Below are 72,089 nucleotides of genomic sequence, written 5' to 3'. Positions count from 1 at the left end.
GAAATGATTTTTTTCAGTCACAAAAATTATATATATATATTTTTTTAAATTGAAGCGTTCAGCATTTTTCAAAACTCTCTACCAATCAGAAACTCTTTATAAGCTACAGGCAAAAAGTCCACACCTCACCAGATTTTAAAAGTTAGTATCTTTAAAATAAATAAATAAATAAATAAATAAATAAATAAACATTTCTGAAGCGTTTTGCCAGATGATGATTCTGCCTATAGTGAACACTAAACAACTCAGTGGTAGAATGTGGCAGGAGCTCTGATGATCACTATTGTGTGAATGAGGTTATCCGGTGAACTGCTTATGATCAAAGTCTCATCCAGCGAGAGAGCGGGTCTACCTGGTACCTCTTCAACGATACAGTCAATGGGCAAATGGAATAATATACAATAAATGTGAAAATCAACACAGAATTAAATATATTCATTAAATGGGTTCATAAATACCATCATTGTTATTATTGTTATTATCATCATGTTTTAAAACACGGGCAATGTAAACTATGTGTGCGTTTCCTCTTTTTTCTTCCTCCATTTTGAACAAACTGAGCTTCTCAAGTCCCTGGGGTGCCACTAGCACCCATACAAGCAGCCCCGGCGTGAAAGTGTGCTCTCCTCCAAAACAGTCACCCGTGAAGCAGAGACTGTTTTACGCACTGCAGGCGGAACAGCGCTACAGGCTAGCACTTTAGAAAAGCACACGTCACTGTAGCAGTTGCTGCAAAGAACTTGTGGCCTGTGGGTGCCAGGGGCAACACTGGGAGAAGCTAACCCAATCAAACCGAGCCAAGTGGTTTAGAGAGCCAGCCAGTGTTTCTGATTTATTCAAACCGCAATTGCCCATCCCATCCCAGTTGCATGAGACAAAAATGACAAAATATAGACTGAATATAAACCATGTATTGATTAAAATCATATGGTTTCCAAACACTGTTTTAGCAATTATGCTGAAGTTTTTGATATTATATATATGGTAAATGGTAAATGGACTGCATTTATATAGCGCTTTTATCCAAAGCGCTTTACAATTGATGCCTCTCATTCGCCAGAGCAGTTAGGGGTTAGGTGTCTTGCTCAAGGACACTTCGACATGCCCAGGGCGGGGTTTGAACCGGCAACCCTCCGACTGCCAGACAATCGGTCTTACCTCCTGAGCTATGTCGCCCGAGCTATATATGTATGTATATATATATATATATATATATATATATATATATATATATACTATAATATATATTCACACATGACCCCACCCACTTGGGCCCTTAATATTTATCTGACTCTGCCCAACACACAAGGCCCCACCCAGTCAGGCCTCTAGTATTTATCTGACCCCGCCCGACACACGTGGCCCCTCCCACTCAGGCCTCACCGTGTGCACGGAACAGCCGGTCCTCCGCTTCGTGGGAGGAGGGAATGCCGCTGGCCTTCAGGTCCTGCACAAAGCCCTCGTTCAGGGAGGGCTGCTGGACAGCGCTGGTGTTGACAGACGGCTGGAACACAGGACAGACAAGTGACGCCGCGCCCAATCGAGTCAGGAGGGCTGCACCGCTGGGCGGGGCTTGACGTCACTGGACTTACCACAGCCGGCGACCTGTGCTGAAGGTTGGCCCCGAAGGTGCCCTCAAACCAGTCCTTCAAACTGGGCAGGATCAGCCCACTCAAGCGATACCTGGAACAGAGGAATAAAAGTGAACGTGACGACATCATCAATCCTCCTTCATCGCTGTGGCAACATGGACACAAAAGCCCCTTAACAGGGGCTTCAGGAAACATGTATTTAACTCACATTTCTGAATTTGTATTGAGGGGAATCATAGAAATCTAGAGCTGACTGAATCAATCATGGCCCACATGAAGCTGATGCACAATAACGGCTGTGACTTTTAGCTTTTCTTGTGAATCTGGTTCAGCCACTATAAATAAGTGGCTGCCAGTCTCCTGCCACCTGTACACTTAAAATTTTCCAGGGCGAGAGTTCCTTTAAAACCCATTTTCACAGCCAGGAGCCAGGCAGCACACCATTCATCTCCCCGCTCTGCTCTTCCCTCCCTTTATTTTCCACTGAAAGGCAGCACTGAGCCGCACCAGCCGGCTGCACTTGATCCCGCTGACCTCACACAGGGTCTCTCCGCCTGGCCAGGCACAGACTATCGTGTGATGTCACACAGGGGGCATTCCCGAACAGCGTGAAGACACGACAGCACACGAGGAAAAAAAACAGCTAAAAAAAAAAAACCGACCTCTCAAAAAAACCAGAGTGGAATAGCAGGCTTTCCTTCCCATTCGCACCGTTAAAATAACACACAACCACGCTGAAAATCACTTCACAGCCCCTTTAAGCGCTCGCCATGCCCAGCCAAACATCCCAGGGTGTTATTTTAACAGAGCCACCCTGGGCGGCTGGGTTTTTTTTAATAGCTGCATAATACCTCGGAAAAACAGGCACGGGCTTGTGGCGATTTATCATGGACTCTTTTCCATGACTGCACAGGAGCGTCCGCTCGCGCTCGGCGCTGTGCGGGAGGTCAGCTCGGGTGAGCGCGGAGAGGCACGAGCAGATTAAGAGCGGGGCTTCTGGAGCAGCGGGGCGGGGGTCCGTCTCCGCCACCCCCCCCCCCCGTCCGCCCCAGCCATCGGCCAGCAGGCCACGTAACGCCCGTCATGAAACGCCCTCTTTCACAGACTCCCGCAGGGCACGGAAGGTGGGGAAGAATTCACATTGGCTTTTACTCGTCCTTTTACTTTGATACGGTGGCTCGTTTCCTCACTGTAGGGAATGTGAACGTGTTAAAAAAAAAAAACATTTTAAACTGACGCAGCGTTGGGCAAAAAGAAAGTGACTGTCCCGGGAGGTTTGGGCCAGTCCTCACATTACAGCCCCACAGCCCTCAGAGGCACGTGGCCCCTTTGTTTTGGTACTTGGCAGGCAAGCGCTCTCTTCCTCTGCAGCACATAATTCTTAAAAATAAAAATAAAAAAAAGAATCCTGGGTATTTCTCATGGCAGACGTCCGCTGCACCTGGCTTCTCTCATTTGAGACAAAGATAAGGTGTAGAGCGGAACAGAGCGGGTTGCCAAACAAAGCGGGATTCATTCCTGTGCCAGCACAGACTCTCGCCATGTTCCAGGACTAAAGAGTGCAGAAAAACTGGCAGCACAGCTCCACACGAGGAAAAAATGAAACAAAAGCACTTCTAAAGACCTGAAAGCTGCTGAGTTTGAAGCACCAGCCAACATCCTCGCTTTATCCTCATTTACTTAAAGCTGCAATTAATTTTTCTAACATTGACATAAAAACTGCTTGATAGTATCAACAGTGTTCTTATTCAATGGCTGAAATCTACATGAGAGGTCTCAGATAATGGATTGAGCAAATCCTTGAATTATTATTTTTTTAATCCACTGACCACCTCTTTTTGCAGGCACTGAGCCTCCCTGCCAGCGTCAATACAGATATTTGCCACTAGATGGCACTAGTGCCACACTGAGCATGACTGAAACTAAGATGGGCGCCGAAACCAGATACCTGGAGCATAGTGAGACATTACTGAGATTTCAACTTGTGATAATGTTATTCAACAGCCTGGGAGCTTTTCTATAGGTACCTCTGAATAAAGCCCGCACAGAGCTTTGTTCTCTACTAAACGCAACATTTAAATGCACCGCCTTCAAGCATGGACATTCGAGAAGCATACAGACTGGTCTGCTGGCCTTTTAAATTACATACCTTTAGCAGACTCTTGCCCATAATGATTTACAAAGTAGGAGAACAGGTCTGCATGCACCTGCTTTATATGAGCAGTAGCTCCAGAGCAGGCTAACAACATTCCCAGACCTGCAAGTATGTGTGTGTCTTTCTAAAGCGCTAACAGAAATGAACTATAACACGTACAAATGAAAATACAAATCCTGAATGCATCCAAATTATATCCATAACAAGCCCTAAGGAGTAAAAATGTAAACTTTAAAAAACCACAACCTGAACTAGTACAAAGGGTACGAGTGGCAGGGGGTGGGAGCCAAGATGCAGACTGAAGAGGTTGGATTTCAGTCTGCATCTGAAGGACACAAGTTCCGTTGTTCGGACTACTGCGGAGAGCTTGTTTCCCCATTGAGGAGCCAATACAGACAGGCATTGTGACTCGAAGGACGGACTATGGGGGCATGGAATTCACACTTCCAGTGCAAGGCCCTAGGAGCCATTCCAAATGGGACTAGAAGCAATTTAGTGCACTGAGTGAATGCTGGATCCAGTTCACTTCCCCTGTGGAACGGTTTGGACTGCTCCATATTAGGCAGATAGCGGCTGGTGCCTCCTGCCAGAGCATTTGCCCCCAGCGCACTTACGCGCTTCATGGCCCTGAATAGAACCATGACTGTGCCAGTTGTGACTGAAGGCTGCAGCAGCCACAGAGGGCACATGATTGACAGTCATAGCTCTGCCCAGGGATGAAGAGTTCAGCTCGGTAGGGCATCCCCCGTCTCACTGTGTAAAAGTGACACTTTTGTTCTGGTTGGCCGGGCGTCTGCGACCTGTGCAACAGCTGCCCAGGTCAGCCAGCGGACTGCAGGTCACATGTCCTACTGAACTGTCCGATGAGACTACAAAGCTGACACTGCAAATTTGGAGGACAAACAAGTCATGAAAGAAAGAAAAAAAAGTCAGTCCATAGAAGTCGCGATGACTGCAGTGGATAGTGTAAACATGACTGCCGCCCTTTTATAACCATAGGGTGATATTAACAAGATAATAAAGGCACATGAAAATGTTTTCCGTTCCAGAAATAGAAATTAACCTAGTTTAAAGTGAAGTAGCGGCAATGCTTCACGTACATGTTCATATTAGAGAGTATAGTTAATCTGAGACGAGATGGGTGCGGTATGTTAGGAAACTCAGCAGTCCATGCATGCAAGGAGGATGGGTGTGGCGCAGCTAAGCGCCAGTTAGCATGCCGAGACAAACATTACCTTTTTCCAGTAAATTCCGCCTGGCCTTTCTTATTGAAGAGAAACCTGGAATCGCTGTAGCCCCAGCCATTCCATTTCATAATCTCCTGCCTGCAAATGCAAAAAAACATTATCCTTAAATAAACTGAACATGCTGAAAATGTACAGAAATTATCAGTTTTAAATTGCTCAAATGATACCCTAATTAAAACAGTTTCCACTTAAAACTAATAAGGTAAAGAAAATACTAATAAGGTAAAGAAAACACTATTTATTTTTTTTTTCAAATGAACAGCATTGTTTAACAGCATCTTAAATCAAGCATCTAATATCAAGAACAATGCCACGGTCAGGTCACTGTGTTGTAAGGTCTCCATTTGAGTTTTAATAGGTGAGGCATCAAAGACAGGTGGAATACCTGGATAAACACAGTTTACAACAAAAAAAAGTGATTGACTGAGATTATTTGTCATTTCTGTTGGGTGACCTTCAGTATGTTCTCCTTTAATTAGATAAGTAGGAGGGAGTTTCCGAATTGGATTTGCTCGTGATAACAAACAGTTCAGCAGGCTGCCTTTCCGTGTATGTTAACGTAATTGAAGTTAATAAATTCTCGCAAAGAAATTTGTGAACCAGCTGACTTCTCATTTACTCTGAGAGACACTCCAATCACACACTGTGAACAGCGCAGTGAACAGGTCAGAGCAAAAAGGAAGTAAAGATTATTAAAATTATTTTTTGTTTGTAATAGTATTCAGAAAATAATGAGTATGGTTGTGAAGCAGAAAGGGAGACCTAAGTTTGGGATGACATTTTCTTCCAATTAATTTTTTTATCTCATCACAACAAAGTTTTTAAAACGACACTATAATTTTCAGAAAATAAGAGAGAGTAGGCTGTAAAATATAAAGCAAATTTGAACAAACATTAAAAAACATTTTTTGAACAAATGGTCCCGATATACACATATATATTACACTATATCAAGTAATGCTTTTCTGAAAGGCTAGCTGTGTTTACTGTAGCAGTGTTTCCATAGCAGTATTAGTGACCTCAGCCGAGAGGCTGTACTGTAAAACTTCCGGAAATGTCCATTCTATGTAAACAGACGCAAAACACCAGCAATATTTCTCCAACTGCTGAGGGACTCTCATTGGATGTAGCCAGAAAACAACCTGTGGCATTGGTCAACGGTCAAACTTCTCACTGCAGCAGCGGCCCCTGTGACGCGAGTATGACTGTCCTGATGAAGCGCTCACACAGGCCACCTTAAATCGAATGCAGCAGTAGCTCTGAAGCAGCAAGCCGGCCTTCTGGAGCCGCTGAAGGCAAACTCGGCCATTAAAAGGAGCAATTTGTGAGACAGTCGCACAGGGAGACCTGCCAAAGAAGCGTTTCACAGCCATGCACCGAATCCACACTGCCCTCAGGCCATAAACACAAAACATTTGCTTTAGAGCACAAAATGTGGATATTTTATGGAACAATAGAATAAATTAGAGCAAATACAAAAGAATATGGTTTCCAATAGCCTCTAAAACAGAACAATATCTTCGCCTGGAGAATTAATGGAAATCCACGGGGTACTATGCGATATCATCTATGACAGAACGCTTTGCTCAAATAGAGCTGGGTGCTTTAAATACTGAGTGTTTCAGCATTTGCATGTACATGTTAATGTGGCTTGATGTTCTCTTTATGAATTATTAAATGGAGATTAATGCAGCGGTTCGAACTCCGTTCACTATTACCATGTTAAATCACACCAGCTGCCCTTGAACACTCCTTCTCGGCAATGGGAATAAGTTATAGGGCTACATAACTCTCCATCTTTTTCATCCTGAGCGGGCGAGATTTCGAACCCTGATGCCTCACCATAACTCAAGCCGTGCGGGGGAGAGGACGCTGAAACTGCAGCCTGAGACAGTGATGAACACCTTCCAAAAATAAAGCGTTAATTACCCCGGAATTTAGAAGAAAAAAGAAAGCCAGGAAGAAGACAGAGATACAGTAGTCTTAGTTGCACCCTGAAACAGAACCAAACGTAAACAGTCCTGCCGCATGGCTATCAAGATGTTTATGTGAAAAGTGAAAAAAGTAAGACAAAAAAAAACAAAATAACTGTTTTTCTTTCATTTAAACAGTTTACTAAGGCACAAAATGTACATTTACAATTTTCAAATGTACAAACAATTACATTTCCTTTTGATGGAAAATATGCAGTTTACGAACACAAAAGCTTGAGGTCTGACATGGTCTGTAGATTCTGTGTGGATTTTCACTTCAAGTTCACTTCTGACTGGCAAACCATTAAGCCAGTGGTTCTCAAACTCAGTCCTGGGGACCCCTGTGTATGCTGATTTTTGCTACAGTCAATCTCTTGCTCACACATTTTAAGCTCTTTCATAATTTTATATTTTAACTTTCCGTTGCTTTCATGCTGCAAGTTTGGCTCATTATCATTTGCGGTGTTTTTGAATTCTTCATTATCTATCAAATGGTTGGTGGTTAATGGATAGGAGCCTACTGATTCATGTCAGTATTTATTTTGATCAGTTAAACTTTTTTTAACCTTTTTTATGTAAAAAGTTTGCAATATTGCACAATAATTATAATGTGAATATGGGACTTTTATTCTTCATGGCATGCATAGTTATTGTTGACATAATTTAGCTTAAAAGGGTAAATAATCACTCAAAGGAATGAAAAGCACCAAATTAAGAAAAATGAACAGCTTGTTAAAATCCATTGATTGCAATTGTGGTTGGAACAGAAATCAGCATCCACAGGGCTACTCCAGGATTGAGTTTGAGAACCACAGCACTAAGCAGCTGTTATCACAGATTGGTCAAAACATAAAATGTTATGATAAGTTCTTCAATAAACACAAAAAAATGACAAATATAAAATCTTACTTGCAGGGGGCAGTATAAGAACTTTCAGAATATAATTAAATATTTACTGAATAAAACAGGCTTGATATTACAACATTTGTTTCTTTGGTTATTTATGTACAATATGAATGTAAAATGATGACTTGACGGCAGTCTTTAATACATTTGCTTAAGTAAACATAAGCCATTGGACTCTCTCCATCTTAACATTAGTTTTATAGGAGCTGGCAGTCATCCCTCAAATTGCCAGTTGACTTTATTGCTATTCAAATCATTCAAATGGAATGGATCACTTTATAATATCAGCTCTTCATTTGAGCATGAAATGCTGACTGAATACAGAGTTTGTATGTATTAATTCAAGATGGCAGATGATTTTGAGAGACAAATACTACAAGGACTGCCACTTACATACAACGAACCGGAGCTAGAGTCTGAGCATGAGGGGCAAGCTGAATGGCCAGGGACACAACATGCGACAGAACTGCTCTGTGCACACGTGTAGTCAGTTCATTCCTACAGGGAATAATAATAATAAATTATCATTTTCGGAGGCCTTCAGATGGCGAGCCAGTCGCGGGTGGGATAGTGAGGTCAATAGCAGAGGGTGTGGCAATCAGCCTTAGCATTGGGATATAGCCAATTGTGCGCAGTGGCACACAGCTCTCCAGCACACAATGGCCCTGTCTCCTCTTCCTAGTGTCTGTCAGGGAACAAGGCCTGGATGTGAGAGAAAAACCTCCCTATTGTTTTCCATCAGGGCAGTCAGTGAAGGAGTATCAGCCTCTCCCTCAGACACACATACACACACATGCGCACACACGCACGCACGCACGTGTGCACACACACCCTCCTGCTTTGAGTAACCCATCAATCTAGTCTCGAATCTTTTCGCAAAGCGAACCTACACATCATACCTGAAGCAGCACAATTTACAGTGGCTCCAACCCGAGCCAATCTCGCCCACCCACTGCCAGACCCACTCAGCTCTTTAAAAAGTCAGATCCCTCCCACAGAGCGCGGCGGGCGATTAACGACACTAAATCAAACTGGGTTGTCGTCAAGGGATTTTTTTTTTCTTTTTGAAGTTTGACCTTCAAATTTTTCCCAAGAAAGCTCCAGACCATACATACAACACTTGCATTCCAAATGTTCAGAAATGTTTCTTCAAACAATAAAATTAAACACAGGAGCTCTAGGATGGATAAGGGACACCATTAACCAAAAATGGAATAAAATGGAACAATGCCCCAGACAGGATATACATGCTGCAAGGCAATGTTTAATGTGTTGTGCAGTACTGTTCCAAACCGTACCATTTGTTCACTTTTAAACACAATACAAACAGGCTTTCAGAGCGCTTTAAAACTTGAGAAGACAACATCCAACACCCAGATATGACATCTACCAATTACCCAAAGTACCTCCCCGATACCATTACTAGGGTCATGATCTTGCCAATCCAGAATGGCAAAATGTAGTACATAATTGTGTCTAAGGTGGGATTGTTCCGGTCACCAGGGAATTCCCCGCCTCATTACTGTGTGACGCCTGCTCTGGCCAATCAGGCAGCGGCATGCAATAGGCCAGAACCATGAACCTCCGAAACAAGTAACTGCACAGCGCAGCTGCTGGACTGTAGAGTGAAAAAGAAGCAACAGCTACGTTTGCCATTTTGGCAAACGACTGCGCTAGCTTGCCTCCTCACGAATTGGAGAGGGATGGGGCCATCATTCCAAATAGGGAGAGAAAAGAAAGAAAAAGAAAAACATTTTTGTTTTCCACAACAGCAACGAAATTGCTTACCTTTAGAAGACATTGATAAAAGCAAGCAAACAATGAATTTTAAGAGATGAATTACAAGAGGCTACATCAAAAGAGGAATGTCTGTTGGCAACTTGACCACCTGGAACGTAGGCCGACTGTATTAAAGCTATGGAGCGAACTGCAGTGAAACCCCCACCAGTCACCACACAGGAAAGGTCATAAAGCTGAATTGATCTATTTGCATGAGAAATACAGGCCCTAATTCATGCACCAGATTATCTTCATCTGCTCCAGAGCTCTCTTAAGAGAGCTTTCATGAAAAACTAATGCTCTTATTAACAATCTCATACAAAAAAAATGGAAATACATAAATGCATAAAATCATTGTAAAATTAATACTTAAATTAACACAATTTACATTTAGGTATGCACAACAGCTGCATGCCTAAACACAGGCAAATCATTTTATAAGCCCATTCTTGGTTATATCTGTGTTTCGCACTATGCAAGCAAACATGCGTGTTCATTTATTTCAGCAAACTTCATGACTTGGCTCTGTACACCTGGGTGGTCAATGCAGTTTGTAGTGTTGGGTTTCTCCACCCAGAAAGCACACAGACATAGGAGTGACTATCATAGGCAGTCAGCCACATCCAACAAGGTTCCCACACAACAGGATCAGAAGGAATGCACTGCAGTTTAGGAATGGAACAGTTTAATCCAGTTCCACACATTGTTCACAACATTTGCATTTATTTTTGCTTAAATATATTTGCATTTTAGCCATTCAATCAGAACGGCAGATCTTGATATTCCTAAAACACTTTGGGTTTTAAAGACTCAAAAGTGTAATATTAAACTGAGTGAAGATGAAACAGAAAATCCCAACATTGTGGCTACACCTGAAATAGTCTAATAATTTATTGAGTGCAAGCAAACTAAGACAAAGGGAGATAGCTGTCACTCTATTACAGACGGTGCGTTTTGTTTACGAGAGCTTTATAGGGGCCACCCTGCTAATCTCTGAATGTCAGTACACCCACACTGTACCTATAATCCTCTGGAAAACTTATTTTAATGATAAATTGTAATATATTGAAGAAGCAGTTGAGCAGTGTGAGGTGTTGTTTTACACATATCTGACGCTAGGTGTCAGTACAACACAACGCACAGTCCTAGGTTTCCACATAAGGAATCAACAATCAGGCCACCAACCGTCCTAACCAATCAGATTTCAGTTTTTTATGAAAACTTTTCCCGCATAACTCGAATTATTGACAATAATTACTCATAAACAAAGGCGATTACAGTCAAAAATATCGACGGCATGTCACATGTCAGTATGTGCCAAGGGTTGGTATGCATTTTTTACCACAGGTATGCATTTCTGGAATTCTTGCAGCGATTGCAAAACACAACTACTGGCACTACTTAAATAAACTACTGGTATTTCTTTGAGCCATTGAGCCATTTATAGTACAAACTATTCATTCTAAATTCATATAATACATATTTCTCTTCCCTCAACACAGCTTCAGCTCGATGACATGGGTTGCATTATAATAATACTAATAATATTAATATTATTAATAATAATAATAATAATAATAATAATAATAATACCTTTAGAATACTCATTTATTTCCCAATATTGAATCAACCCTGGCAGTAGTGCTATAAATCAACTGATTATTTATTTGACGAACTATCGACTAGTAATACTACTAGAGATTAAAACATCTTTAGTGTACATTCCAACATCTGAAGCAGGCCAGTGGGAATCTTCAAAGAGACCAAACTGCAGGAAGTAGGTCAAATTGTAGCTACAAATGGTTGCGCAAAAGCATACCAAAATGCTATACTAGCGCATGTGAAAGTAGATTAATAATGAGATATATCCATTGTTCAATACCTAACGTCCTCGTTCATGAGATCTGTCTATGTGAAATCAAAACTTCAACAACTCGTATTTAGCCAACAACCAATATATAGCAGCTAGAGGCTACCAAATCTTAAGAAAAGTATTTGTTTCGTGCGTTATTTGAGTGTAAAGTATATTTATGATCTCAAAAGCCGCGGCAATGGGATCTGGCATGTTGTGTCACATTTGCAATATCCCGGCAGCTCCATCTGCAATAAGCAATCTGGCTAGTAACTGTACAGAAGTCCCCCACCGCACCCAATTCGGAAATGAATGAACACATTCATTGTTCGAAGACCACTGTGTGAATTCTCGAGCGGATCGTTGCCCAAACGAAATATGTCATAGATTTGTTAAAGCCTGCGTTTACCGTATATATATACACATATAAATCATTTAAATCGTATTGTTTACAAATATGAAAGCGCAGTTTCCGACTGTCACCTAGCCAGTAGACTCACAGCGTAGCTAGCAATACCATTATAACAGTTAGCGAACTAACATACGCTTCCCCGTCTCTCTCAGCCACCCACCTCCTTTTGGGCATAGTTCTTGCAATGGAAGCATGTCTGTCAGTTGCTTCGGCTTTGCAGTCATTTGCAAAGATCCGTGGCAGTTCTCCGTCCTCGTCTTTCTGTAAATGGCCAGCGATGATTTTCAATCTTTGCTGTGCAATTCGCTGCCTCTCGGAGCTGTTATAGTTCGACGCCATGCTGCTTCCGTGTTTCGCAGGGGAAGGCTGAGCTGTCAGAGGTCAGCGCGCTGATGGTAGGATATGAGGTAGGCTACACCTCCCAGCATGCATTGTACCAAACATATTTGGAATATTCCCCCTGCAGGGATGTTAAAGGCGTCTCACCTGGAAAGACTTGGTTGTGGGTGCATAAAACTGATTTTAGATGGCTAGCGAGGAAAGTGAATCATTATTGTGATATTGTGAATCAAACTGAGCAGAAGCAACTGGTATTTTAGTTTTGAACACATGAAATGTGCCAGGTTGAGACACTTACGGCATAATTTATTTTAATACATTTTTTGCGTAGCATACTGTAGTAGTAAGTACATGCTGTTATTGGTAGCATTGCTGACTTGTATCAGTCCACAGAGGAGGGCCTGGGTTTAAAACTTTGCGGCTGTTAGCTCGTCTTCTTTATTGTGTCCTCCATATTTCATTAGGGTATCCACGTTACAATCTTTTTTTAATAAAAAGCTTAATATATTTGTAGACAAACCATGACATATTGCAGAAATCGTTCTCTACAAATTTGACTGTGGGACCACAGATGTGTGGGAGAGTTCTAGGTGGTCTTTAAGAAAATGTAAAACATTTCTGACTTAACAATGAACATAAAATAAACTGTGAATGGTTTACAGGTCTGTGGCAATATTATGACAAGTTTAAGTGTATTTGGCAGTATTCATACTGTATTGAATAGCTATGTATTATATCTGTAATATGTGTGAACCTCCCTCCAAAAAAACAATGATACAAATAAAACTGCATGAAAGGCCGTAGATACACGAGGGGTAAGGCCTTACCAAGATGTGTATGTGTGTGCACATGTGCATGGATTGCGAAAAAGTAGTTCAAAGAAAGCATCTTCACGCTTAATGAGACTGGTAGTGATGTTACTCACCATGTCTATCTATCATCAGTAATGGCAATTTAGATGTTTCTATGTGCTAGTGTACCAAGCAGCTATTCAATTATGGGTACTGAATGAAGGCATTAAAAGTGCTGGATAAAGGTTCACCATTTTATTGAGGTGGGGGCCCTTTGTCACAGGTTGGTCTTTGCGGGCTTTGAGATGGAAAATTGTTGGAACCATTATGTTGTTATTATGTTTATACATGAGCAAAAAAAGCAAGTTTTAAATTTATAATGCTTGCTTATAGCAGTAAGTTTGACTGCGCTATCAAGCCCCAGCTGACTACAGACCTTCTGATGATAATGATGACTGGCTTGTGTCTCCTTAGTGTATATTCATGGAAACAGCTTTTACTTAGCTTTAATTACTTTACTTAGCAAGGCTAATGGCAAAGCAAAATTTCAGTCTGTATAACCTGTATAAAGCAATTTATTGGCAAGATAATAAAAAATGTCCTCTGGTGAGGTACAAAGCAATTATTTTATATTGTTCAAAAAAGGATTTATATTTTCAAACAAACCTCTCTGACTTTTTTTGTTTGTTTGTTTTTAAATTTAATGCTGAAATGGGTACATAACCATGCTACAATAGTGCTCTCCTTTCTTTGCACTCATCATGAGTTATCATGCATGATTACGACTTACATCATTACCACGCAACATTTATGGTCAGGCCATAAACTAACTGAAGACAGAAAGATTTATATTTTTGAAGTTCCAAATATTAGCATTTGGTTCTATTCACATCACACTGTCATCGATCCATTATACACTAAGTACACAGGTGTAGAACACGTGCATTTGTTCCCCCCAATAAAAACTGAATTTTGTGTTTTCCTTTACATAAATAAAGACATTTCCACCATAAATTGATGCAGAAAAGTCACAAATTGGTGCATAAAAAATCACCAGAATGCAGGAAATGAAGTGTTTGACGCTCAAAATTTCACGGGGGAGCCTGAATTTTAACAATTTTAAAATGAGGCCTGACCAAAAATATATATAGGGCTTCATTTTATTTAATGTTGCCAGAATTCACTGTTTTCTGACAATACATACATTTTTACTGCTTTCAAAACACAGTGTTTCTGTGAATGGTTCAGGCTTTTTTAAAATAAAGACATTTTTATTTTTATTCAAATGTATATCCCTCTATTTTTCCCCTATTATGAAACCCAGTATGCAATCATAAAGAATAAAGCAAAAAACAATTCTTCTAAAAACCAGCTGTGGCTGTTTCAGTCCCTAATGAGGAACACCTGTAATCATGAAATCATTCACATATTTATCAAGCATGCTATTTTGGATGGTTAGGTACTCTAGTGCTTGATAACCTGGCTTCATAATTAATGCAGAGGAAGAGGTGAACTTTCTAAATTCTTCAGTAAACATAAATTGACAGGCTGAATATCCCATGTCAAGACCAGCTGTTCAGGTTTGCCTCCGCCCCACCTCTCCTGCATCATGTGACAAAGATATAGGCGAGGCACTGGGAACAATTCACAGGTTTCCATGTGTTACCGTACCTGTAGCTGGGAAATGCTGTTACTCTGTTACTCTCCACCACTGTACATTCTGTGTTGCCATACAAAGCTGAACCAAATGTTTCATTCAAGTACAATGGACTTTGCACACAGAATGTATGCTGAAATAAAAGCCCTAAACAACTCTATCCTAAATGCACATCTTATCACTGTAACTTCTGTTGACCAGGTTATAGTGAACACAAATTCAGTTCTTTGTTATGGGGAACAATGAAACAAATTATCATGATACCAAATACAATGTTTTTAACAGGTTTATTTCAATGTAGTCTTTTTAGTAGAAGGACAAGTGGATGAAAACCCATGACAGGAATGAAACCTGGTGGTGTCCCTCCAGAGGTGTTATTTTCCATCAGCCAAGAGCATTAACTCCCAAAACAAAGTTCTGTAATGCACTGACTGCAAACAATTAGAGTCTAAGTGTATTACAGAACTTTACTTGGAAAGCCACAGCACGACCACGTGTCCTTCCACGGTGAACCTTCTCGCCATCCTATCAGTGACCAACCTTGGAGAGAAAACACAAAATGTGCAAGTGCACTGTGAACATCAAAGACCTTTTTTAAAATGTGGTTTCTAAATGGGGGTTAGGGTGATGTGTGTGCATTTAAACTACTATCTCACAGCCCAAATTGCAGGCAGAATGTTAAAGCACCTATAGAATAACTTGCTAAATTAATACAGGGAAGTCAATAAATATGTCAAGAATTCATAAGAACCAGCAAAGAAGTACTTTTTTGACATAAAATATTAACCCAGTTTATCATTGGCATGTACCAGCACTGGGGCCTGTAACAAAATGGCAGTTTCTGACAAAAGGCCGTTCAGAACTGGACTGCTGGAAAGTTCAATTAAAAACAAAAACAAAAAAAACCCCATAGATTTCAGTAGACCAAAGGAAATTAAAAATGAAAACATAGACATAATTCTTTGTACTTTAAGTGTCAACACTACAGTTCAACCTTGCCTGTCTTCAAGGTTGTTAACAGTTGGAGGGAGTCGATATGTAGAACAGCTGACGTGTCTAAATTTTCCAAATTTAGAGTCATGCATTCAAGACAGCTTCAAAAATATAATTTGCGATAAACATTTCAACCAAGTAAGAGTGAACGAAATAAGTTTCATTAGTTACGCAACTTTTGTGACTCCGTGTGTCAAACTAAGCACTGACATTACTTCTGCATGAAGCCTAGCTACATTTCCAAGGTAGCGTCCAAAGTAGCATATAAAGACGATACACATTGCAACAGTTTTCATGCATTATTTCAAAACACATGTCGTGGTATATAACTTAATCTCTGAAGCTGATATAATGCCAGTTTCCACATGATAGAAAATGAACCAATATTGGACGTATATGTAGGCGACAGAATGTATTCAGTCTGTATGTCTGAAATCTCATACCTTCAATTGTTAACCAATAGAAACACTTAACATTAATAAATAAGCTTGCTATACATACCTGGTCGAAGTGAGACAGCAGTTAAGTGGCCAGCTGCAGTCCAACACGAGAGGAAAGAGACCATAAAATACAACAACAAAAATGCGTTCTGAACATATTACAATTTAACTGCTACGGACACGACGCGCATTTTATCTGTTAATTGTGCAGTCATCAACCTTCTTCGGACATTCCGCGATATGTTAGTCAGGTCCTTTTACACCGAGGTCCCTTCGCTTCTCTGCGCTCCGTGCACAACACTCTGCAGCTGGAAGAATGTCGACGTGGAGCTGCCAATCGTGAACGCGTACGCGTGGACGCGCTTAGCAAAAAAGGCCCGTTTAGTGTAATTTCAGACAGTGGGCTGCACTGTAGGTACATGTAGAGGTGGAGTGCAGTTCTTAACAGGTACGTGTCAGGACGCGTGGTAAAAGGCTCACCTCATTAAGGAGGCCCATTGCAGACGCCGCCTAATTGCAGCACTGTTCCAGCTTTTCACAAGTACTCAGGTGTCAGAATGTTTTGGATACTAGGTCTGGTATGGGCAAAACGTCTCCGTAGTTCATGCAGATTTGTAAGTTGGATAAAATGTTGCTTTTTACAGTGAAATAAATTGTAAAGCTTTTTTCATGCTTCTGCGCACAATTTTTTATTCAAATAATATTCAATTTCATAATAATGAGACTGACATAACTGCACGCCACATCCAGTATTAGCCTACTTACAAAAAAATAATGTGTTCAATCACGTGGAATGTAAATTAAGATGTCAACTAGTAAATTGCAATTTGACTGATGTTCTCGCAACTGAATTTTAACAAAAGTTGATCAAACAAAATTAATACAGTACATTCACTTTGATTTCTTGACTACTTAACATAATCTGGATAATTCTTGTTCTTCCCTAAACAAGCTCTCATAGGGTCTTGCAATTATTAACAGTATAGTGAAACATCTGTAACCTTTAGCTATTTAAAGATCACCACTACTGATTTTAAATATATAAACAATTCGAAAATCTGTGTGAAAAACTGGCAATTAATAGTGTAAATGAGTTGAATGATTTAAAAAGATACTGCATTGTGATTATTTAACATTCTAATGTCAGCCACTAAGGGTCGCTAGGTAACTTGCAGAAATGCACCTTTGAGGTTGACTGCCGTATTAACCTGTTGTTTGCACCTGTATTTTGTTTCTGGTATATGGAAGCAAACACTGCATGCTATCTAAATTAACTGGTAATACAGGAAACAAATATTCTTCTGTGTAAATGTTTTATGACAACACAAATTTCCTACATTTAATTCCTGTTTTAATTCATACCATGCACTGTGTGTTTTAATACATGCGCACTCCCTTGCTTAATTCTTGATTCTGTGTAGTGGAGTGTTGCTATAGTCATCAGTGATAAATGTTTTAGCGTCAGAAAAGCTGCATTATGTGCCTTAAGGATCTCACCAGTCATTCAGTGGCTCATCTGTGTACAGGCAGGTGGACTGGCAAGATACAGAATCTTACAGGAACAGCCAATGGGAATGATCCCATTGAGAGAGCTGCTCACTTCCTACGGGACCCCGGTTCTTCATTCTGTCTTGGTGGAATCAGAGCAGATCTCTGGAGACTGTTGCTAGGAGAAAGTGCACATCCCTAGTTAGCACCCTATGGCAGAAGCCTGAAGGAAAGATGCAAACAAATGACTTCATGGTCCTGGTCACTCTTCCTCTGCTAGCATTGGCATCGGGGGGTAAGCGAGGGAGCTTTGCTGTTGGACTGTTTGCGGGTATCAGGCGCTGATGCAGTGACATCTTACTAAAGCTTCCCTCATGGGTCACATTCAGATCACTTTTCCCCAAAGTGACCATAAAGCTGTGATATCATCATCTGTCAGCCACTATTGTCATCTGTGGACAGGCTGCCACCATCTCTGAGTGTCCCATACTTTGAGTCATCTGAACTCAAATCTCTGCAGGACTAACAAAATACAAATGGGCTAAAGTGGCCTGCAGCATAGAACATTATGTCAGAACTGCAAAAATACACTTTGTATTTCAAGGTATTTTCTTTTAGTTTGTGCAAAAAAAAAACTTCTTCATAAATAATTATTATTAATACTATATTCAGTGATAAAGATTTCATGCTAGCTTTCAATTGCACAATTCCACCCCTATACTGATTTTCTTGGTCTGCTTGCCTCCTCTTGAGCACCAGTCCCAATTCTGAACTAAAAGTGTGGGAACAAGCTGTTTCACAGCAGTTAAATCTCTGGTCTCTTTTCCTCATTTACTTACTGTAGGAATGGCTTTTTTAGGGAGTATCTGAGGTTTCCCATGCAAGATCAATATTGCAATGCTTCCAACTGTTGACATAGACTTCCCTTGTCAGGAGTGGTTATGTGACCCTGCAATAGCTGTGGAACTTGGCTGCTGATTGTCAGTGTGATTTATAGCCTGCTTATGCTCTTATAGCTGCCTCAGTGTATAGACAACTAGATAACAATATCTGTCAAGCAAATGGAGTTGATATTCATATTGTTTTTGGCATTTCACTGCACATTTTGAATGCTTTAACCTGCAATGTACTGGTCTAAGCTGCCATAGTTGCGCCTATCGCTTTTTTGTAATGTGTATTTATTTTGTATTTGCTCTAAGAAAAAAAAGGCAACAATAAGGAATGACAGGCTAGCAAAATAATTCAGGTAGAAACCCTCAAGAGAAGTAATGCAATTAGCTTTGCCTCACATACAATACATTTATGCATGCAACAAAGTGGAGAGCCAATGTGTCATATTAGGAAATAACAAATAAAAACTCGTACACTTCGCCTACTTATTCCCAGAAGAGAAATAAATCGTTTCATTTCACCACGTGGCGGTCTTCCTGCTTGTCGAAACGTTGAGCCACATTTTGAAATAAAATTATCCTTTTTCTTTGGAGCTAGTGGGCCGAGTGAGCGAGTTTTCATTCTAAACCCCATGCATATTCGCTAAATGCTTTAACGCTAACTAAAATTTGGTGCACAATAATTGCGAACCCTTTATTCATTGTACAATATTTATTCCATAAAATGTGGAAAATGATACTGATGTAAAGTTGCCACCCAAAAGTTGTGCCAAATCGTGACGAATTTGATACGCGCGGCGGGGATGCGTTTCGCCAATATGTAGCCTACTGTAGGCTATCAGCGGGAGGCAAGTACAGAACAGGGGGACGAACCCTCCGCAGTCGTTTGAACGTCCTTGACTGGCTGCCGCAGTTAGTGGGCGGGGCCACAGAGCTGCTGGGGTTTTCCGTAAAATTTCATAAGACTACAGGCAGTATTTGCTCACAACTGAGATACTTCCTCATCGGTTTGCAGTGCCCGTTGTCGGACAACCATTTCATACCGTAGTAGGGGGATATAACCAGTGATATTTTGGATATTTGGTGTTTCATCACCAAGGGACTGATTCTAACTCATCACAATGATGGAGATCGAGTTACCAAAAATGCACCAGAGTCAACAGGTAAATATCTAGCTCCAAAGCATGTTCTGCCGTGTACATAACGTAGGCTATGTGTATGTGACATTGACTGGAAATGTACTGCACAGGCTAAGTCGACAGCTAACTTCAATGATTACCCAACTACCAAACATTAGGCTATAGCTAAATAATAAATATAAATTATGACAGTTCAAGTTATGGTTTCAACGTGACGGATAAATAACGCTTGGTGTAGAGAAATATTTTGGCAATAATAATCTAAGATGTTTCAAATGTCTTGTAGGGCTAGACATCAGCTGACTTGCTAGCAAGCTAATGTTAGCGACCTGTCAATTTATCCACCTGTGATGTAGCAACTGTACTATCAACTGTATTGATAGTAACCAACTAGGTTATCTTGCTAGCCCTAGCTAGTTAGCTAACTGGCTGTAAGACATGAACTCTGACTTTAAGTGACTTTAAATACTACGTTGTTGTGTTTAACGGTGATTTGAATACTGTATGGCTATTATATACATACGAAAATATAGGAACAATCTCCAGACATGTTTATGTGTTGTGATACTACTGAAATTCTGTTTTAAACAGCTGTACGTGTTTAGCAGTGCTAGTAGGCGTTCCGAACACAATTTCCGATTCTGCGCCACTCACGCTTTCACAGAAAAATCTGCAAAGTCATTGAAGTCTGCCTCGTGGGTCACTGCCTACTGTTGTTACATATTACATTTTAAATACGACGATATAAAACTAAAATCCCGATGTTATTTTTTGAATACGAGAAAGAATGTGAAAGATTAAAGATAAATGAAAACTTTGTTCCTTCCGTTCCTCTTTTAATGCTGTCGATGTGCGTTGCCGGCCGTCGGGAGCCCCCTCGGCGCCGTCTGGGCGCCCCATAGCGTGTGATCTCTGTAAAGATGGCATCAGTGAGGCTACCTTTGCTCCGTTCAGCTGGTTGCACAACTGGCGTAGGCGGCCTCACTCAGGAATTTTGTTTGCCTTCCCATTATATATTGACGCTAATAAGTTATCCATAGAATAAAGCGATTAGTCCCCATCTGAACAACCAATCATTGTTCCAAATTCCTCTTTGAAATGGGGTTGAGCATTCAAGTTGAACATTGTAATCTTTAGGTTCTCATTTATAACAAGCAGCGTACTTTAATTATTGGTGAAGAATAGATTCAGGTATAAGTTTTAAAAGTAAGGGCTGTATGTATGCCTACTTTTGAGGGAGCAATCTTTTAAAAGAAATACTGAAAGTTATTTCTGGTGGTGAAAAATAAGTGGCAGCAAAGGGACAAAGAAAACCGGTTCTTGAAAGATAAACTCCAGGTCATTTGAGTTTAGTCTGAGTTTAGAGAGTGCATTGACTCCCAGCTCAAGTTCAGTATACAGGTTAGGGGTGTTTATCTGTCAGCATTGTCTCCCTTTTCTAAGATGTGATTGACAGGTTTGTGTGGGTTGCTATGTGGAGGAGGAACCACACCATTCAGAAATTTAAGGTGTTCAAAAAAAACTTGTTTTGGAATAATAGCCGTGTTGGACTTGGGCTAATTCAAGCTGTCACATAGCCTATAAGGAAAAAGGCCTAGCGCCATGGGTGTCTGTTACCATATAATACCCTACAATGGGTGAGGAGTAGTCCTCTCAGTTACCGTCTCAGTGCCTTCTAGTTATACAGTATGTACTTAATTTGTTTTCTATATTCTCCTCTCTGCTACCAAAATTGTTGAATGTTCTGAAATGTTAAATATAATTTCTGGTTTTACTAAGCGTTGTATTGGTCTGAGTAGAAAACAGAACAATGGCTGTTCCGTTTGGAATGTAAAAAGGAAGTGTTTGTGTTTTAGCTGGCAGGAAGACATGAAGAGTTATATTTCATCAGCCCTTTTCCTTATTAACAACTTTCAGGTTACGCCTGCGTTCAGAGAGATAAAATGTACATGGGCATGAATTCAGGGAAACGTTGCTGTGTTTAGGATAAGAGGAAAAAAATGAATTGCCAATACACTATGACCTTTGGGCAACAATCCACTTTTCTACACACTTAGTTGTCTGAAGTTAACCTGTATGTCGCAGCTTAGGCATTTACAACCCTTGATAGAGGCAAAATTTGCTCTACTGTAGGTTAGTATTCTAAATATTAGAAGGCAAGCCAGGAAATCCTTACATGCCTGGTATACATTGTTAAGTTCCAAGTGGGTTTAAGATGAAAATCAAAACACCAAAATATATGTCTGTAGCATGAATGAGAGATCAAGAATATCTGGGTTTGGCAAGCAAACTTTAATTTGAATTTGAAGTAGGGCTACCGGGAGAGGAAATTGGACGTAGCACTTGCATTTTTGGGGGACAGTAATTGCAATTGATTTGGAAAAAAAGTTAGGAATTTATTAATGAATTCAAGACTGCGCATTCCGCAATTACTCACAATGAAAAAAGAGGGTTACTAAAAACAAGAAAGTTTACATTAGAGTTTATACCCTCTTACATCATTCTCTGCTGTAATGTAAGTGCAAGATGGGGTGACTTTAGGGAGGCTCCATGGATTAGAAATTTATTGGAGTGCACAAAACCTGGTTTTAAAATGTATGCCTATATAGCCTAATGAAAAATACAAACAATTATTTTAAGAACTGTGTTCCTGTATTACATTTCTTGGGAACAAATGTATCCTATTAAAGTTTTACCTCTAGTATGTATGTACAAAGGTTTTACTTCTAGTTTCAATAAATCAGATTACAGCAGGTTTACTGTTCATAGTAGTGTATGTTTGTTAACAAAATGCGTCTTAGCTAATCATACAAACTTATTGCTGCACAAATTTGCCTCCAACTGTAGTTTCACCACTTCAGGACTGCAAAGTGTAGCAACATATGGATATCATTCATCCATCCATCCATCCATTATCTATACTCGCTTATCCTGGTCAGGGTCGTGCGGGGTGCTGGGAGTGTCTATCCAAGCATGTATTTGGCAAGGGTTATGATTCAATAGCAATTCAATTATCTGGACTCGGTAAATGCCAAAATGTGGAAACTCACATTTGTGAGCAAGTTTTTCCAGGGCATTAGAGAAACAAGCACGAAACCGTCCAGACCCACGGCGCAACTTGGTGAACTATATTTTTTGGTTGACTTTACGCGCTCATATATGGCAGTTGGTTGAAAATAGACACTTCATGCTACAATCATGATAACGGCAATGACTGTGCTGTGAAGTTTAGGTAGCAAACAACAAGGCTGAATCCTTTTGACGTAATTTACATAGAAACTATACACTCAGATCGCCTAGTTTCACTCACTGTGGCCAAGCGGAATCAATAACGTTTCAGAAAATATTTTTCAGTCTTCTATTGGGAGTTTTGCCGTTCATTGAGGGTGTGACAGAAAATTTCGGTGCCGCTGACTGTAATGGAATGTTTTCACATTTACCGTTCGATTGAGCAAGTACCATGCACAGTACATTTTTATGGGTTAGTGCTGTCAGATTGTGTTAGCTACTTTTAAATAAACCTTGTACGGCGATCAATAAAGGCTAACAGCACAAACAACCTTTTCTATGAGAAATGTGTTGTCGAGCTCACGCGCATACACTGCTGGCGACATTCTCCGTTTTTCCCTCCGTACTATATAGCTAGCTAGCTATGGCACGTCCTCACCTCTGTAACGTTATTTGTTGTCCTCTGTGTGTCCATACATCTGTATCGGTGGTTGTAGCTGTGTGTTCTTAGCTCCTACTCATGCCTGCAGGATAGCATCCGTACGTGCTAACTAGGTTAACTAAAGTAGGCGATCCGTACACGCTAACTAGGTTAGCTAAAGTAGGCGAAATGCGAACATGTTAGGGTTAGCTAAAGTACCGTTAGGCGATAAAGCTGTGCTTAAAAATGTTGTGCCATACCACCTGCGCATGCGTCCCGCCAAACCTCCCTCAAAGGTTGTCCGTGAGTGAGTGAATGAGTGAGTGAGTGACCACAATTTACCACGCATAACCCACGGTGGGAAAAACAGAAAAAACAAAACAAAATAACAAAATGGGCTAATTCACCCTTCAGTATTAACTGACCATGACTGCCAATAAATAAGAAGTGAGCAGCGCTAGATAAAGTTTTTCTGCAAGATTTTGTTCAAGTTATAACCCAGATATGATTTTTTAAAATTTTAATCTTGGGGTGAAAGGGCCAGGGAATTAAGCATTCCAGTGTTTACTGTGGTATCACACGAGTGTGATGCTAAATCCAAGAACAGCTTTATAGTAGATTCAAATGTATCCAACCAGATTGCCCTCTATTAAAAATAAATAAAATTTGGCATCTCCAATCCCACCGGAATTTGGAATGCCCAATTTGTGTCTATACAAGCATGCTCATATACAGCCCCTGCTGCTGGCTCGGGACAACCCATGGTTTTCCTACAAAACATGCGCCTGCCAGCCACTTTTTTTTCCCGCACCTCAGTCGCAAGCCCCACACGTGCAGAGTGGTGGTGGAGACCCAATCATACCCATGCACAGAGAGCAAGCCACAGGTGCCCAGATGGCCAGCAGGCGTTGCTTGAGCAACGAACAATGCTATCCCCACTGACTATATGTCTCTGATATCTCTGGGTGATGCAAAATCATTGAGGTGCCCCCCCCCTCCCGCTGGGCTGCGAGTCACAGTTGGCACTGGCACTGGCATGGGTCATGTGGTACAAGCTCGTTTTTACCGAGTGAGCTACCCAGGAGCCACAGATTGCCCTTTGACTTGTTATCTCCAGTTGTTTTGGGATATTCCAGCCTATGGCCCATATCCTAGATCTGTGGCTAGGGATGGGTCTGACTCACATCTACCCAAATGCTTGTGTTCACCCACAGTGGTGACACCAACAGCCCTGTCGAATAGTGTAGGATCTGACATGATGTGACAGATTGAGTTTGTGGCTAGAAAAAGGCATGTTCCGAAACTTTGCTTAAGGAGACAACCTGGAAACAGACCTTTCATTTTTGCTGTAGTGTCTGGTTTTTCAACTGGAATCATGTAAGGAAAGTCATTTCAACTTATTTTCGGTCCAGGCACACAATACAGATGTTAGTCTTTACACACCTGTAAACTTAAATGTAGCTTCTTTATAACCAGGAACTTAAATGCTTTCATATTATTGAAGTACATTATTGCTGTATTTTTGCATTTTTATTTAGAGCCTCAAAATGTTTTTGTCAACAGCTTGTGTTAATATTTGGACAGCTGTGTTGAAGTCACAACACTTAAAACAGATACCTGAGGTAAACGCAATGGTGTCAGGAGATAATTGGTGCTCTTCTTGAGCAAGAAGGAACTTGTAGACAGGCCAGTGGTGTTATGGTCATACTCTTTATTCCCAACGCTTGTTTTGAGCTTCTTGGAGGCACACAATGTACATTTGCTGTTTGTAACCACTCTTCTCATGTCTGACTGTTTCAGATGCAGAGGAAGTTCGTTTTTCTCCCAGTAGACATTGACCTATGGGGTAGTTCTGTGCTATAGAATATGTAGTTGTCATAATATTGTGATACAATAGTGTGAACATAATGGTCTAACCATTGAATGATATTGATTGTAATTTAGTTATTTTGGACTTGATATAGGTAGCCTACACTTTTTTCAGAATCGGCAGGTCTGATTGAATAACTAAAACAAAGATGTGCTAAAGACTGATCATTTCAAATGAATAACCTACCTTTGGATGACTGTGGAATGACTGTGTATCTATGTTTATTAGAATTGGCACTGCTCACAGATTGTTTATAGTTTCTGGCCAACCAGAAGCAGAACCTTAGTCTTCTCTGGATTGTACCTCCTAGAGGGATGAAGGATAGTACTATTCTAGAGAATGTTGTTGTCACCCTTTTTTAATGTTACAGTCATAACGTATTTTAAACAAGATCTAAAAACACACGAATATATATCTGAATCTAAATTCCAGTAAAGAATAGGCTATAATTTTGTAAACTAATTTGCTGCCAACTTCAGACCTTACTCTAAACCCATTCGCCATTAGGATAGGTAAGCCCCTGGTGTTTACAGTCTTTGTTGCTTCTGAAATCCCCATAAAATGGCACACTTCCTCAAGGTGGTTACTGCTTCTGCTTTGCATTGTTGTATCAGTCTATACACCCTCAGTTTAGTGTGTGTTCTTTCCAAATAATGAATTCAATAGAGGAAGCGTACTGCGTCTTACTTTCCTCACACAAATAACGAAATGGTGTCACATGCTGAATGCTTTCCTTGTGACTATCGGCAGGTTCCTTGCAGTCTCTCAAGGCTCTTATGAAAGGCTTCCCACTGTGATCCGGCTGTGTGGGCTGGGCAGAAAAAAGCCACAGGGATCAATCTTGCTCCATTTATCTCTGGACATTTCTGATTTTACTGGATTACCAGATATCAGCATCAGTGGACATTCTGGGATAACAAACAAAGACAAATCTCAGTCGCCCCCTCCTTAAATAGGTGCAAACTGCTAATAAGCACCTCACCACCACAAGTGAAAGCATCCAATTAAAACAGCTGACAGATCATAAATTTCAGCCAGGTTCACCACAGCTGGTTTGTGTTGTAAGTGTGGCTCTCTCAAAGGTCAAAGGCTCACTGAGGTCAAGGTCTTGATCGCCTCCTTTACTGGTATCATGAGATCGAAAACAATGTACTGTTGTTCACATCAGTAGCAGCTACTGAATCACTACCTCTCATTCCAATGTACTTAACATACTTGCTCTGCCCCCTCTCCCCCTTGCCCCCAATCTCTTTTCCACCAGGAGGAAGTATCATGAATGACCTTTAACACCTATTCACAATCTTTGTTCCTGGAACAATTACCCATGTTTGCTGGCCACAACTTACAGGAATAGTGATTCCAAACATCTTGAGTTCTTAGCCAATGGTGATCTCTCCGCACGTGAGGGACAGTTTTGTTTTGGCTGGCACGTTGAAATGGTGCATACTTGCTTTTAAAGGCATCTATACACCAAAGACATAAAACCTTGGGGAAGTGTGTGTAGTTTATGTTAGGCTGGGACCAGTATAGTGACTTCATGGGGGGAGAGCATTGAAGGACCCACATCCGTGACATGAGGACAGACCTCCTCCATCTGCCCTCAAAAGCGATTCGCAAAGAAGCTGAGCCCTAAGAGGTGTGTGGAGTCACATACAAACCTGCACCAAAAAACCCAAAACCCTTTAGGTTATGTTGCATGATGAGTCATTGCTTTATTGCTTTGATGTAGCAGAGTTCAAAAGTGTACATGACCATATCCTGAAGAGAGATTTCACCAGACCTGGGGCTGTTAGCTCAGCAAGCCCTCATTGTGAAATCCAGAGCAGACCTACCAACTTTACACACGTGCTGCCTAGCTAGATCTTTCTGTTTTTGGGCTGATCGAATGTCAGCTTGTCTGCATGTTGTCAATTGACTTGTCTGCATGAGAAGTAGGACTCCTCAGAATGAATCTGAGTATAGAAAAAATGTAATTAATATGCCAATCAGCACCTTCCAAATTTTATTTTATAAAAGTCGAGGGTAACTCCTCGAAAAGGTTGTGAATTGAACACATTGAACAATTCTCCTTCCAACTTTGCTTTAATGTTTAGGTCGTCTTTTTTATCTGAATGTAGCTAGTTGAATACTAGCTACAAAGCTATTAAGTATGAAGAAAGTAATTTATTAACTGCTGTAAAATGATCGCACCTTGCAAAGTACAGGCCCATGAGGTCATAATTCAGTGTTTATTTTGTGTATTTACTGTGGCTGGGTCTGAATGTAAGGTACACTGATCCACTGTGTTACCTGATTTGAACTAGTTAGGTGTTCACATGAAACACTAAACAACTGCTGTACTGAAACATTAAAGATTAGCTGAGGACAGAGAAGTAAACCTTTTTGTTTAAAAAAGTTGATATTAAAGATAAATAATAATGTGTAATGTTATTCAGAATGGGGTAGAATGTTGAGAGATGACATTAATGACTCATAAACGTTTGTGCATTTTCATAATGGGGCTTTAAAAATAATTTTAAAAATAATTTTTTATTATGAAATAATTACAATGAAATCATATAATCACATAATTTGTAAATCATTGACATGGCAGACTATGACAATATTGGTTTAAATAAAATTAATTTGAAGTTTAGTATTCCATCATGGCTCCCGCGCCCTCCAGACAGCCAGGCATTAAAATGTCGGCAAACGTCGTCGCCATTCTGATGGCAGCTAAGCCACAGCACTAGCGTGCTCCACGACCCCTGCCAAGCGTGTAGCCAGCCAGGGAGTGCGTTTCCCCAGCGGAGACCGTTTCCCTGGTTGGACCCCCCATTGCGGCCTCGACGTTAACCGCGACCAGGAGCAATGAAAAGAACAATGAAGGAGAGCCCTGGAAAGCAGTGTGCCGTAATTAAATTTTCAGCGTGTGCTTTGTGGGGATGCTGCGATAGGACAGGACTAGATCAAACACAGTCTGTTTGTCTTGCTACCTGAGAGCTCCCTGCTGCTGGCCAGGCCCCTGCTCTTCTCTGATTGGAGTGAAATTTGAGCTTTGCGATTAATTACCACCTACCTCAGGGAGACCCAGGCTCTAAGGCGGAGGCTTATCGTTCAAGTGACTGTCAGCCTCTCTTTCGCCCAGAGAACGGGCGCTGCAGCCGCGGCCGGTGCGCCTGTTACACAGCGCTGAGGGAGGCTTCCTGCAGAATGCTGCTCGTGTAAGTACCGGGTAGCGCTCCTTCAGCGCTCTTCTTCGGCACGGAAATGGCCGATCGTAAGTTCAGCGCTTCCCAAACGGGCGTGGTCTGGCCTCTGATGCCCGCGTTTAAAGGACCCGCGCTGTCGGGGGCTCGGAATCGGAAAATCGCTGATGCTCGTCGCACCCGGAGCTCTCCGCCGCGTCTTTTGGGCAGTCGGAGCTTGAAGGCTACAGGAAAGGGCGTTTTCTTTCTGATTACATCTACCGGTGGCGAGAAAGGAGAGAAGCGCATCTATTATTCACGCGACTCCTCCCACGTTACAGTAACGATGTCTCTGTCGGGGGCTGCAAAGCTCTGCAGCTTTGCAGGAGCACCTCTCCCCTTTCTCTCTCCTTCATCTCCCTCTCTCTCACTCTCCCTCTCCCTTCTCTCCCTCTCGCTCATCCATTTGTGTCTCCCTCAGGCTAGGTCTGTTTTGGGAATCCCGCCCGAACTCACTGACCCTTTCCCCTGGTGTCTTGTGGGCAGGATATGGATCTGATTGACATCCTGTGGAGGCAGGACATAGACCTGGGCGCGGGGAGGGAGGTCTTTGACTACAGCCACCGGCAGAAGGAGCAGGAGTTTCAGCGGCAGCGCGAGCTGGAGGAGGAGAAAAGGCAACAGTTGCTAAGGGAGCAAGAGAAGGCTCTGCTGGCTCAGCTGCAGCTCGACGAGGAGACCGGGGAGTTCGTGCCCCGCCCGGTGACGAGCGCAGAGCCGCAAACCTCCGCCACGCCCCCCGAGGTCACACAGGTACGCATCCATCAGCGGCGTCAGGGACCATCTCTCCACGCACACGGTAACCAGGTTACCGCACCTGCCAGCTTAATTATGAGCCACAGGTGGCCGAGCAGTTGCGTATGGGGTGTTTGGCGTCCTTGATTTAGAGAACTGATCCTCGTAGCACCTGTGAGTTTCAATAGACTTTGCTTTGTTTTTCGTGGCACACAAGCGCATTTCTGTGGTCGGAGTGCACGCAAATTCGTTTGGGGAATTAAACGGAGCCCTCGTCTGTCCACAGAACGCTCTCTTCACGGAAGAAGATGGGAACGCGCTCTCGTTTGACGAATGCATGCAGTTGCTGGCGGAAACCTTCCCACTCGTAGAGGCGATTGAGGTGAGAGCACACGAAGGCCCCTGCTTTCCAGCGCCGCATTTGCAAGCCTGCGGTAGGGATTTGCATCCGTAGATCTGCTCCTCCTCAGACTGCGCTCTGTCCAAAATCACAGCCTGGCCGCTTCTCTCTCTCTCACAGACCGCGTCTCCATCTGTAGACCCCTCCGTCCCGCCCCCCGCCGGCAGCGTCCCGGCTATGATGGCCCCCCATCAGCCGGCGCTCCCCGTCGCCGTGGAGAAGGCCCCGCAGGACCTGGAGCAGGCTTGGATGGAGCTTCTGTCCATTCCTGAGCTGCAGGTACGCACAATGGGCGAATTCATCCAACCACAATCGGACCGCGGTCGGCCGGTAAAACCGGCCCAAGAATGCGTGGCCGGCAGCTGCCAGGGCAGGCGCACAAAAACACCTTTGTTTGCCGGATTTTAACGGGACGCCCTGGCAGCAGATGCATTCTGCTAATTTGCCCCGATCAGGTTTCTGTGGTCTGCAGTGGAAGAGATACCTGTGAGGTGTGAATAACCCATCTCCCAGAATCCTTTTACCCAGTAGAATGAGAGTGCGCCATCAAGGATTCAAGCCAGAGAATAAATAAATGAATAGCACAAGGGATACTTTACCCTTCAAGTGTAGCCTGGTCCTTAAAACCATGTGATATGCACTCAAGCTTCACAAAAGTCATCATTAAAGGTGTTTAAATGTCCTTCCTGGACAATTTTAGACAGATTTTAAGACTCAAGAGAATCAAATAGGAAATTATATCTTCCAGTTGTTTCTGATTAGTCTCAAGATAGTGAGCTAGCTATATGTGCTCTCTTCCTGTTTGTTAGAGGCAAAGAGGATTTGAAATTCTTGGGAAGCCATTTTGTCCTCTTCCTTTGTTGTTTTGTCTGTAACATTGACGTGGGAAACCATTAATTTTTGGTTATTATTTGCAATAGTTAAATAGTTATTATTACTTGAATTTTTTGGTTTTGTATTCATGTATTCATGGATTAGGAAGGTAACTCTTTTAGAAAGTAACACTTAACATTATTATGTTATTATTGTTAGCTAGTCTGGTATTTACTCTCCTTGCTCTTCTTCGCAGCAGTGTCTGAATATGCCAATGGCGGATGTGCTGGAGCCCAGCTTTGGCGCTGTAAGTGCTCCCACTGTGCTGCAAGATCCAAACTACAACTTCTACATGCCGGCCCTCACTGACATGGTGGCCCCCACTGCAGACCCGGTCTGCCCCTCAGGCTATCTGGGCACCTTCGAAGAGAACCTCTCCAGCACCATCCCCCCGGACAACCTCAATCAGATGACTCTGAAACCCTTGGACCTAAACGCCAGCTTTAACTCAGACAGCTTCTGCGACATGTTTTACCCAGGACTCATGAACACAAAAGTGGATGGCAATGCCCCGCCAGCCAGCAGTGGAAGCACAGATCTCCCATTGGCCGAGCTACACAACACAACCCTGCCAATGGACATTCCCAAGTTTGCCCTGGGGGATGAGTTTGAGAGCAGGAAGCCTGAGGCTACGGCCGAGTTTCCGGATTCGGATTCGGGCCTGTCGTTGGACGCGAGCCCCAACGCCAGCTCTCCTGAAAAGTCCATTTCGGGAGACGGCTCCTTTGGGTACAGCGACTCGGAGATGGAGGAGATGGACAGCAACCCCGGCAGCGTGGACGCGGAGTCCGACTTCGCCGAGATGTTCTCGCCGTCCTTCCTCGGTGACGGCAGTCAAGCATCCTCTTCGGGTGCCGCCCAGCCTCGGGAAACGAAGGTCAAGCACCCGAAGACAGAGCCGGCGGAGGGCGGCGGCCACGGCAAGCCCCCCTTCACCAAGGACAAGCACAAGAAGCGCGCCGAGTCCCGCCTCTCGCGAGACGAGCAGCGGGCCAAGGCCCTCCAGATCCCCTTCACCGTCGACATGATCATCAACCTCCCCGTGGACGACTTCAACGAGATGATGTCCAAGCAGCAGCTGAACGAGGCCCAGCTGGCCCTGGTGCGCGACATCCGCCGGCGCGGCAAGAACAAGGTGGCCGCCCAGAACTGCCGCAAGCGCAAGATGGAGAACATCGTGGGCCTGGAGTACGAGCTGGACTCGCTGAAGGAGGAGAGGGAGCGGCTGCTGAAGGAGAGGACGGAGACCGGGAGCAACCTGCGGGAGATGAAGCAGCAGCTCAGCAGCCTGTACCTGGAGGTGTTCGGCCTTCTGCGCGACGAGGACGGCAAGCCCTACTCCCCCAGCGAGTACTCCCTCCAGCAGACCTCCGACGGCACCGTCTTCCTCGTCCCCCGCGTGAAAAAGACACTGATCAAGAGCGATGGCAACTAGCACTTCTCCGCTTAACTTTATTTTGTACCGCGTTACCATTAAAAAAAAAAAGTTCTATGCAAACAAACAAAAAAAAATCCTTTGTAGCAGGAAGATTGCTTCAGCATTAGTCTAACAGCAGAACTATCATATAGTTTTTGCAAACTCTACTTTAGTATTCCAATGTCTTAATATTTTTAATATTTTAGACTGTGTTCTTTTGTACTGCTATATATTTTTCCCAAGATTCCTTTCAGGATATGGTTTGTAAATACATTTCTACCTTATTTGCTATTGAAATATGAAAATTGACTGTATATACCACATTTTTAGTGTGCTAATAGTTTTTGTTGCAAATCACTGTGTTATTTCAAAAGTCTGTTTTATAATTGATTTATGTTATGATTTAATGGTCAGTTTCTGTTTTGATTTCCCTCTTGTGCTTTATATAAAAATAAAGTGTTCATGTAGCCCTAATCTGATGCCATTTTTTGTCTTATTGGTTCCATTTTTGACAGCCATCTTAAGACAAGCGTTTCTACATTATCACAGTAATGTAGATAATACCATATATTTATTTCAGATATTATAGTACTCTATGGGATATCATTACTGTTGTGGCATCATTACTATATGATCACCCATTTAGTTTTCGTTTTCTGTTGTACTGAAATATTTACCACAGTGTTTTCCATGAAAACCTGCTTGTTACCTCCATTACCGATTGGCAGAGTGGAGGGTAGACTGTTGTCCCCATTAATTTGTTGTGTCCTTCTGCCCATGAATAGAACTGCAAAGGCTACAGTTTTGAATTATATGACGATACAAATGAACAGGGAACGTCTTGTTCGGTGTACCATCTTCCAATGGTGTGCCTTGAAACTGGGGAATTTAAGCTTTACAAAATGTTTTATTTAGTTGGTCTAACAAGTGGTTGTTTATCCAAACACAACAACCAATGCGTTTATATAATATGAATTGCATAAGCTTGGGCTGAAAAAAGTTAACCGATTTCAGAACTGGAGGTAGGCACAGCACTTCTGATTTCAGTACACAATAGCTACCTCCTGTGTCAAGCTGAATACCATGTGATTTATTTGTGACAGCTTTTCAAGCTTCATCTCAATGCATTTGTAAAAGCAAGGCAAGGCACACTGTAGTGTTTACAATTCAAGGCTCTTTCCAGTGGCAAATATTACCTTTGGACGCCAAGCCCATTCAGTGCTTTTGCCCCAGAGCCTTTTCAAAGGACCCAGCCTCCAGATATCATGAACTTCGCCTTTCAAAGATACACAAGCAAATGGAGGTGTACACTAGATTACTTACCCTGGTGTCAGCCTTCCACTTCACATGTCAAATTCTGTTGCACAACTATTCTAACTCAAGGTATTCCTTTTAATAGCCTTAAGTATCATACATCCCCGACTGTCTCGTGAAACACAATTAAAGGAAAGGAAATTTTAAAGGTTAGTTTCCTTCTGGAAATTTACACTTTAATAGTCACATGAACGCTCATAAGCTCAGCTGTCTCAACGGCAATCCTTTCCCATTGTTTAACTCTCACTAAAAGAAACCTGAGACCTGAGAAATCTTTGCGTAACCGTTGTGGAGCAGAACTCTTTTAAAGCATGCACTAGGATCGGAACAGTTCAGGAATGCAAGATGTGTATAATAAATCAGAAGCCTGAAAATGTAATCACTCCAATGTGTACAAAAGAGAGAACTGAGCCGTACAAACCAGTTACACCATTTTTTGGGAAACTTTTTATTCAATACCAACATGTCTGAAATTTAATGAATACAGAATAAAACCTCCATACGATTAATTATTAGATTTGTTTACACATTGTAGTACAAAAAAATACACATTGACAGCACCAGTTTAGACTCTACAAAAGTGTGTTACATTTAATTTTTATTTTTTTTTACAAATGGGTTCATTGATAAAACAGCATTTTGTGATTCTTCTTGTGAGGAGCTGTCTTTATGAAAATTATGAATATATTCACCTTTGATTGGATACTGAATTTACATTAGAATGCCTACTTCAGTCATGGGTCACAAAATTCTCACAGAGAAATACCACTGGGACCCTAAGATGGCCGTTCATCATTTGTACAATGACACTTGAAAAGGCAATATAAAGCTTATTTATACTTACAGCATATTCTTATTTATATTTATTGCAGAATTCTTGAATGGACTGTAACATACTGAGGTTCACTAATAACAATAATAATAATAATAATAATAGAATGTACTGTTATTCACTTTTTTTAAAAATTCTCGCTTGGTGCACAAACCAACAAAACTAATTAACTGTGAATGCTGTTTAAAAAACATGCAACCATTTAGGTAATTTCCCCTACTCAAAAAAACAAAAAACTTTCAGTTGTGTAACTTTCAGATATTATGCCTTACCTTAAATTGTTCCAGCATAGCAGCAGCTCTAGAAGTCATAGGAAAAATTGCATCCTCTTTCAAATAGGTGGTCATACATTGAAAAGAAAAACTACAGTATACATATAGTTCTTTGGAACTTCAGATTAAAATGACTTGAATAAAAACTTATTGTCAAGGTCAAGGGAAGAATTTGAAGCCAATATACAGTATGCATCATAATTCTACAATATAGGTTGTAATTCTCCAAATGACTCTGGGTACAGTGGGTTTAGTGCAAGTGTCTCACAAACACTTTAATAAAGCATGGATTGGCCAAGTCTATACCGTATGAACGTCAGTTAGTTTACTGTGCATTTAGTGCATCCAATAGGCATATTTGTAGAAAAGTTTGAATGGTCTTATGAGTGCTTTGTGTACTTGTATACATAGTGGGGGAGGGGGGAGCCTTACCCATCCAGAACTTTCGATGTTTACGTGTCATAATAGATTTTCAGTCATTTCAGCCATCTTTTCCAATCTGTAAATCAAGCAAAGCGATTACTCTTACCTGGCTCTATGTTACTGCTCCATCTTCTTAAGTCAAGTAACTGTACGTTACTGTTTGAAAAATTTAAAATCCTTGTACTCACTCCCCTTCCTCTTTTAGGTCTGAAACCTGATGACCTAGCGTGCATTTTCTGCCCAACTGCAGTAGCTACTACTCAACGGGACTCCAAAAACATCCGGCAAATCTCGCTAGTCTTTCTTGGCTAGCGTCAGCTGTTCTTGGAAGGGTACAGCTAGCCTGGAGAAGCCCGCTACTGGCACAGAATAGCGCACGCCTTCCTCCCAGGCTTCGGATCTCCACGCTGCCTCCTCTGTCCTGCAACAACATGCTGACTGGACTGGTCCACTGTGCTGGGGCCCGGGTATGAAGCTGTCTTAGCCATCTGGGTTCTGGGTTCACTGGCCTACTGAGGCCCAACTGCAGTGTCATGTGGAGTTAATAATCCTGCTTGTGTAAGACTGGTTCTGGCAGATTTAAGAATTCCACACTAGGCCTAGCAGAAGCTCTCTTGCCATTGATTCAGGAATTAAAGGAAAAAATTCAAAAGGAAATAAAATTAACCGGAAAAACACACACAAAAAAGATTTCCGGTGATATTTGGTGTCTATATTTCACAATTGTCACAAGTACAAGAGAATAACAAAAAAAACTTCCACCTCCTTCTGACCCAATGACGCACTATACTTCAGTCGGGAATTTACTAGACAACTTTATTAAATCTGGATTTCACTTGTCAAAATATTTAACAATCTAGAATTCTATTTATACATGTGTGGATTACATGCCCTTATATGAAGCCAAATACCATCTAGACTGCTTTGACTCAGGTTTGGTCAAGTGTTACACTAATCAAAAGGATCACACATAGCACTTATAATACAAATTAGGATTCACTTGATATTAAAAAACACAATAATTTACTAAATACTTTGATATTCAAAAAGAATAGATGGACATCTTGCAGTGAATCTGCTGCCCTTTTTTCTCATATCTTTACGGAACTCAATTTCAATTTTAAAGTAACATAATGGTGCAGTCATGCAAAACTAACAACAATCTCCAAAACAACAACAAAAAAACACCTTATGACTCATTTCAAGAACTGACTACACATGGTCAGTTAAAAAGAGTTCCTTGTTTTTATTCCTGATACCACTAACACAATATACATGGGCAATTCTTTTTTGATGCAAAAAAATGAAAGAGAAAAGGGAGGGGGGATCTAGAAACAAGTAAGACCTCAGGAATGTACATCTAACAGACACTGTTTCTTCACTCAGTAGCTACACTTGCACTCTGTAGCTAGTGGATTCAGTCCTTATCCGGGCTCCTGTTTAAGCTGCGGTAACTTTTTTCTGACTAGGGCTCCTGGCTCCTTCAGTGTTCCTCTAAAGCCCTCAGACGACTGCCTGAAAAAGTAACCTGCAGCTTTCCTGACCACTCCTCTGCTCACATCCTCTCCTGCTAAGAACTGTAGCCTGTTGAATGGATACAGGACAAAACAAATTATTATTCTACCATCACAAACTCTTATTCTGTGCAATAGAGAAATGCTGAAGGCTACTTACCAAATCAATGACAGAAAAAAATTAATATCGCCGGGAACCGTAGCCACCCCCGCTTCCACCACTAGAGCCATAGCCACCTGTGAAGCAAAAGGGTGTGATTGGATCACAGAAGGACATGCAGTGAACAAGCCGCCACAGTCGGTCAGTTGAAAATGTGCCCAGCTCCGAGACAGTATTTACCGCCATAGGGCCCGCCCGAGTTCCTCCCGCCAAAGCTGTTTCCCTTCATGGGGCCGTAGTTGGACTGCTGTCCACCATAGTTCCCAAAGTCATTATAGTTTCCTCCACCACCGCCACCAAAGTTGCCTTCAAATCAGTCAAACAAAAAGTTCAGTGAGAACACTGTCTCCAGGAACTCATACTTTCACAGACATTTTCAGTAGCCATGAGGTCTTATACCTCGAGCAGGACGGAATAAGAGTTGAGGGCTACCTCCAAAGTTGCCTCCATCATTGTAGTTATCGTATCCTCCGAACCCTCCGCCCTGGTTTCCATACCCAGGACCACCGCCTCCTCCATACCCACCACGGCCTCCACCATAGCCAGGTCCCCCACCGTAGTTTCCTAAAAGGACACATAAGCAACACAAAAGATATATTTTGTGATCAAAAAGAGCGCTGAAAAGACTGGACAGTGGCCTTACAATGTTATACTGCCATGAGCTCAGTTAACGGCGGGAGCCAATAAGGACAGTGAAAAATGTGAACTAACTTGTGTGAATAACAAGTGACACGAAACACACTGACATTTTCTGTGCTGTATACCAGTTTACATCGCTTTATTTCTGGAGCCTAAAGCCTTAAAGAGTGATCAGATCAGGACGAGATGCCGTATGACCTAGTCGTGCGAGTCATAATGCCATATGAACTAAAGTGAGCCACTGTCCAGTGTCTACTGTACTAACATTCCGATTCTACGGTCGGTCAGTGATCTGTGACCAACGTGGCCCTCGTCCTTTAATCTTCTCTCTTCTAGCGCAACACTCCGCTTCTGTGCTAGCTCAGTGGCGCCAGACAGATTTGAACAACCTGAATTGTGAATTAGACCGGAATCGCCACTTGCCTAATCAGCAAGTGGCTGAGCAGCTTTTTACTTGCCCTGGACACGCGTTGTTGTTGAGCCCCGCTGCTAGATCAGCTTGTTTAATGCCATGCTTCTTAGCCAGTGTGTTGATGAACACCTGTTTGTGCAAAATTGGATCTGGGCTGGCATGAAACCGTTTAGGTATACTCAGTTGGAGAAATTATGGTTTCGCCATGTCAGCTTTTGCTTGGGCAACACGTCTCAGAGCAACACTGTGGAAGTGCCTGACTTCTATATGTTAGTGTGTGTTATGAATCGGCACTTGTTTTATGTCCATAGTCCACAACTAAAACTACTTCTATGACAGCAGTTTGCGTCAGACAGAGCGATTTCGCTTTAAATCTCTCTAAAACTGCCTAGCTCATTTTCCTCTTTACCCCTTTGCCATGGGCAGTGTAGCAGTAGCATGCCACTGCTCAGATCTCAAGCCATAGCTGTGCAGTCTTAAACACATTTTGTCATTGAAAGGGTTGGGTCACAGAAAACTAATAAAGACAAAAATAAGCTTTCCAGTATATAAATTCCAGCCCCACCGTAAACAGTAAAGTAAAAAAAAAAAGTAAAGTAGGAAAGACATACCATCTCCACCAAATCCATTGTAGCCGCCACCATCACCATAACCTCCTCTGCCTCCTCCATATCCACCTACAGGGTGGGTAAAAGTTTGAGTAAAGATATTCTTGTATGCATGTCAGTGGCAGCCTGTTTTTTGCAAAAAAAAAAAAAATCTAATCAAACGGCTCCTACCAGAAAAGTTGCCTCCGCGGCCAAAGTTTCCCCCACCGAAATTTCCGCCTCTGCCCATGAAGTTTCCTGAACCTCCGCCCCTATCTGTGAAAAAACACCAACGTTTATGCCCCTGCAGCTTGCCCACATCGTGCAGTCCCACAACCCGAAGGGGAAAATAAACACAATTTGGTCTTTTGGGAAAGCAAATACTTTTCACCAACAGCGCAGTACGGATGGTCTCGGAGTCATTTCTGTAGAGAGATCTGTTGACACAGAGTCCTTCCATCATTTTTATTGCATAGCACAGAGTGCATGATGTACAAACTAAATAATGCTAAGAGTAGGTTTTCCCAGGGTCCTGGCTGCATTCATAATCAGACATACTCAATCTGGCCATCTTATCGCTCTAAGTTTAACTAGCAAAAAAAAAAAAATCCCACCTCTTCTCAGAATCAGATTTGTTGTGTGTCCTTATACAAAAAGGTACCCCGCAACACCCATACGAATGCTACACACTGATGGGTCTGGGGCGGATGTTGGGCCCCCCTCCATTGTAAAGTTATTTTGAGATTCACACAATGTGCAATGTAAATATGAATTGCATTAATTATCACCATCATCCAATAGAATTACCATTATTATGACCACTATGTGGATTTTACACGGCCTATCCTACCCCTGGTTTTGTGTAAACTTCCCATCACTCCCAAACCAAACCCAAACAACTGGAAAATCCTGTTTTTTTTTTTCAAACCAGAAAATCAAACAAGCAAAAGACTGCAGTCTACTTACTCCTCTGATTGGATGCTGCCTGCATTTCCTGTTTGGAAAGCGCTTTCCTGACCTCACAGTTATGAGAGTTTATTGTGTGGTATTTCTGTGCTGTTGCAACGAGAGAGACAAATGTATTTTAAAACAAAAGACAGAAGGTTGAGCGAAAGGCACATTCTTTACAGTGACATGAAAATATGAGATTGCAGACTGCCAAACAGGGATTTTGGTCACACATTTCTTCTGAAGCATAGCAAAGCAAGAAAACATTTTGATTTAACAGTCCCGCTTTCATATACATCAGAAAGGTGTGTCAGAGAGTGTGATAATAATTACCGACGATTTTGTCCACCGTGTCATGATCGTCAAAAGTGACAAAACAAAAGCCCCTCTTCTTCCCGGTTTGGCGCTCCTCCATCACTTCAATGCTTTCAATCTTCCCATAGGTCTGAAAATACTCTCTCAGGTGGTACTCCTCTGTGTCTTCCTTGATCCCTCCTACAAAGATCTTTTTCACTGTCAAGTGGGCTCCTGGCTTAGAGGAATCCTAAAGACAGAAATACAAGTGCTGAATCTTTATCTGCCCAACGTGGAGAACTGGATGCAGCATTTACAATAAAATCAAAATGATGCTATCCACTATTAATATAATAGTATAAAAATGTATACAATAGTGCTTTAATAAAAAATGATTTTATGTATGACATAGTCTAAAACATGGCTTCATTAACATGGCCTGTGTCAAGCTTTCCACTCCTCAGTAAATGTTTATTTTTTAATTTTTTAATTTCCACCAACATCTCAACTGAGGTTAATTAAACAGGCATAAATTCTTAAAACCTTTTCATTAACATATATGTCAACACAATGTAGGTTTGATTAGCTGACCTTTTGAAAAAGCAATTATGGAGTTGCAATTGTGCGGTTGGAATGAAAACCAGCACACACACAAAAAAACATGAAATTGGGTTAGTTTGAGTTGGGTGGGAAATTGTGTTCAAATCACAGTATTGTTTATGTAAATGCTTCCAGTAGCAAATAGTCCAGAAGTCACCAATTTTGTTTGAGGGCATTACATAAAAAGCAGTGCTGTTAATACCAACGCTAAGCAGTATCAGGACACTTCGTTATGACTGTAAGAGAATGTATTTTTTTCTTCATTTGAGAAAACTTGTGTTCAGGAAGTGACACGTTTCATCACTTCCCAATAGCCGTTGGAAAGAGGCAGAACAGTAAGGGGCTCACCTCTCTGGAAACTGCTCTTTTGGGCTCTACGACACGCCCGTCCACCTTATGAGGGCGGGCCGCCATAGCAGCATCCACCTCCGACACGCAGGAATACGTCACGAAACCAAACCCTCGTGAACGTTTATTCGCAGGGTCCCGCATGACCTTCACAACACAGTCAACAGTTAGGCAAAAAACGACTATGAACTAGTCCAAAAAGACCTGTATTTGTGTGAATAAAAATTACCAAATGAGAAATTACACGCAAACTCAGTTACAATTTTGGTACCCGGTTCTTGTAGAAAATTGTTTTATCTAGACGGTCAAGTAGCCTAGCTCATCCCGTCCATATTCATAAAATTTTATAGGTTTCATCTTAAGCTTCATCACATTGCATTTAATTGAAAACACAATCAATTTAGAGACCTGGGAAACTGCAAAGCTTTAAAGGACATACACACCACACAATCGGTTAGCTTTCCCCATTGCTCAAAGTGGCTCCTCAGACTCTCATCTGTCGTTTCAAAGCTCAGGCCCCCGATGAATAGTTTCCGGAGCTGCTCAGGCTCCTTGGTGTCATGGCCCTGTCGACATTAAGAATAAGAAATAGGGTTCGTGACCATTAAAATAACTGCAAACCTTACAGTACAGACTGTGTTACATAGCCTAATGACCATTTTGGGTGCAGGAAGAAGCAGCCTGACAGCCTTTTTATTATTAGGGATTAAAAAGGCTAAAATACTCGTTTTGATGTTAACAAACCATTTTATTTAACGTAGCTATACAGCTCAACTTACAGTAAGAAAGCGTGAAAAGTACCGCGTATCGCCATTCCTTCTTCCAGCCCACCCTTTTCTGAACGTTGCATGTAAAATAAATGTTTTCCAGAAAAACAGCAAGCCGATAAACTAGCAAGCCAAATGTGTCTTTCGTTTCTTGTTTACGTCCGTAATAAACGACAATAGCCTATAGTGTGACACTGTTATATAATCCATAGGCTAAATGAACAGACCCCCCCCCCCTTAAGTACAATACCAGCTGCAACAGCGCGACAGGCTTGGTGACAGATTCCAGATGTTTCACACAATATCGACACAGTCCATTTTCTTCAAAAGGCAAAACATCAAAGTGAAATTAGACGCGCTCAAGATAGACATTATGTACGTTCGTCTTTCGATGAAGTAATTCTCCATGAAACGACAAGAACGACACCCGAAGCGCATAGAAAATTCTATTTGAAAGGATCCCTCCATACGCCATTTTAGGTTGCTTTCCTATCATCCCTCCATATTGTAGGCTAAACTGGCTAAAGCGCAAAGGAATTGCCGAAATTGCAGACATATTCCAAATTTCCATAACGTAGCTATGAGTCGTAGCACACAACGATAGTGATCTGTTTTTATAGAGAGATAAATACTACAATTTTACAGCCCGATACTCCCCTTTGGAAAACGGTCTTGCAGCTAGCTATGGGACAAAATTCCTAGCTGTCAATGATAGATTTTTACGTCGCTACAGATATCGGTTCCTCCGACCAGGGACATAGCGTACAACTAAGGTAGACTGGAGCTGAATAAGTCTTGTTTAGTAATTCGTGTAGCTTACTCGATGTTCACCGTTTCAATATTTTTAAATTTTACACAATAATTCACAACTTCACAACCACACCAATTTAACTAATAAAAGTGCATGCATACGCTACTCATACTGAAAATACACTAATAATATCATCACCTCCATTTTGCGGCGCACTATTTTCTCCTCAGCTGTAAACGGAAGAAGGAAGTGCAACCTCCCACGTGATGGATATACCAGGGTACAAATTCACAGAGCTGCAATGTTAGGTAAGTAGCTAGCTGCTGTCACTGGACTCAAGGCTCTCTATTGAAGCAAATTTGGTTATGATACAGCGATTCTAACCTCTAACTGTTACTTCGTTTGTCAACATTTATCTTAGCATAATTTCATCTAACCAACTTCAGAAGAAGTCATTCATATCTGTAACAAACATACAATATCATAAAATTAAAGAATCTTAACAGTTTGTTTCTATTTATGAGTAAAAACATTTTAGTAAAGAGCATCACATTCGTCATGTCTCCCCAGTCCCAGTTTTATAAATTAAATGAACTAATGAAAGACGGTTTGATTAAAATCATAGGCAAGAAATTATAACAATGTAACAAACCACTAAGATAAGCGGGCTAATGGTTAATATCTCTCATTCACATTTGAATATTGTCAGGATAATTTTTGACATGATAGATAGGCTATATGAATTCATAAAAATAATCTAACAGAGGTCTTATATTTTTTACTATCATACAAAAAACACATTGGGCATCTCGAAAAACAAAATTCATTTAAACTAATCGGTGGCGGCAGGAGTAGCAGCAGTCACCACCATCTCCAGCACCATCATCATCATCATCATCATCATAAAACTCTGGATATTTTTTGATGAAAATTCAATACCAGGTTTTACTCATTCAAATTTAAAGTATGATAAAACCATAGTATAAACATTACTGAAGAACAGTGGGAAATCTGAGTGACTCTATTCCAGGGTGGGGTCTGTTCAGAATTTTGTAATTGATTCCAATTCAATTCATGAATTGTAATTGGAATATAAAAAAATCTCCAAGATGCAGAATTTGAATTTGAATAACAAGAAGTGGACATTTTAAATAACATTTAAAGAAAATCTCTTAATTCATAAAACATTAAATTCTCATTTATCTGGACAAACACACCTCCATTAGCTTCCAAAAAAACATCGGCTTTCAGATACCAATTCATGTTATGAAAATATTTTCCCATTTTCAATTGTTTTTTATTCATAATTTCAGTAATGGATTCTGGGAAATGCATTTTTCAAATATTTATCAAAATTAAAATGAATGAATCATATACTGCATGAAAACTTGAAACTTCTATCTTAAAGCATTATTGAAATGCGGTGCTTCTTAAAAAAATAATTTTAGCTATGTTAAATTTGGAAATAATCCTTGTAAAAATACAGTCAGGTCCAGATTTATTGGCACCTTTGATGCGCAAGAAAGAAAACAAATAGCAATTTGTTTTCAACATGTGGAAAATATGGGACTTTGCTAATGATTCAATGGAACCGATAAAAATATTACACTACAATATTACAAAAAATTATAATATTATTTCCAAAAAATAGGTTTCACAATTATTGGTACCTTTGTGATTAGTTCTTGGTGCGGTGCTGTAAAGATTACAGCAACAAACCTTCTCCTGTATGTAAGTTTGGACAACACATTTGGAGAGATCCTGAACTATTGCTCTATGCAGAACATATCAAGAATCTTGATATTGTTCAGTTTACACTTATGGACTCAAAGCAGATCTCTGGTTTTCTGTATGTTTGTCTGGTGACTGGCCAATGCATAATCATTGATTTTGTTCTCATAGAACCATTTTTGTGCTGATTTTGAGGGCCGTTTGCAGTCTTTACTTTGCTGGAAGGTTCACATTTGGCCAAGGCTCAGCCTCCTGGCAGAGGCAAACCCATTTTGGGCTTAATCGTCCAGGTGCTTTGTGTAATTCATTAGGCCATTAATCTTAACAAGAGCCCCTGGACCACTGGCAGAAAAACAACCCCAATGCATCAATGATCCGCAACCATAACTGACAGTTGTCATGAGGTACTTTTCTTTGTATGTATCGTATCCCTCTTTTGATGCCAGACATGCCAATGGTGAACAATGGTGAAGTTCAGTTTTTGGTCTCATCTGGACATAGTACCCAGTTCCAATCATGATGTTTAAGACGCTTGAATTTCTTGCTCTGAGTGAAGGCTTTGTTCATGCAACCGTTCCAAAGATCCTGTTGGTACGGAGGTGGCATTTTACGGTTGATTTTCAGATTTGTGACTCCAAGATGCAGCTAAACTCAGTTCTTAAACTGTGATCTTTGGGTTTTTCTTTGCCTCCCTCACTATCTTCCTCACTGTGTGTGGGGACAACACGCACCTGTGTCCTTTTCCTGGTAAGTGTGCAACTTCCAGATGCTTGAAACTTTTTATTATTGCCTTGACAATGGTTAGCGGAATGTTGAACCATTTATGTTTTTTTGTTGTTGTTTTTTTTTACCCATTACCTAATTTGTGCTGGTGAATAACTGTAGACTTTGATATTACAGTTCTTTGACTTTCCCCATGGTGATTGATGACAAAGAGATTTTATTTGAATGCAATAATTGCAAATAAAAGTTAAATAAAAATACTTTCCCTGTACATTGGATAATGTCATCATCTGTATTTATTTACCCCCCCCCCCCCAAAAAAAAAAAGAAAAGAATTTATTTGGATTGTATAATTCTCTTGTCAATGCAGAATAGACCTACAACCCTGATCTATTCACATAGCATGTTTAGAATTTGCCACTTATTTCTTCTTTGCCACTTTTTCTTACAGAAGAATACTTTAATTTCCCTTTAATAATTTGAGATTCTATTAACAGTTTTTCATTGTTTATTGAAAACACTTGTTTTAGTATAGAAGTCTAATTTACCATGTCAGGTCACCAGTATTAGGTTTTTCCCTATATTATTGCATTGACTAATGCTACAAAGTGAAGGAGGTCCTGCTGTTTTATTTACAAGAGAAGACATTATTCTCTGTGTTCCACACAATTGTTCTAAAAATAATATCGTAACGTGAAGTAGGCTGATTTTATTGTATCCGCCACGCACGACCAAAACATAACGTAAAAGGGTTATTAGACTGCCATCTTCTGGTAACTTTTTGTGACGCACGTCGTTGTATCTTACGTATGTGCTGGCACAATTTTAACAAATTGCAGAATATCTGTACAACTGTGCAATCACTTAACAAATCACTCAACAAAAATAACTTACAATTATTTTATATATTATACCGGATTAAGTGATCCAATATATACTGTGAGTTGTCTGTGTTGCCTCTGAATCTAAATTTAAGCCTGAGAATGTTAGCTATCTTTACATGGGAAATCCTGCTCCTTTCATGTGAAGACATGTGGAGCAATCATTTACAGGTAAACTCGTAAGGAATTGTTCTGTGGGTTCCTCATACTTGAGAGAGACCAGCTAACGTGTGTGAAAGTGTGAATGTTCTCAAAAAGCCCATTTCGGGATGTGATGGGTGGTATATGTGATGATGGCATGTAGATAGTTCATTCTTGCAACACTAGAGGTACAGACCTCGACTCCCTTTGAGAATAATAATGGAATGATAACAAAAGTGCCTCTGAATTTATGACTGTTTTATGGGGTGGAATAATGCCTGTTATTACCATTACAGTGAGCCAGAAAAAATACAGCCATAATAAAAAATAACAATATTTCAATATCATTAAATGTGACTTTTATTTATTGTCAATTTATAGTCTGAAAGGTGCCTGTACCTTTTTTGAAATTTCCACAGCATGGGTTAAACATAAAAAAGAGAACAGTGGGGTCTTTTTTGTGAGCTTTTTTTTTTTTTAAATGTGAAAAAGCTGATACGAATGCAAGGGAGATAACTGAAGATGTGTAAAAAAAGATAACAAAAGAGAATAAATGTCTTTATGTGTTTTAAAAAGCTTACCTATTATACATCAGTGTCTAACATCAAGCTACATGCCAGCTTAGATTCATCACAGGATTAAACCAAGCCACTTTTCAGAACCAAACACTCACACAGTGCTCATTATATACTGCTTAATCCCATGGAGAAAAGTCGATTTCTAATTCTGAAATATAGCTTCTATTTCATCACGTGTTATAACTCAGGCTCAGGAGATAACCAGATATCTTGTGTACCACCGACTGTGTTCCAGTACATTTATTTCTAAATTAAACTGATAATGAGACTGAGGCCTGGTAATATTATTTCCGCTTCATAGCGCTCTCTTAATTAAGATACTGTGGTGGCATCACAACTGGAGCCTCGTTTCTCTTTGTTCAGTGGAGGAAACAGTCTGGCTGAGAACCATGGCAACGGATATTTTATTGAGACCCTGAAATGTTAAATGGTACTTTTTTATGGGTATTCTCTCAGAAGAATACAACCAACACTGAATCCAGGTAACACAAATTTAATGTTTTGTTTCAATCAGATAGCATTCGCTGCCACTGAGTGGTGTAGCCTGAAAGCTATCTGCCTGACTGGCCTGAGCATTGATTAAAACGTATTTGAGAGCAGGACCACGGCCTTTCATGGGGCAGTAAGGGAGTGAGTGAAAAGGGACAGGAATAAAGGGCGAAACGCATCACCGGATCAGACAGGGATCCTCCATCAGCTGAAGAGCTTGCGTCTCAGTATCCCCGTGAAAGCACAGGCTGTGTGGGAAGAGCACATGTGGAGAGACAATGTTCTCTGGGCCACCACCAAAATACACTCCCTAGAGCCAGTGGGCCTGTCGGTCTAGGGACAGAAATAAGAAGCTTCACCCCCCCCCCCCCCAGACATTTACGTATACAGAAGCATTATCAAAGTATTCGATGCCTATCGCAGTGGGTTAGGACCGGCTGTGTCCAGATATCTGAAAGAGGATCTGTGTTTGGTCTGGTTTAGTTTACACAAAGGCCATGTTCTTGGCAGGCCAGTGGTTGTCTCTGTCTCTGGCTGTCTCTTGCTGAAGCTCTCAGGGCGACAGTTCCCAAAGCCTCAGGACCAGGGCCTTATGAATCTTCCATGCCTAATAAACAGCTGAGACACTTCTGCTAGACTAACCTTTCCTGTGTGAGAATCTCATCCCATTGCAAACAAGCTGAGGTTGCCACACTGAGGTCTTCTGTTCCAGCCTTTTCTCATGAAAGGACATGTCTTTGGGTGGGGGTCTGACAAAGAGATGTGAGGCCACCTTTCTCTATGCCTCTGAAAATCATACACAGTACAGTCCAGTGTCCATGTCCAGTGTTAATTCACCTCTTGAATGTGGGACCGAATGTTATCTGTTAAAGAGCTGAATTAACAGTGGACATTTTACTGTGTAGATAACAATCCACCAAAACCCAACTGATTGAAATGGCGTGTATATACACAGCTGGGGTTTTACTCCTATAGGGCAGAAGTTAGAGATGAGGATGAAAGGGCAGCTCAGCTCAGGTGCACTGTGGTATCTGACCCCAGCAGATGGGCTTTGATCGATGCCCTGTGTACTCTCCTTCGTGTCATCCCACGGACGCCTTGTTTGTCTCACCCATTGATCACACCCCCTTACTCTTTGGACCTGGAGACACCAGTCCCCTGACATGGAAATACATCACAGCCTGCACGTGCGCTCATTTCACGATGGCCCATTCCCTTTCACAATCTGCGGTCAGACACACTCGCCATGGGAGCATTTGTTTGTGTCATAGCTGGTTCCTGTCCCCTTGTTGGGAAAATGGAAGGTGTTTTTGGGCCTATTCCCCACAATATCATTTATGACATTTTGACACTGTGAAGTCATGTTGAACATTTTTTGACCATTAAGAGCATTTGTATCTTTTTGGTCTTTTTTAGCATGTGCTAAGGTAACACACTTAATTACAGCAAGTGGACCCTCCAAATGGCTTCTGCTAAATAAACACAATTCCCAGTGACATTAATGACAGCCTCCTTATGATTTAATGCAAGATTGCTTTGTCCAACAAATCTCACCCTTCATTACGTTTTTTTTTTTTGGCAGACAAATGTATGAGGTAACCATTTCCCGAAATAGCAGTGGATGACATCCTCTTGGCTTTAAAGCCAGCACTTAAGACAGAAATTAATGTGAGTTTTACACCCTTTTCAAAACTCAAATTATGTTTTACCATTTATCTGTGACAGTAGCCCCTGTCAGCACAAACTCTCTGCTGTATAAATCTGAAGGAGGAGCTCCTGCATTGAGGGAGACGTGCCTGCACACAGCTAGCTGCTTTTGCTTGGCTGTCCGCTTCTTAGATGATGCCTCTGTGTAATGACTCTCATTTCCATGAACCAGTGGCCACTGTGATATCAGGAGAATGCGCAAAGGAAAAGAAAAATAATAATAAGCCTGGAGATTTCCAGTTCTATTAAGAAAAATATACAGCACCTTGAAACTATATAAGCTTTTGAAAAATATCAATGTTTATTTGTGGGAAGCCCTCCCGTGATATGGAATTGTTTTTCCAAATGTAAAAATTAACCATAATAAAACATTGTATGGCTACGACACCAGTAGATGGCGCCGTGTATCCATTTGCAAGTAGGTCCCACCCTTTCTCTACTGAAGATGACGAATTATTAGCGCTCACGTGACTTCAGCACTACTTCCCCATGTAGAAAATGACAAATCATTTTTACTCGTTTTCAAATACAATTTAAGCAGTCTATAAGTACAATTTCTTAGATGACAGAGAAGACATTGCCCATTAGAAATCTCCTAGATCCCTTTAACAGGATGAAAACTAAAATAGATAATTTTACTTTAAGGTGCCCTTGTCTTACAAAATATGGCACAATGGAAATAATTGTAATCACAATTTCTAAAGAACAAATATGCGTATTTTTCTTTAATTGCGTTTTAAATGTTGCAGACTTTTCTGCTGTTCTAAAAAAATATATCATTTCTGTAATAAAAAATTGTCAAACGTCCAGCAACAGATATATTTTCAGAGTGTGATGCTTCCTGCTCTCTACTATGTACAACAATGGGAATTTTTCTCATTACACTTAAGTGTGGAGCTTGTATAAATACCCAGACTTCTCTTTAATTGTCATAACAGGGTTATTATGCTTTAATATGTAAAGGACCTGTTCTAATGTACCCAGTAGTTTCATGCACACACATTGTAACACATTTTAACAAGTATATATAGTGTGTTTGTATTTATTTGGAGCCATTGTAATATTGCATTAAGGAGAGAGGGGTATGTTTATAAGTATTGAAACATAATTTTTGGGGACAATTGTCAATGATTTATCAATGGCAGTTACATCAATTACAGTAATGGTTGTGTTCATCACAAATGTTAACCTTTATGGACATGATTGAATCTACTAATCCTCAAAACACTATAAAATTTAGAACATTTCGTTGTGTAATATCGTATTAGCCTGCTGTGTTTTAAAATGCTCCACAACTTATAATTATATTGAAAATAAATTCAAACGGTCTAATAAAACATGAGCACCATTTGTGACACACCCGTCCATATATGTTATTCTCCACTAGATGTCACTATTATCCACGGAACGGTTATATATTTCCTGTTAATCTTGGACCAATTATGTTTTTGGGTTACAAACTGCTACAAACACTTCTTAAACTGCCATGACAGCCCCGCTGGGTGTTGCCTTATTTGCTCATATCTAGCAGGTTTCCCTGATAGTTACTTCGGGCATTTGTCAAGAAAGGCTCATATAAAACATTATATATGGCTAATTGTTATTTTACAGCACAGCGGTTGGGTAGCCCATGTATTTTCAAAGCCGAGGTTACCCGAGGACTTGACAATAATTTATCTGTGTCATTTTAATTGTTATGAGCCGGCTGATTGATTAGATAATCGTCAATAAAACGGTCTATTTTTTTCTTATTGCGTTTAAGTGTTGAACAATGCGTAATGAAGAATAATGAACAACAGTGAACTTATAAACTGCATATCTTTTAATTGAACCATTAAATATCTACAGTGGATGGTGTCTAAATAATCGTTGGTGTTATTATATAAACGTGTTGTAAGGCAAGAAAAACAAACAAGTTATCTCTTGATGAGTCTAGCAGCTTGATAAAATTACATTTTTAGCAATTATTGCATATGTTAACATCAGTATGAAATCAGCTGTTATAAAGTGAGCATTACCCCTGTGATTATTTGAGAGGATAGCTCCATGGGGGGGGGGGGGGGGGGGGGGAATTAAAATACCTGTTTATTTACAATTGTCAATCACCGGACATGACCGATGATAACATGTTTTTCACACTCCTGGCTCGAGCCCATGCGCGGCGATGTCCAATGGAGTTTGTCATCGCCCGGGCGATGTGTGACACCCTCTTACATCACCTGTGAGAAAGACACCAGCGGCAGCAGAAGGTGAGTGTTGACCTTGTCCTGGGAAAGCGCGGCGGCGGTTCCGCCACGAGAGGAAGACCGCCATAAAGCATGGGCCAACTTAACCTCGCGCGGACGGACGTACGCAAGTGGAAACTGTTAGGAAATGGAGAATGGGAGCCGGGAAATCAGGAAACCAATTTAGTCGCCGTTTACCACCCTTTCGCATGCGAGTACAAAGCCGAGCCCGCACAAAAGGGCTGGCCAGGGTCTCCCTCCCAGGAATTCAGGAAGAGCACAATTCCCAGCATCTGTTTCCTGCTTTATCGCGTGGCGGATATTGGCTGTAAATCACACCAAATAAAAATAGAATCAGCGCTGTAACTGAAAACCAATTGAGTTGGGTAGGCCAAGGAGTTCGCCCCAGTTATTGTGCTTTTGTTTTCACACCTATACTGAAACGAAAAGACAAACAATGATTGAAAGAAAATAAGATACGTAAAGCTAGTGGAAATGCACGTCATGTACTTAGTTCTGAAAGTAGCCTACAACAGAAAACTATGCAGGGAAACACATACACTCACACACAATTTAACATAGCTTATTAATTCTAAACAATTATAAATGTTGTGTTGATAGCCATTTTTCCTTCAGGAAAATGTAGGCTACCATAAAATCGTATTGCCATAGAAAAGGCAGTAATATTAATAAAGTAATACACAAGCATTCTAAAATTAACAGTGCTGGTACTGGAAGATAGCCTACTGATACGACTTAGACACTAAACATATTTTCATGCTCGTCAAATTATTAGATACTTTTTAATGTTTTAAAAAATCTGATAGAACAGATATTGGCATTTAATAAAACCATGGTATATTCTTTGCTGAAGTGTCTCATAAACAGCTCAGCATGATCCCCCATGCCAAAGCCAAATGTGGAAGAGATATGCTCATATCAATTATTATTCCAGAGCCACTGAACTCCCCAGAACACTTCAGGTTTATTGCCGTGCATATAGTATCCAACCTGAGGGAATGATTCTTTGGCTGATCAGCAGGTCTCCTGCCATGCAGAGAACTACTTTCACTCCCAATGACTGCATTCTGTAAAATATCATTTTTTCACACAGCAATATTTCCTCCTTACTTTCCGTGTCTGAGGAAAGCATTAGCCCTTGGCATGTGTCAGTAATTCCGTTCCCTGCTAGAATTGCTTTTCTTTCATGGTGACTGTAAATGAACCTCTGCCCAATGTGAGGTGTTGGTATTTATTTAAATTACATTATATCCTGCCAGTGGCCTGTTCAGCTCAATTAACCCGACAACATCTTATAAGACAAGTCTATGGAACCATCGAGGGGAAATTGTATGCTAGCTCCTTATTACTGAGAGCCTGAGAGCACATTGTTATTGCACTACTTACTGTAAAAGTCTTCCATATGGCTTCTGTGTCTTAAGGACTTTGCCAAACTTATCCATTAACTCTGAAAAAAGTAAAATATGTTGAATAAATACACACACACACACACACACACATTATATATATATATATATATATATACATAAAACATATTTTTCTGGATTTGGGTCTCTACTCCACAATGTTTGATTGAGTATTTTAATACATTTTGGTTTCACCGTGTGGAAATAACAGCACTTTTTATACATAGCCCCCCATTTCATAATGTTTGGTACAAATGGCTTCACAGGTGTTTCTGGTTGGTCAGGTGTGTTCAATACAAATACAAATATATACAAATATAATATTTCAGTATCTATTCTAGATTCTAGGCTTTTGATTACCTTTGTGGTCTGTTATTGTAGTTTGTCAGCATTAGGACCAGAGCTGCACCAACAAAAGTCAAGGAAGCCATGATGAGGCTGAGAAATATGAAAAAATTAACAGTCAGAGACTTTAGGCCAAACCTTAGGCCTAATAAAATCAACCGTTTGGAACATCATTAAGAATTCTCACCATAATAAAGAAACACCAGTCTGACAGATCTGAAAAAACTATTCAGGACAGGTGCGAATGTGTCAGTGACTACTGTCTGTCCTAATACTCTAGCTTAATCTTCTGCCTAGTTTGGCTTTGCAGATGTTAGACCAGGATAGTGTTCATTGTTCTCAGCTAGAAATAGCTGTACAAAATAAGTAATTGTACCTTACTGAACCCGTGTTCAGCAGTTGTCTACGATCATGAAAATGCACTTCTTGTACGTCGCTTTGGATAAAAGCGTCTGCCAAATGAATGTAATGTAATGCAATGTAATGTCTGCAAAAGACAGAACTACACAGGATACACTGCAGGATGCAAATCACAAGCTAGCTGTAAAAACAGGATTCCCAGATTAGAGTTGGCTAAGAAGTACCCAAAAGAGGCTGCAGAGTTCTGGAAAGAGGTCTTGTGGACAGATGAGAGCAAGATTCACTTGTGTCAGAGTGATAGCAAGAGCAAAGTGCATAGGCCAAAAGTACCTGCCCAAGATTCAAAGCATCTCCCCTCATCTGTGAAACATGGTGGTGGGGGTGGACATGTATGGCTGCTACATGTACTGACTCATCAGTTGTCTTCATTGATGATGTAACTGCGGATAGCAGCAGCAGAATGAATAGGACAGGTGTTTGGGGGATTTTCTTAATTGTGGTGAGATTTCTTTGGTCATTAACTGTAGACTTAGACTGTAGTCTTCCTTGGCCTACCAGGCCCTTTGTGATTACTGAGCTCACCAGTGCTCTCTGTCTTAATGATGTTCCAGACAGTTGATTTTGGTAAGCCTATGGTTTGGCCTATGTCTCTGACTGCTATTTTTTCTTCATATTTTACAGCCTCATGATGGGTTCCTTGACATTCATTGGCACAACTCTATTCCTCAGGTTGACAAACTCCAAAAACCGACTCCAAAGGCAAAAAGCTGAGAATCAAGACTAGGTAATAAAAGCTCTCTACTTGCAGTAAAGAAGCAATTGAACACACCTGACTAATCAGAAACACCCGTGAAGCCCAAACATTATAGTGCCCTGAAATGGGTGGGCTATGCCTGTTATTTCTACATGCTCAAGCCAAAACATATTAAAGAAATAAAATCTGAGAATCTGCACTTTAACCACATATTAATTTTTTGATTACAAGTCTAAAATTTTGGAGTACAGAGCCAAATCAAGAAAAAGAAGGCTTTGTCCCAAACATTATGGAGCTCATTGTGTGTGTGTGTGTATATAAATACATACATGCAGACATGCATAGATATATTCATAGTCAAATCCAGGTTTCTCCATACTCAAATGTGGGGTCTGTAATTGATTGATGTGTGGTATATCCGGTTCACCTTTCCATGGATGGAGCTATTTGATTTAATTTCAGATCACACCAAGCCCTTTTTAATGAACTCCAGGTCATGGGTGGACATGCACAGTTCCATTCTTTATATAAATACAGACAGATAAAAGCAGGCCTCTTTAAGTGCTCTCTGGGAATAATGAAGTGGCACCGGCTATTCTCTCCAGTTTGTCCATGACACACATAATAACTCTGCGAAGAACAGCAGGGAAACAACCCAGACACGTCTTCATTAGAGAAATGAAGATCCGCACGGGGCCGAAAAAAACTATTCATTTTTAAATCGTTCCCAAAGATGCAACTTGTTTTTAAAGCAGATGACCATGACTTTTAACCCTATCCCTAATGAAAAATAGAAGGCCAAAAAGTGATTACATTAGGAAACATTCAAGTGGATTGGGGTATTGATCTCTGAGAGGAGAAACAGATAGCGCGCCGTAATAAAAGCCTTATTTACAGCACCTCGGTGGTAAGCAACAAAAGATAGATGCTGCTTTTCCCCCTCCTCTCGCTAATTGACGGCCTGCCGCAGTGGAGACAGAGGCTCTCGCCCCCTCTCTGGCCCGCTGTGCTCAAATGTAATTATAACGATGGCTCACGGGGCTCCGGTCCTTGCATAATTCATCAATAAATTTGTGGTGAAATTATAATCATCGTACAAAATACTGGCGCTTACACGCCCGCTTGTGTCGGCATTCCAGAGCAAGAGGCAGCTCTTTTTTTTTCGTTTTGCGGAGACGTTTTGGAGCACAGTGCTTTGCAAAGGTTGATACGCGGGTAAGTGGCCTAGCCAGATTCAGGCAGGACCCAAGGCGCTTGTGTGGGGCCCAGTCAATGCATCGTTTCCCTCACTCCCTCTGGGAAACGAGGTGTGGGGACGTGGGGAGGGAGGGGGGAGGGGGGAGGGGGAGGGGAGGGCAAGCCCCCTTTCCTTAATTTCTGTGTACAGGCAACAAATGACTGCAAAAGTGCTGTTTTCACAGTTTCTGCATGCTGGCGCCGAGCTCCCAGCAGCCTCAGACAAAGGGACGGAGGGATAATAAAATCCCGAGGAGTCGGGGGCAGGTGTTTCCTGTCTCCCCCGGGAGAGGGGGGAACTACACCTGCCGGCTGCTGCCGAGTGATGAATCGAAGGAGCAGGAACTGACTCAGCACTTCATAACCTCTACCTGGGATTGGAGCGCGGAGGACCTGATTGAGACCCGCTGTCGCCGCGCAAACAATAACACGCATCCATCTCGGACGGAGGGGCTTCACGGGCAGAACAACAAACGGCTGGCCGCGGATGAGCCGGATTATATTCTCGTTCAGTTCGGGTCAGAAGAAAACCCCGTGTCAGTGTTTGGCTAGGCCCAGCAGACCTGGCTGTGTGAATATGGATGCCTATGTCGTTAGCACTGATATTCTTAATGGTTCTAAGTATAAAACAATGTGATAAAAACACAGTGAGAGTACAGAGAGCGATATTTTAAGTGCACCACTCTCCAACATCTTGCGAGTTAATTCGATTTTTGGAAAAGCACACACAAATGGTGAGGCATCTGGTACACAGCTCGTGGCGTTTGGATATGGGGAATGTTTTTAAAACCACAGGCCATTTGAGATCTTCAGTGTAAAAGACTACATAATATCTTTCATCAGCCATAAAAAAATCACTATTATTGTGATGAACAGTAATGGAATTAATTTATTAAGTCTTTTTCAAAGTAAATGAATGAGTGGGGAAAATGCACAATAGATTCCCCCAAAAGTACAATAAATGTGTCCGTATTCACCTGTTATAAATGCATAAGTAATTTCTGTAGCATTTGATGGGTATGACAGAGAGCTGGCCTTGGAGAGAGAGAAAGCTGAAAAGTAAATTTGTATTGATCACTCCCCGAGGATGGCAACTGCTTCTTCAATTAAGGAGGATCAAAACTGCGGCAACAGATGGAAAATACGCAACGCACACGTCTCCGACACACATGCTAATCAGGTAGCGGTTCGATCTCATATGAGATGCCTTAACGACAGACATCTTGGAAGGCTCGCCATCACTGCCTGTGGCTTATTAAGCACTTTCATGCAGCCCATCAGCCCACACATTACGAGCATGTTAACGCAGCTGCCTTTGTCCATAAGCTTTCTGTTGGCATCCAAAGTCGGTTGCATAACACAAAGAAACAGACTGCTTTCACAAATTCTCATTGAGATACATCTGTTGGCTGCCTGTTTCAGTCCTGGTTGTCAGTATTTATAATTTAAAATTATGTAATTAATGTCCACATCTTGGCACAGATTGCATACATGCATGCAGTGTAAGGCTGGTTAATGGTCATAGAGTATTATACCTTATATTATTTCCCTTGGAAAATAAGTTTTTGGAAAAACCTCAATAATATAACATGTATTTTTTACATTAAGTTTTAGACATGAAACAGAATAAAGATTAATTACTTTTAAAAAAAAGATGGATACTTGTCTATTGGCAAAACATACTAAGATACATACCTTTATATTATTATTATTATTATTGATACATTAGGATTAATAGATGATACAAAATGAAAAGATGATAGGATGATGGTCATTTCATTTTCTTTACCATTTATCAATGCATAAACGTTATAGAATAAATTAGGTGCATTCATGGAGTCAGTCCAACATTTGCTAGGGACTGTCTATATTTAACTGTGGGGTTGCATATATATAATGTGGCTTGTGTAAATTCCTTTGCATTTTCATCAATCAACGATATCCCAGTAATTTAAAATGTTGAGCTTGGCCAGAGAACTCGAAGAACATGCTGAACCTGGTCATTTTGGATGTCAACTTTTTTGCAAATCAAAATTTCTTTCAAATACTGTAATTTGTCAAAAATATCCAAAGAGGGAGCCCTTTTGACAGCCCAGCAGCAAATCTAACCTAAAAAGACAATTACTTATTTTATTCTTCGACTCTCAATCTTCTGGCATAGAATACTAAGACATGAGTTATGCCCCAAAGAGAATAAGAATCGTCAGATCCACCTGTTCTATAATTGGGGGGTAATATGGAATATATGGGTAATATAGCTACCTCTGTATGTTACAGAAGGGAACAGATATTTTATACACATTTCACAATACCGACTTATGAGCAAATGTAATCGCTGATGCTGTTTTCATTTTTTGGAGAAAATAATTGCACAATCAGCGAATCAAAACCAAAGCCTAGCCTCATCTGTTAATATTGAGCAGATAAGTCATTCAATCATTTTCAAATATTTGTACGAAGATCTGGCCATTGAGCATTCAGGAAACATATATAAAAAAATGGGGGGCTGGAGACTTACCACTGATCGGAGTGAATAAACTCTAAAATACAGATATACACAGCCATGGCCAGATGTAATTATGATAGACATGGTTTAATGAATGCACTTCTATGAGGATTTATCGATACTATTGATACTGGATGAGCAGTGAGCAGACAACAGAAAAAACAAAAATAAATAAAGGATTACTATACTTGGACATTCAGACTGGCACAGATTTGTACCAAACAATATTAGGCCCCTATTAGTAAAGCACAACAGTTGGGTATTGAAGTTATTGCCAGGAATATTTCTTGTTTCCCTGAACAAAATTTAAGGATATTTCCTCAGAAAGGTCAATTTAAGGCCTTAATAAATAAATACAAAATGTTGCAGCGTTGCAGATGTTTTATGGGTAACACACACACACCCATGCACACACACACACCCACACACACACACACACCCACACACACACTCACACACACAGAAGATGTTGAATTGCAGGTCTGAAATGTAGCGTTGGGGGTTGTGTGGTCTGGTAGACAACAAAGCAATAAATCTTACTGTGAAATAATTGTTTACAGTTAAAATTAATGTAACATGCATTCCTCAGCAGCTAATAAATTAGCGCCTTTCTCATTAGCATCTGAATTGATTTCCTCTAATTCAAACACATAGCACAGAGCACACGTGGCCTGATTTGTTATTATACTAGCCATGTTTTTTCATTCCCCATACAGATTGACTACAAACATTTAGAAAACTCTCATGGCAATGTAATGAAGCTGACGCAGAATATTGTGCACATAACCAGAAAAGCACATGGTCATTCTCCAAACGTAATTTCACGTTACTTTGTGGCAGCATTTTTGTAAACAAATGATGGATTTCGCAGAAATATTAGCTTCACGATAACAATGCAAATCTACAGCTATTCATCAAGCAGAAGTGATCATGGAATTTATTTGTGATTGGACATCCATCCAAAGCTCAGTTAAGAGAGGCTATTTGAAAACGTTTAAATAACTAAAACACAGCTGGGCTTATTTGCTTTTCCCCCCCTAGCACTCATACTGTCAAGAGTATTCCAGCATTACTGACTGCAGGACCTGAGCCACTATGGTGTCTGTTCCCTCTGAGGGAAGGCTTATTCAGTCCTTTTCAATACCTATCAGAAAACAGGCATTTTTTAATGCAGGTCCAGGAGTGGTGGTGCCATGTGAAAGAAGTAAAGAATGTGGAGGTGGGAAGGATGTTCTGCGTTTCTGTGAAGTCAGCAGTGCTCTGGCAGCACCTATCTGTTGCCGGAGCTCTTATCTTGTCTCCGTGGCGCTTATCTGCTCAGTGTACGGCGTCGGGCCGATAATGAGCCGACGGCTTACACCTCGGCCCATGTGCGCGGGGCCCGCCGGCTCACGCCGGGGGGGCGGGGGGGGTCTGAACGCTCCCGCATGTGGCCCCCGCTCCTCCCTTCCTCACGCAGGGCTGTGAGAAAGACGGAGGGACCCCGGCCGGGGACGCGATGACAGATTTAAAAGTTGTCGCGGCGGACGGAGGACGGAGGACGAGCGCCTGTCTGACGCGCCGCGGCTCCCGGCCGGCGCAGGGTGATGAGATCACCGCTTTAACGAGCCGGGATTTTACGGTTCGCACCCTCCTCCCGCCCTCCCTTCGCGTTACGACCCCTAAATCAGACCGCCCTAATTGCCCCCCCGGCAATACCGGAAGTTTTTACTTAATGGCTTGAAGGGCGACGGGCTTGTTTCTGTCTGAAGCGGAGCCCCTCGGAGCGCACCTCGGTGCCCCGGGAAGCAGCTGGCCGGAGCCGTCAGACGCGCCGCGCCGGCCCTTTCTTCCTCCCGCTCTCATTAGGCCCGGCACGGGCGGTTTGAAGTGGACATCTACGCGCCGGACACCTCCAGCGGCCCTGCAGACGAACCCCAGATGTCTCCCCCGTTCCTTTATTCTCTCCCAGACGGCATCTGGCTGGCGCATTCCTCTGACAGGCGGGGGCTCTTAAAGAGCTGGCCGCCGGGGCCCCTTCCTCGGCCGGGCCCTTTAGGGCTGATTTGTTAAGTGCCGAAGTCAAAGGGGATTACTTTGTTGATTGTGTGTTCTGCTTACCTGTGTTCCTGCAATAAAACGCAATAAATTTCTTTTATTGACGCCCCCTGGAACATTTCAGATCGAAGTGCCTTGGATATCAGAGGGACCCCCCCCCCCCCCCACCCTTCCCACCCCCCAATCCCCACCCACCCTCCCTCCCCATTCCCCCCTTTTTTTTGCGGCCCCAGATAAGCAGGAGTGTAAACACGCTCCGCGCCGCACGGAACCGGCGACCCGCGCTGTCCAAGAACGCATTTCATCAGCCATCGATTTCTCCCCCCAGAAAGGCGCTCGCCACCGCGAGGTGCGAAGAGCCGGGCCGCTCGCTCGGCCGACGCGTCTGCCGTTTGTCCGCAGCGGTAATGTGATTGTGTTTTACAGCGCGCCTCAGATGCAGGGAGGGTAATTGCTGACCAGTCTTTTAACCTTTTGAATCATTACGCTGGAGCCGCGCTGTGGAGATGGCTCCGATAACACAGCCCCTCTTGTCCTTTTTGAGTCCAGAGAAGGGAAGAACATTCACCCCCCGAGCCACAACAGCACAGCCAATCCAAATTAATTCCCTTCCACGCAATCCAGCTTACGCACACAGTAATCAAATGTGTAATCAGACAACCTCATTCCTTCCAGATTAAACCATAGCGATATAACTTCCATCAGAAGTAATAGCGGATTGTAATGTTATTACCTTCCCTAATTCCAACGGATGATTATGGATGATTTCTCTTTAATGATTTCATGTTTAGTTCTGTGATTACTTTCATTTTCCATATAATTAGATTTCATTTACTGTTTACCACATGCTGGTAAAAACAATCATTTGCACCTTTTTTTTTTTTTTTTGCAGTGCGATGCAGGAGAGGGGCAGGGGCCCATGTTAACTGTGCTATTACTGTTTCCTTCTTCGGGAGCCAGCGCGTAATGGAAGTATTAATAACGCCGTCCGCCCCGCCACAGCCTCTCCGCACATCTTTAAATGTAAGCACTCTTGATTACCGAGCTTTTATTACCGATCGCATCGTACCGTTTCTCAGATGATGATCATTATTGTTCGCTGTGATGTGCCACTATAAACCCCTCATCCACCACAAAGCTGTTTAATAGCTCCGGGCCATTTTTCAAAGCCTGACACACACAATATGTTGGGGGAAAACTCCGAGGAGGTTTGGGCGAGGAGCTAATTGGATTTTGTAAAACTGAATTAAATTAATTGAAATGAAAGAACAGAGGAAGACAAAAGGGAAATGGCAGCGAAAGGGTAAGAATGAACTCATAAAAAAGCTGTGTTTGTCGTTTAGAATGAGCGCTGAGCGCTCGCCTAATGTCCCTCCCTTACCCACGCCCTCAGCGGACGCTCGGGCTTCCCCTCCTCTTTCTCTCTCCCCTCTCCCTGCTTAACCTTGACAAGTCAATATCATCCAGGCACACTTTGCTTATCTCCTCCTGACATGAGCACTGTTCTCAGTGCTGTGGGGGCACGGGGCCTGCCTCCATCAACATAGCTTATAAACACACCATTCTTCAGCACTGCCTGTGGCGTTTGATTTTAACCCCCAAAATATTTCTCCAAAGTCCGCCCTCTTCAGCTGCCTCCTGTGTGTATTTTCAAGACCTGCTCAGTGCCTCCTCTGAAAATCTAACATCCAATGAGCTTCCGTACGTTGAGAAAAAATGAAGATTCTTCCTAAAGTCCCTGACTCCTGAACCATGTGGTTCTCTCTGAAGGTCTTGCTTAGAGCTAGCATGCATGGAGAATCATGTTCAACCTCCAGTCCACACACATCAGCGCATAGTATGCGCAACATATTTGTGTTGTAGCCATCTTCAGGATCTTGACTTGTCCTCTCTGCTCTCCTCCACCTCGCCCTACCCCACCCTGCTCCGCCACACCCTGCCCCGCCCCACCCCACTCTTCCCCTGCCATGCCGTTTTGCCTCGCCCCACCCTGCTCTGCCCCACCCTGCCCTGCCTCGCCCTGCTCTGCTCCGCCCTGCTCTGCCGTGCCCTGCCCTGCCCTGCCCCACCCTGCTCTGCCCTGCCCTGCCCTGCCCTGCCCCACCCTGCTCTGCCTCGCCCTGCTCTGCCGTGCCCCGCCCTGCTCTGCCCTGCCCTTTTCTGCCTTGAAGCCTGGAGTGCAAAATCTCACCTCTCAATGCCATGCGTATTATACTTAAAATGCACATCAGCCGGTGCTCTAGTAGCAGTGCGGTGATTGGCTGAAAATCTACTGACTGATGGTGCGTGACCGGTCCTGGTGATGTAGGCGTACCTGGTTGCACATCAAGCCACCGGCTGGATGGGCCCAGGTGTCTACCGAACGAGCCTGGGCGTGGCAGTCCCTCATGCCCAAAGCAGGAGGTCTCCCTCTTTAACCTGTTGGGTGAGTTTAACTGATCAAACCCAAAGTGATTTGTCACCGTTCTGGCAAACCCCCCCCCCCCAGGCCTCAGGACAGCGGGACAGACCTGGGACAGACCTGACAGAGATGCCTGCGCGGGATCGTCCCCCAGGAAGTGGCGGGCGCGGGAGGCGCGGGAGGCGCGCGGCCCGGCTAGCGCTGGCGGCGGGGAGCGGGGAGCGGGGAGCGGGAGGCGCCGCTCTCGCTGTCTGGGCGATATCACTCCTCCTGAAGGTGAGATGATTTAGAGGCCGGGGAGAAAGTTAATTTTTCTTGATCACCATGTGCAACCTGGAGCCCTAATGGCAGGCGTAATTAATTCAGCTGATGTTAATCACCAGGGCTGGGCCCCACAATTATCAGCCCTGCGCAGATGGGGCACAGCGCAGACATGAAAAATTAGGAAAATGAATCTGTAATGGGGTGGCAGATCTAATCTGCATCAGGAAAACAAAGTTAGAGAGGAGCTGGGGGCCGGAGGATTCCAGGTGAAAGCCGGCCGAGCCGATGTGTTGTGACAGAGCTGAATAATTTCGCCCGTGTCCGAAGTGTTTGGTAATTACTGGGCCATTGAATTTTTTATTGTCAATTTATCACTGCGCCAGAGGTGAGGTTGAGCGCCTCCTTCCACGGCCAGCCCAGAGACTGGAGGGGAAGCTGAGGCGGTCACGTGGCGCCGGGGGGGGTCACCGAAAGGTTAATCAGGTTCCTCTCTGGGCTGTGTGGGCTTCGCAATCAGGCTCTGCTCCCTTTCACAAGGGGATACCAATCCCAGGCCTGTACTAATTCACACACATCCGTACCGGGACCGTCACTGCTTTTAATGATGAGAGAATCAAGAAACCGCAAACGAAACGGTCAAAGGACAGGTGCATTCAAAGGGCGTTTTATCTACCGACGTCAAACAAAATTAAGCATAATGTAACTGATTAATTGCAATCAGAGAGAAGTCATTTTTCATGTTTTGACTTCATTGTGGCAGTATAACAAAATTCTGTCATTATGATTTTGTGTGCTTAATTAGTTTTATTCATCAGCATTTCTTTGATAAGGTGTCCCCTGGTTTCCTGAGTGGATTTCTATGGAAATAATAGCTGATATTCATAGTTATCATTTGAAGCAGTAAGAGACCTTAATATTGGGTTGCACACACCCAGATGACTGAAAGTTTCATAGAAATTAATATACATGGCATTGAAACTCTGTGTGTTTTCCTTTAAAATAATTGTATTATAAAATCTGAAGAGGAACATCCCAGTAAGGCCCTTGCACATAGCTGGGATTGGTCCTATTGCCCAGGTCAAATCCACACCAAGTCAGAGCCCTCAGAGAGAACACATTAGTGCCCCCTCTGGTTGCATGTATGTAGTGCAGTAGCTAGAACTATTCAGCTTGCAGAAGCCATTGTGAAAAGCGGTGAAAAACCTCATTTGGCAGAGGATGTCTTAATGATGGAAAGGCTTAAAATACAATAGGGTATTTGAAATTTGGAAGAGAAATGAAGATAAATATGCAAATAAGCCAATAGTAATGATACTTTGCATAGTATTGTAAAGGAGGAAAGCCATAAGGATTGGGCAGTGTGGTAGCACCAAAAAATGGCAGATTTACAAATAATTTTCACATGTGAAAGGCTGTGAAATCTCAGAGTTTACTTATAATTTTACCAGCAACATACTAAGAATGAAAACAAATTCATTAGTTAAATTAATCTAATTCATTTCTCATTTCTTGTTTCAGCTGACACTCCTGCTTGCTACAATAAAATGTACAATAAAACGTTAAAAAGTTAGTATAGTAAAAAGTTTATATTTTTATCTTGTTAGTTTCAAAGTTTATTGATATAAACATTTTATTTACATACCTAGATATTGTAGATACATCATATATAGTGAACTTGTAGAATAATGATATAAGTCAAGAAGAATACTCAAAATCCAATAAAAATAAAGATTCCAAATACAGTATGAAATGATAAAATAAGGTGAGTATATAACAGGTGAATTAATTAATTTCCATGTTTTGTGAGCTCATGGTGAGCATTGGCATTGGTCAACTGGTTTAGTTAACTGGGCCCCTCAGTACCGACTGCATGTGAAGATTACTCCTTCGACACAGTGATGCCAGCGAGGTTTGAGCGATCAAAAGACTGCAGAGAGAGAAGCTTCCTGTCTGGATGGAGGCTTAGACTGGCCAACAAATACAGTTAGCAATTCCAAACTTTGAGATAAGGGGATAAAATGTGTTTAACTAAGTGCAGGGCAAGCATGCTGCCTAAAACAATCAGTTATTTAATATATTTCTTTTTTTATTTGCTGATGGGAAAATATGAAATGCAATATTGTTCTTTTAGCAATAAAATTACACAAAGAATGTAAATTAAAAATGTGTTAGGCTTTTTACTATCAGCCTAATAATTCCAGTTTTTGCATTACCCTACATAAATAAAATATGAGCAGGCTTTGAAATATGATCCAGGGTTTCTGTTTTGACCCAGTCCTTGTCCCGCATGCCTTTTTGTTGAAAGAGCAGAAGAAAAATCAGGAGAATGCTATAATTCAGATAAAACTAATGCACTTGGTAATCTGGTTACCTACAAATTCTAAATTGAATAAATCAATAAGCACAGATTTTCCAATATTCACTCAGGGTTAAAAGCTCATTTACTTTTAATTACTCCCAATGGACAGAAAAGCAATTTTTAAAGTAGGAGCCCACTGATAGTAATGAATGGTCTGGTCTGTGCGTAGAGGTGTGTGTCTCCTCCTCAGTATTAAGCAGCTTCGCATGGCCCACAGCCAGGTGTTCACATACAGCACAGAGCTGTGGGGGAGGGGAGGGGCTATGGGGTGGTGACCCCTATTGGGAATTCAGTAGGGCTTCATCCCTCCCTCCCTCCCCGCTTTTAAATTGGTTTGCTTTCCGCTCAAAATGTGATGCTATTTCCAGAGGTACTGATACCCGTTGGAATGCACAAGAAATCATTATTTCTATAAGTCACAATTACATGACCGTTTCATTATCGGAGCTGCCTTGCATTACGATTCAGCGGAGAGGACCAGTGCTCCCGCGCTCGCTTTTTCCCACAGAAAACCCATTCCGGATTCTAATTTCAGAGCATTCCTCGCAGGGCTGATTAAAAGGCAGGGTACTGCTGATTAGTGCACTCATAATTTCAGGAGATTATATGCTAATTCACTTGATGTTTGTCGGTGGAAATTGCATCCCGGTTATTAGCGTGACATGGGGGCTGCACGATGCAGCTCAGCAAAACGTCCTCATTGCCTCCCCATTGCCCTCCCAGCATTTGCATTTTTATTAGAGGCAAAGGGAGAAAAATATCAGGACACGGGCGCACCAACACCTTGAATTCATGAGACTTATTCAAATGTGATTCACAGAACAATTACACCGTGCTCCGTCCCACCCTCCTGCCTGCACATTACAATTGTTTTACATCTATTGGGTTTTTACCTGCCCCCCCCCCCCCCTTTCCTTTCCTCCATTCTGGTTCCCTCTAAATTAAAAATCGGAGTGGCCTTTGTAGGAGACACTGGAGGAATCAATTGGTGCATTAATTACTGCAATTCATTACTCCAAATAAACATGGGACTCAACCTTTGCTGGATACAACTTTGGGGCCATAGGCTTTTGGCTGGAGACAAAGCCGGGGGTCCCGGATGCATTAATCTGTAGATCAAAGTCTGCCGAGCGCAGGGGTCCTCTGGGGATGTCCGCCCCAGGATCAATCCGGACAGACAGGCAGTGAGTTATTGCTGCCGAATACAAAGGCGGTCACGTGACCAGACTGTCACCTCTGTGCGGCAGCGATGCTTTTCTCAGTGGCCACTAACGGGACCCCCGTCAGCCCCAGCTGCAGTGCACTCTTAAAACCGGAAAAGCTCCTGCTCACCCGTTCTCCACCCTGTCCCTGGGATCCAGGGCTAGGGTGGTTCCCTTGAAGCCGGCTGGCAGAGAAAGACTGTAAAGGACACCCCTCCCTCTCTGTGTCCTTTCCAGTGAGCGTGCCTATTTGTGAATTATATCACCAGTGGTGGCCATAATAAAACATGATAATGATGGATCACTACAATAAATTACTTCAGATAGTGTGTGTACGTGTGTGTCTGTGTGTGTGTGTGTCTGTACGTGCACATGTGTACCCCACCGCATGATTCTCCTGAGTCCTATTAAACAAACACACAGTCACACACACACACATGCGCACACACAGTAAAACTAACATATGCACTCATAAATACATGCAACCGCACACATGCACACACACATACAAAAATGCACACTGACTCACATGAGATGTACATATACATACATACATACATACATATATATATGTATATATATATATATATACACATACATTCAGTCAAAAACACATGGACACACTGGCACTCACACCCTCAGACGCAAGCGTGCATGCCTTCACACATTCAAACACTTCTCTCTGGAGCACTGCTGCCCGTTCACGGTGTGTTGAAGGAGCCTGACATTGCAGGACTGTGTGCATCTATTTAGGACAGATGTAGCTCTCCCTCTACAGCCACCTTGTCCCACAGCCTGTGTCTCCATCCCCCTGGTCTTTCAGACGTTCTTTGTGAAAGCGTGTTACTCCCCTAAACCTGCAGTCCTTCTTCTAGGGAGCGGTGCCGATGTGCCAGCCACACGGTCTGAGAGGGAAACTCTGCAGCGTGTCTCAGAGTGTCAGACCCCATGCTGGGGCCCATGCTGAGCTCGTCTCTCCCTTTCCCTTGGGACCTGGGGAGAGAAAGAGCATCCTAGGACCACGGCAACGTACAGCAGACTCTCTCCTCTCCTTTTCATCAGACTCCCATGCTCTGCGAGCTTTGAAGCCACCACGTTTAAGACCGCTTGACCTTCGCTGACCTTCACCATAGTCCATCACGTCCTTACAGTACCTTGTGAGAAAAGGCCATGACGCCCACCATATCAGCATGTTAAGGCCAGTTCAGATCAATGATTCGCAACGAGACTGGATGTAACTTGCAAAATTCCAAGACGTCTGATTGTAAACGTTCTAAAACTGCAACTTGGCGATTTGACAAGGTGGGTCTTTTGAGACCCCAGGCAACGGCTTCAGACGCTCTGCAGATAATCAGTTCACGCCGCTGCAATTTTCTCTGCAACATTTTAAAACCGCTTCGTCTCGTTGCAAGTCGTTGATCTGAACTGGCCTTTACAGTCATTCCGGAAACACGTTGTGTCATGCTGTTTGTGCAACAGCATGCAACATGCATTATTTTACATCACATTTCAAAGGTTCAGGTATCACTCTGCCTTTTTGGTTGTTCACTGATATGTGAAAAGTTGAGAGAAATTAAAGAATGTTGTTTTACTGAAGATTTTACACTCTCTCCACTGGCTTGTGACATTTGCTCTGAGATGTTAGCATTGTTGCTGTAAATAAAATTGTGTTCACAAATAAGATTTTAAAAATAATTTTACATTGTAAAATAAATTATACTATTGTACTTATTTAGCTAAACTTTATTTGACCCACATGCATACAGTACAGTACCAATCAAACATCTGGATTGTTTTGTAAAATTCAGTATTCATTTCATAGGCCTAAATATTTCCAAATTTTATATGTATTTATTTATTCCCCCCTGTCTGTAGTGTGAATGATTGCATGTTTCTTGGTATAAATGTCTGTTTGTAAATGTGAATGTTATATGCTGCTAGGAAAATGTCCCCATAATTAAGTATTCTGTGTACATATTTATATGTATGTATGTATGTACAGTAACTATTTTAAGTTTTACATTCTGTGTTTATTTTAAGTTGCAAATATACAAGAACCTGTATATTTTTACATTTTTAAAAATTAACTCGACAACCAAGTATAAACATATCCTTTCTGGAGTGTAAGTTTTCCTCATCTGTTTAAAACATTTAAATGTTTAAATGATGTGTTCTTCCATTAAGCAATTTTTGTTATTTAACACTTTGATGTGACACTTGAATGACTATTCTCTTCAGATGGTATGATGAAAAAACACATTTAGGAAACACTGGGTAGCACTGCTTTACAGTTGAATCTGTATAAGATAGCCAATATTGTTTCTTGTAACTTTAGATATCAGTAATTTTAATGGCAGGCCTAGATGCAAGTTGAATAATTGACTTGCTTTGTATGTGTGAGTAACTTGATATTTTTGTATGTTGAAAATGTATTTTTCTTCAGATATAATTTCTTTTTGTACTGTTTGTTATGAGTAAGTGATAATAGTAATGCATACAAATGTAGGCTATGAGAGAAACATGCATACACATATATACATGCAAACACACATACAGTCTAGTTGAAAGAAACACATAGGCATGGATTTCATTTTTCCTTTACCATGAATGACAAATAAATGAAAGGTTTTGTCATATTTTAAACTAAAGTGTTTTAATGGGGTATTGTGCACACAACATAACAACTAATGGTTTGTATGTTAGAGGATCTATAGGGCTAGGTAACATTCATTTAAAAATTTGGCATTTGCAGGGTGGCTACCGTGGCCTAGTTAAAAAGGAGTTAACAGTAGAAACGCAGTCAATTTCTCACTTTAAGAAGATCAATAAACCTGCTGTGAAGATGTCCATAGCCTATCGCTTCCCCTTTGTGACTTTTCCAAAACAAATGTGTTGAACATTATTATATCATTTGAATATCAACATTGCATAAGGAAATAAAGATATAAACAATGAATAATGGCCATGAACGGTGAAATTGACCGGAATTATCTTGTGCCGGTTCTCATACGACTGGCAACGGTAACTAGCGAACTGAATCACAACCCAGATTTCCATACTTAATTTTGGTGCTTAATTAAGGGCTGAGAGTCCATGGTCATAGTGTTTATTTCTGTCGGAAGCTCACACTGCCCCATCAAGATGTAACCTGCTATCCCAATACAGTCAGTCTTGCTTTAGATGGAAAATTCATTATGGAATTGAAGCTCAGGCAAAACAATACCTTTTGCAGAACCTTGACTCACCATACCACATTAAACATTGGTGAATTTTAATGTGGTGAGTCATGTGGTGAATTGTTTGCTGGACGGCTCATTTGGTTGAGGCAGCACGCTGTGTTGCATGGATGAGCCCCATGGTCTCGGACTAAAATCCGGACCGTGCCAGAGCGACTCACAATTGTGATTATTTCACCTGGGGGATTGCTGATTGATTGGAGGTGTTGGTGTCCTGCATGTCAAAGCCACACAGGAAAGGTCTTCCTCCAATTCCACTCTATAGCTGTTGTCTGTGATGTGGAAAGAACCAGACTGGTGACACCATGTGTGTCAAAGGAGAACCACGTATATATAGTACATATTTAACTATATATAATATATAATTATATATGCTCAGAGTGAAAATTTTGCCCTGCATGCCAGAAACCCTAAACATGGGCCTCTCCACTCTGCTGAAGTTTCCTCCTGAAACCAACACAGCGATAAGCATTTTATTCAGATACATTCTAATTGGCAGAAATCCAAAAGTGTAACTAATTAAAAATCAATCCAGGGCCATTAGCGAATGAGGAGGGGGGAAGGGGAAGAGGACAGGAGGGGTGCTGGGGTGTGCAGGGTTACATATTTCAGAGAAACTGTGATAATGAATCTGGCTTTGGGTTTGGAAAGCAGACCAGAGACAATGCAGGGACCCCTGTGTGGCTGAACTTAACAACCAACGCTACATGTAAAGATGCTGAACTTGTAGTCTTCCCTAATTGATCCACTTACCCTTTCCCCGAGAAAGCGGAGAAATAAATGTGGGTGTTTATTGCGTGCGAGAGATTCAATAGATAACTATTAATGCTGGATTTGTTGCCATGAATCTGATGGCTCCAAATAAGATTCCTAAACAGGAAGGCATTTGTCTGGTTTACAGGGGAGGTGGTGGTGTTCCTGTGATGAATGTTAGCCAACTCAGAGCAGCAGCAGGGGGATCACAGCCACAGAGCAGGACCCGCTCAGACTCAGGAACTCATTAGAGGTGCGGGGGGATATAATTCACTGCACCTCTCCAAAATGGCTCCAATTACTGAGGCGCTGCTTCTCCCCGCCGCCGGCGCACGGCTCTCGCGCGCGTCCGCAGAGACGAGATCCAGGCATCGCCATGGGCGTCGCCGGCGCCGCCACGCAGTCCCGCGGTGCCTCTGGACGCCACGCCTCGACAGCAACGGCTCCTCGCCGTCCCGCGGCGGGAGAGACAGGAAAGCGCATCATGAATATGGAGGAGACGCGCTTTCCCCCCCTTTTTACGGCGCTTTTTATGAACGCGGCATAAAAAGCCGACCTCTGCATTGTCATTGACAGTAAAAGCAGCTCCCGCTGAAGGGTTATGTGGGTAATGGCCGTAATGGCTTGGCGGGTTGGTTTAGCGCTTTTACGCTGTGTACTCGCCTGACAGCGGGCTCTGCTCCCGCACTTAAATGGACGCTGCCGTGGGTCACTGCAGCCTGCGCGCTGAGACTGCGCAAGGGAAGAGCAGCTGGAGCGATGGGGGAGAACCCTGGAGACTGTCATTCAGTATTTATGAGGGAATTTTCCCCCTTTTCTCTCAGGTTAGGCATTCCCAAAGCAGCCATTGGCTGGTCCTAGCAGCGCCGTAGTCTTCGTCTCTTCTGTGGTGCAAACACCAACACACAGCCACCGTAGTGCACTCTGCGATTAACCAGCTGAGCCCCCGCAGCTGCTGGACCACAGCTGGTGCAGGCAGGTCGCAGGCATCTGACTGACCAGAGGGGGCGCTGTTGAGTGATGAGACAGGAGGTACTCTGCTGAATGCAACCCTCCTTTCCAAGGTGATGCTACAGCCACAGCCACGCTGGCACAGTGATGGCTTGAGCCTCCAGAGGGAGTGTCAGTCATGAGACCCCTGTATCCGATCCTTGCTGTGAACACCAGTGCATGACACTTTGTGTGCACCTGCCGTGATTTAGAGAGCTTGCTTGCATGCCGTGGATAACTGCCAGCCACGGTTCTCAAATTATTACTACCCGACGTACCACATGTAAACACCATATCTGGACTGAATAGCAAAATACATCATGAATGGTAGCAATGATTTCATAAAATTGACAATATATAATCAATACTAAACTAATCATTGTAAATAATATAAACAAACCACACAATTATATACGACAAAGTTTACATTAATTTGGATATCGATCAGTGATACAATAGAAAATGAAGCAGTTCCAAAATTCAGGCCAAGTGCTGATGAGCTGTGACAAGGATGCTCTGAAGATTTGGCTCTGACAGTGGTTTGGGGTTTATCATTTATCATGCTATTTCGGACAGATGAAAGTGTTGATGAATTCTGTTCAGTTATGAAATCATGACGCTGAACAGGCCCCCATTCTGCTTTCTGAGGGCTGGCCCCAGTGGCAGAGCAGTCAAACACTTCATCGGATACATACACACATGCATACATGCATACTGTTATGGTCCCTTGCTTTGAGGAGCCTCTGCATGTCTGTCTCAATCCTGCAGGTGGAGCTGATTGAGGGCTTGATTGCCTGATGATGCGCACCTTGTGACCACCAAACAGCCAATGGATAAAGCCTGAAGACACCTCAGTTGGAGACGACTTTCAGAGATTCCTTTCAACTCTGTTACTCCTTTTAAGACACCTTTGCTTTCTTGTGTTTGCACAATTTGCAGCTACCATGTTTTGTTTTATGTTCACGTTTTGTGTTGATTGCAGGTGGTCAGGCAGTTTCTTTTCTTTCTTGCTCAAATGTTTAGATCGTTAGGCCACAGCAGGAAGAGTATTTGCCAAAAGTCCTTGGTAGTGAGGTGTAGAACTGTGCTTTCTTTTAGATAAGGAGTAGCTGGTCTGTTTTCTGCCCAAATCTTCCTGTTAACCTACACATGGTAATGTGTTCTGTTTTTTGTCTTAATGTTTGTAATAAATATTATCTTTTTGTTATTGTATGTAGATTTTTAACTCCTTGTTTGGTTTGTGGCATTTGTTGTGTTACTGTCCATTGTAGTCCCTGGTTATTAGACCATGGGCTGGCTTTTGGGACGTAAAATAATATACATACATACATACATACATACATATACAGAATATACAAACAAACACAAGCTAACTCAAAAAAACAAAACATATTTGATATAGCTGTGATGACATTTATGGGTCATCAGGTATAGTTACTCCAGATATTATTATTATGATTATCATCATAATCATCAGCAGCAGAAAATAAGCAATCTTGTTTGATTATGTGTATGGCTGCATTTATAATGAAGACGTGATTTTCTGACTGCGTGAGCTGCAGTACTTTTTGAGATTACAGCATGTAAAAGCAAGAAAGCATTTTACTGCAGCGTGGGCTGTATTTTTGTTTCCTAAAGGGATTTTACTAAAGACCAAAGGAGAAAGAACTTCAAAGAAAAGCCAGAACTGCAACAAAAGACTTTATTATGTTGTGTTCTTCACAAAGGGAATGATGCTATAAATGCAAACGATGCATAAAATATACAGATATACAAAAAATATATACTGAGTGAGATTGAAAAAAAAATCTAATTTTATAAAAGCAAAGAAAGTACAAAATAGCCAAATAAATGCATTATTGTATGTTGCCCTTCCAGTCTGTTCTTTCAAGTCCATCAGCCCAGATGCCGTGACTGACATCATGTTAGATGTGCCCTTGGGAGAACACAGGGGGAGGAACTGCATCATCACATGTGGGAGGGATGTAAAACCATTCAGTGGCCTGACAAGGGGGATTGAATTCAGCACTGCTCCATTCCACTGCAGAGTGTGCCATAT

The 72,089-nt window shown here is 41.9% G+C and overlaps 3 protein-coding genes and 1 long non-coding RNA gene across 11 annotated transcripts in view; 1 reads left to right on the top strand and 3 right to left on the bottom strand.

The window, feature by feature from the left end:
• The window catches only part of agps (alkylglycerone phosphate synthase), a 49,968-nt gene extending 37,667 nt beyond the window's left edge, over positions 1-12,301 (bottom strand). The window contains exons 1-4 of the mRNA XM_064327282.1: positions 12,077-12,301; positions 4,983-5,072; positions 1,593-1,683; positions 1,384-1,504 (exon numbers count right to left, since the gene is read on the bottom strand). Coding sequence (XP_064183352.1) covers positions 1,384-1,504; positions 1,593-1,683; positions 4,983-5,072; positions 12,077-12,255 — 481 coding nt within the window. The 5' untranslated portion in view covers positions 12,256-12,301. The remainder of the gene's footprint in view (positions 1-1,383; positions 1,505-1,592; positions 1,684-4,982; positions 5,073-12,076) is intronic.
• A 2,670-nt stretch (positions 12,302-14,971) lies between these two features.
• Positions 14,972-16,622, bottom strand: LOC135250696 (uncharacterized). Its single transcript, XR_010328988.1, has 2 exons — positions 16,198-16,622; positions 14,972-15,243 (listed from the first exon to the last, which is right to left on the bottom strand). It is a non-coding gene; the product is annotated as an uncharacterized LOC135250696 (long non-coding RNA).
• A 2,856-nt stretch (positions 16,623-19,478) lies between these two features.
• On the top strand, positions 19,479-32,298 carry nfe2l2a (nfe2 like bZIP transcription factor 2a). 4 transcript variants are annotated; one of them, XM_064327275.1, is made up of 5 exons: positions 19,479-19,677; positions 28,886-29,152; positions 29,421-29,516; positions 29,655-29,813; positions 30,607-32,298. In XM_064327275.1, exons 1-5 carry the CDS (start codon positions 19,636-19,638, stop codon positions 31,840-31,842), a joined length of 1,800 nt encoding a protein of 599 aa, XP_064183345.1. In that variant the 5' UTR covers positions 19,479-19,635; the 3' UTR covers positions 31,843-32,298. The 4 variants fall into 4 exon arrangements, with proteins under 4 accessions (XP_064183345.1, XP_064183344.1, XP_064183346.1 ...); XM_064327274.1 differs by having other exon boundaries at positions 30,604-32,298; XM_064327276.1 differs by having other exon boundaries at positions 19,481-19,677; positions 28,821-29,152; positions 30,604-32,298.
• Positions 32,299-33,759: 1,461 nt separating this feature from the next.
• On the bottom strand, positions 33,760-42,007 carry hnrnpa3 (heterogeneous nuclear ribonucleoprotein A3). 5 transcript variants are annotated; one of them, XR_010328987.1, is made up of 13 exons: positions 41,884-42,007; positions 40,611-40,733; positions 40,168-40,314; positions 39,259-39,469; positions 38,944-39,033; positions 38,373-38,414; positions 38,170-38,253; positions 38,002-38,067; positions 36,772-36,903; positions 36,520-36,645; positions 36,340-36,416; positions 34,675-34,741; positions 33,760-34,270 (listed from the first exon to the last, which is right to left on the bottom strand). XR_010328987.1 is itself a non-coding variant. In XM_064327279.1 (12 exons), exons 1-11 carry the CDS (start codon positions 41,887-41,889, stop codon positions 36,361-36,363), a joined length of 1,083 nt encoding a protein of 360 aa, XP_064183349.1. In that variant the 5' UTR covers positions 41,890-42,007; the 3' UTR covers positions 33,760-34,741; positions 36,340-36,360. The 5 variants fall into 5 exon arrangements, 4 of the variants coding, with proteins under 4 accessions (XP_064183349.1, XP_064183348.1, XP_064183351.1 ...); XM_064327279.1 differs by having other exon boundaries at positions 33,760-34,741; XM_064327278.1 differs by lacking the exons at positions 33,760-34,270; positions 34,675-34,741 and adding an exon at positions 35,464-36,249.
• Between the last annotated feature and the right edge of the window lie 30,082 nt (positions 42,008-72,089).

The sequence above is a fragment of the Anguilla rostrata genome, chromosome 3, assembly GCF_018555375.3.
Source record: "Anguilla rostrata isolate EN2019 chromosome 3, ASM1855537v3, whole genome shotgun sequence".
Lineage (NCBI taxonomy): Eukaryota > Metazoa > Chordata > Actinopteri > Anguilliformes > Anguillidae > Anguilla > Anguilla rostrata.
This window is presented reverse-complemented; position numbering and strand designations above follow the sequence as displayed.

Bases quoted from the DNA above. Each gene is read 5' to 3' on its own strand.
- nfe2l2a (XM_064327274.1), top strand. From the start codon at position 19,636: ATGATGGAGATCGAGTTACCAAAAATGCACCAGAGTCAACAG. The intron at 29,153-29,420 runs GTACGCATCCAT...GTCTGTCCACAG, and splicing joins CGCCCCCCGAGGTCACACAG to AACGCTCTCTTCACGGAAGA. The intron at 29,814-30,603 runs GTACGCACAATG...TCTTCTTCGCAG, and splicing joins TGTCCATTCCTGAGCTGCAG to CAGTGTCTGAATATGCCAAT.
- hnrnpa3 (XM_064327279.1), bottom strand. The intron at 39,470-40,167 runs GTGAGCCCCTTA...TTCTGTCTTTAG, and splicing joins AAAGAGCAGTTTCCAGAGAG to GATTCCTCTAAGCCAGGAGC. The intron at 36,904-38,001 runs GTATGTCTTTCC...GTGTCCTTTTAG, and splicing joins CAATGGATTTGGTGGAGATG to GAAACTACGGTGGGGGACCT.